Genomic DNA, 72,089 nt, shown 5'->3' on the forward strand with positions numbered 1-72,089 from the left:
TTCAAGGGACCTGGCATATATGGCATACTGTTCTTGATATGTTTGCTCACCTTCTTGGCACTGTGTGTTTTAGCCAAGGTCTCCTCTCTGAGAAAGGTTGTTTCCCCAGGTAGGGATTTTCCCCTGAAGTTAGGGAGGGAATAAAACCCCTCAACTAAGTGCCAGGCAGGTAATTAATCACTTTAACTACGAACAATCATGCTTAAGCTACATAATCTTTACTCCCTGGAATGGAGATAAGAAACGCCCTAACCTTTGTAATAGAGATTGATAGGATTGAATCAACTGGTATAAATACAGATGTAACAAGACAGCAAGAGACAGAGAGAGAGACAGAACCTAGGCACAGAACCTACACAGAACGTTCTCTAGAGACATAAGAACTTCGCTGGAGAGAACATGGCAAAAGATCCTGGACAGAAACTGGCCTCAGAACCTAGAGGCAGAACCTAGCGAGAGAACATAGCAAAAGATCCTGGACTGAACCTGACTACAGAAATTGGCAAGAGAAACTGACTAGAACCTGGTGACTGAACCTGGCTGGAGAACCTGGACAGAACCCGGCTACAGAACCTGGCTGGAGAACCTAGCGAGGGAACATGGCTACAGAACCTGGCTGGAGAACCTGGTGAACCTGGCTGGAGAACCTAGCAAGAGACCATGGACACAGAACCTGGCTGGAGATCCTAAGCAGAACTTCGCTGGAGATCCTGGCTAGGCTGCTGATCAACTGAACGCTGTCTCCGTGTCATTCCTTCTTCGCCGACTCCGTCCACACCTTTGGGGATCCCTGGACCCGCTGGGGTTGGACCCCGGCAAATTAGTATTGGTAATGCTCTTAGTGTTACTCATAGTATTAAGGTATCACTAATGATATATTCATAGTATTTTAAAAAAACCAATATTTATTTAAGAAAAAATTCAAATGTGGCCAGATTGTAAAGATGAGGAGAAAGAAGTGGTGGCTCTTGGATAAGAATGCAGGTATTTGTGGAAAAGTTATAATGCTTTCTTTTGTAATAAAAAAGATGTCAGTCAATCATGGTCATGATTAAAAAATCAATAACTAGACATATAATAATATAATCTAAAATGAATTAATTACCAAAGGAAATAATAGAAAGATGATATCTATGGGAAGACAAGAGAGTAAGAAGTGAGACAAAAATTCACATAAGTCTTATAATATTAATTGACTTTTGAAACAATATTCATAGTTTACATTAGTAATTAAAGCAATAATTACAATAAATGATTTTAACTAAACACATGCATATATGTAAAAACATAGAAAAAAGACTGGAAGAATATAAATTCCCAATTGTGATTTTTTTTTGGGGGGGGGGGTTGTGGTGTTTAATTTCTACATGGTATGCATCCCACCTGTTTAAATTTTATATGATTAATATTGTATGAGTCAGAAGAGGCTATTTCCTAGAAATAAGTAACATATTGCAGTAGCTTATAAAACAAAGGGCATTTCTCATTCATTCTATGTTTCTATTTTGAATTGACAGTGAGCTATTTCACATCTCCTCACTCAAGAACCCATGATGCTCACCATGGAAAGAAAAAAACCCACTGAAGGGTTCTCTTACCAACAATTATATGCTGAACTGAGAATTGATACATATGAATTCTAATCTAACTCATTGTCCAGAAATAGCAACACACTTTCACCTAAACCCAAAAGAGAAACATAATTCTATCATGTGCAAAAAAAAAATAATTATTTGTTTATATATGTATTTTAACATAATTTGTAGATAGTCTGGCTTTCGGTATAAAGTTATTTAAATATCATCTGGTCATAAGAGAGCTTGAAATAATTATATGAGATAATATACAATTAATGAACATTAAAATGTTATCCTACAGAAAATATTGAGCAAAAATAGGCTCTAAGTTGGAAAAGAAACTGAAATAAGCTGAGAAAAAATATCTCAGTTGGAGATGACTCATTACAGTTCTGTGACTTTTCCTCTGCCACTGGAAGCAACATTAACATATGTGATCACCAATCAGTTCTAACACTTACTTTGTTCAGACCTGCATGTTCTGACATAACATTTTACTGGAGGCTATGAGTATGTTGGAGCAGGAGCACAAGGAATGATTAAGTTTTTGTCTTGCACAACCACAAGACTATCTTCAGTTTGCTGGGAATAAATTGCTTCTTTCCTCTTTTGCATTAGCTCTTCCATCTTTTAAACACTTGACAAGTTGTATTGATTTTTCTCTTTACAGCTTCATGAACTCGAGGACCTATACAATCTTAGAACTCCTGAAGGTTCATTGGTACTTGGAGCAGTACTTGGCTTATTGTAAATTCTCAGTACACATTCATTGATTTTGCTTATGTTATGTCATTGCAAAGTCACCTGGAATGTTAACATCGCCAAAGAATTAACTCCTCGAAGGATAATTGTAGGTAAAATTTGAACTGTGGTACAAATAGCAAATATCTATCTCCTGAAAAACAGATAAATATGCAGAGATGAGGGAAGACATACAACCCCAGGCCCCAGGAGGCTAGAATGACAATAATAAGCTCTACAGAAATTACAATTCTTTCTGAGAAAAGCCATATATTTTTATAAGGGCCATTCTTAGCCTGTTTCAGAAGTTATATCTAAAACAAATAGTCTGGAGGTTCTTGTTTCCTGTTAGGGCAGAAGAAGGAAATGTCTTATTAAAAATAACTCTCATAAGCAGAGAGAAATAAATGGATGTCAGGCAAGGACATGGGGGTGTTATAGTACGTTCTTTTTCCTAGAGGTGACAGCAAGCCTCAACAGCATTTTGGTGACATTTCTGTAAACCATGGGATCAAAACCCCTACATTGTAAATGCTACAGAATTATAAAGTACTAAAAATTAGCTCATGATAGTCAACATGTGTATTAAAATTGTATGTATATGTGTATATATACAATCATACCATATATTGATTTGTAGATATATATAAATTTTCTTAAAACTTAAGAATTATTAATAGTGAGAATTTTGAGAAATGACAATGGAAGCTCAGGATAAAGAAAAAATATATTTTATTCTTTTACTTTATACTCTTCTAGAGTTTTGATGTTTTACTCTACGAAGTTTTATAATCTAAAAGTAATATATAAAGTTATACATGTAAAAATGTATATAGGAAGAGAAAGTATACCCCACATGCATATATAACTCCCACCTCTTTACATACACAATGCATTCACATGTCTCATAGAAAACTACGCATCCTCTATACACGTCTTTTAAGTTTTGTAGTTATATTAGAGCTTTCATCAACAATTTAAAATTGATTTTACTATAAATGCAGTTAAAGTCAGATCCAGCTGTTATAAATCTTTTATTTAATTTTTAAAGAAAGATACACTGTGATATTACTTCAAAGGTACATTTCTTCTAACCAATTTCCACAAAGCTTGTTTCACATCCTTGTTCCTCAGACTGTAAATGATGGGGTTCAACATAGGGCTTACAAAAGTGTAGAACACAGCAATGATTTTGGACTCCTCCACTGACTTGTCCGTGGGAGGTCTAACGTACATGCAGAAGAGGGTCCCATAAAACACAGTCACTGCCACCAGGTGGGACCCACAGGTGGAAAAAGCTTTCTGCCTGCCTTCAGCAGAACGTATTCTCAGGATGGCAATGAGAATGAAGATGTAGGAGATAAGGATAATAAGGAGGGAGTTGGAGAGGTTAAATCCTGCTACCACGAACATGGATGTCTCCTTAATGAAAGTGTCAGAGCAAGAGAGTCGGATGAGGGGTGGATCCGCACAATAGAAGTGATTGATGATGTTGGAGCCACAGAAAGTCAAGCGATATGTCCACATGGTTTCCATCAGGCCGCTGAGGAACCCATAGACATATGGACCAGCAATCAGGCGGATACAGACGCCTTTGGACATCTTGCTGCTGTAAAGCAAAGGGCTACAGATCGCCATGTACCTATCATAAGCCATTACAGCTAGCATGTAATATTCAGTTATCACCATGGCAATGAAAAAATAACACTGGACTAAACACGCAGCATAAGAAATGGTTTTCTTTTCAGATAAGAAGTTCACCAACATCTTAGGAGTCACGTTCGTGGAATAGCACAAATCCAAGCAGGACAAACTGGCAAGAAAGAAGTACATGGGGGTATGGAGTCTTGCATCTATCCTGATCAATACCAACATGCCCAGGTTCCCTCCAACAGTGATCAGGTAGATCACCAGGAACAGCGCAAAGAGGATGGGCTGAAGCTCTGGACGATCCGTTAATCCTAAAAGAATAAATTCAGTCACCAAGGTAGAATTTCCTCTGACCATTTTCTTAGGTGCCAGCATTGCTCACTTAGATGAATGAAAATAAATTAAGAAGTGAATGAGAAGTCCATCATATGTTTCTTTTCTCTTTCTCTCATTTTCCTTCTCTCTTCTTCTTCCACTCTCAGGCACCCTCACACATAGCTATTATTGGAATCTGAGACTGTAGGAGTGGGAACTTTTAAAAAAAGGTCAAGGTCCCTATTACCTAGGTATATAACATTCAGATGATTCCCAAATAAAATGACCCTTGTGACACCAAGTTGTTTTGGAATATGGGAATTATGACACATAGTTTGTCTAAAAATGGATTGAACCACAAAGTGCCACATGCAGTACACAACGTAAAATCACGGGCTTCATCACTGTGCTCAGTATTTGTTTCTGGACAAAATGGTAATGTGTTTGAAAATGTTTTTCAGTCATTAGCCGTTGTGCATATTTAGAAGTTCAACCTCTGAGTACTGAACTCCCTTCTGAATTAGAGAGCTTAAAATTATAGAGGTTTGAAGCAAATTCCCTTGGACCTGTTTGACTGCATAATCCATGAAATATAGGAGGTTGTGGTATCCCTAAATGAATAGATAAGAACCTTGAAATTGGAAATAAAGCCCTAGATAAATTACTGATGGAGAAATTTTCATTCAGAAGAGTTTATATGAATAAGAGCAAGAGAGACATAGATGAGGAAAAGAGAAATAGTCAAAACTTAGATCATAGTTTTGTTTGCTTATCCCTTTTTTTCACTTAACACTAATTGCATTCAGACATCAGATAGGTATCAAAGAATGATAACCTTCAACTGGGCTGAAAGGTAACTAAGAATTTTCTAGGACGAGTGTAGGGAGGACTTTCAGTTAGTGAGGTTGGTCTATGCAGAGACAGCAGGCTTTCAAGAGAAATCAAAGATACCCCACCTAGAGGCAGGCATGAATTTTCAATTGTGTCAAATGAAACATTTAAGAGAAGGCAGAGAAAGATAAATATCACATGATCTCACTCATTTGTGGAATATAATGAACAACATAAACTGATGAACAAAAACATCCAGAGACAGAGAAGCATCAATCAGACAGTCAAACCTCAGAGGGAAGTCAGGGGAGGGTCGGAAGTTAGGAGGAGCGGTCAACCAAAGGACCTGTATGCATGCATATAAGCATAACCAATGGACACAGACACTAGAGGGTGAGGGCACGGGGGGGTGGGGAGGGGGGCAGGGAGACAAGGAGAATAGGGGGATAAGGACACATATGTAATACCTTAATCAATAAAGAAAAAAAAAAGATGTGGCAAGCATGGGAACAAACTGAAAGGCCCCACTACAGGCTCAGAAGAGTATGAACACTCCTGAAAGCTCTTTGAATTTGTCTTTGATGTTGTTTTTTTCGAGTGTGTGTGTGTGTGTGTGTGTGTGTGTGTGTGTGTGTGTGTGTGTGTTATTCCCAAGATACTGTGATAAATTAGAACCAACATCCCCTGGTAATTTGACATAGAATTTGCAAGGCTTAAATATACAACTTTGGCCTTTGGCAGGAAAATGCAATCATTAGACAATCAGGATTTATGTCATTAGCAAAAGAGCTCTTTCCTCACTCACCAGAAGAACAAGTTCATTAGGAAGATGTTCGCTTAGTAATGTAAATCTTCTATTATTGTGACATGCAGATACTCATCTAATCTTTAAATCTCTACAACCATGTTCCAAATAGTAGCACCTGGTGGATCATCATATTACATTAAACAACTAATAAAGACAACAATAAAGAAAATAAAAATGTAAAAAAAATTAGATTGGTATTTAATCTGCCTATTTTCTACTCTTTCCTGTAAATAGGCTTAGCAACCACATTCTATAGTTATGAAAGGAAAGGCTATATTTTGATAATAGTATTTTTTTCTCATGCCCACAGACACTTCACTTTTACAAAGCAATTATGCCATTCTAATCTATTTTACCTTTAGGAGAATCCTGCAACTGATAGAACAAGTACAATTAGGAATGGGGAAAATAGGGCACAAATAAAAAGTAAGCTTGCTGTCACCTGAGGGTTTTTTTTTTAATATATTTTTATTGATTTCAGAGAGGAAGGGAGAAGGAGAGAGAGATTTTTTTAAAAAAATCAATGATGAGAGAGAATCATTGATAGGCTGTTTTCTGCATGCCAACCAGGGTTTAAGCCCTCAACCTGGGCATGTACCCTTGATCAGAATCGAACCCAGAACCCTTCAGTGCATAGGCCAATGCTCTATCCACTGAGCACAGTTCTGTCACCTGAGTTTTTAGATTAATATTTCCATAACTGTGTTCAGCGAAACAAGTGAATATTGGGCAACAAAAACTGGTCTATGATAAAAATAAATTTAAAATGCTGAGTTTGGAGGGGGAAAGGGAGTTGGATCCAGGCTTTCAGGAAGTCTCAGAACCTTTTATATACCGATATGCACTTGAACCTAAAGGAGAGGGGTAAGAATATGCTGCCTTTCCTAAACTCACTTGTTCAAAGAGCCTGGAGCTCAAATGCTCTCTTTGGGCTAAGCAAATCTCAGTGGGGAAAAGTTTGCTCTCTTCAGGCTCCAGTTAAAATCCAAATGTCTAAGGTAACAGGATCACATTGGACTCTGTCATATGTACTGTTTCATATACATAAGGTCACCATTGTCGTACTCCCATAAGATAGACTGACAGACTAGGGGCTAGCTATTGAAGTCAAAGGAAGAAGCGCAGAAAATAGATAGAAATGAGTTGCTGATGTTTAGTTTTAGTAATTTAGTCCAGAAACTACCACAACAAGTCATTAAGACTTAAATTTGCAAGAATAGCTGAGAAAAATTATATTTTAAGGTAGAAAATAAAGAAAAAAACTACCTGAGTCATATAGGTGATGGAGCCAAGCATGTCATGTGAATATAATTTCCCAGATTAGAGCACTCTGCCATATGAACTCCAGCACCTTCTCACTCTCTTGGTTTTTTTATTCCAGTGTCTCACAAATATAAGGGCAGGATGGATTACCTGAGTACAATTTATGAACCTAAATTATAGATCATGTTGTACATTGTGACTTCATACTAGTCAATCATACAACAGTAAAAGTGCATTAGAAAACATTCCTTTTACCTTAACATAGTGGCTTTCTTTCTACAGAGTACTCATTTATTCAGTATCAGACTTTGACTAAATAATTTCTAAAATTGCCATCACTTGGAAATTCTGACTCATCATTTATGTAGTTACAAATCCCACACTCATTACTAGTCATATAATTTTTAGTGAATATTAAATTTGCCCGAAAAGTTTATCTCTCCAATAATATAATATAAAGTTCTATGAGAGTTTTACTTTAACTAGAATGAGTATAATTATGCTTGAATTTGTCCTTCTTAAAAATTATTTGTCAAAGTGTTTTGGGGTTTTTTTTGTTTGTTTGTTTGTTTGTTTGTTTGTTTTGGAGGGGGAACTGTTTTTTCAATAGATATTATTCTAAAAATAATTTATTAGATTGTCAACTGCTTACTCCAATATAGTTATTTATTGTGCACTAAAATTATTAAATGAATGGAGAGAATGGTATTTATAAAGTAAAATGATTATAGTAAACATGGAATTCCAATTAAATTTTATCTTGTCTAGTGACCAATCTAAATAATATATACTGAGAAATTATACTAACATTCAAAACTGCTTTTGTTGTCATCTGACTCCTACCCGTGAAGATTCAAAACTGAAACAAGAAGAGAAAGTACAGGCCTAACCAATGTGGCTCAGTTGTTTGGAGCATTGTCCTATGCACCAAAAGGTGGTGGGTTTGATTCCTGGCCAGGGCACATACCCAGGTTGTGGGTTCAATCCCTCATCAGAGTGCTTATGGAAGGCAACCCATTAATGTTTCTCATTCTCTCTCTCTCTCTCTCTCTCTCTCTCTCTCTCTCTCTCTCTCTCCCTACCTCTCTCTAAAATAAATTTCTTAAATTTTTTAATTTAATAAATAAAAAGAAAAAGCAAGCATGGAAGTCAGAATTTTCATACCTACCTGACCCAGGAAAGATTTTCTCAGAGACACTAATGGTCCAAGGAATGAGCTGCTGGGAATGATTTATATACTTACAACTTGGAACTTTTATCCCTGAAGTATTTTTCAACACACCCTGGAAAAATGATTATCATGTTACAACTGCAAGAGAAAACTCCAGGGGAATAGTAATTTATGTTGACTCATAGTCATTAGAGTCTTGGATTATGCACAATGGAATTGCATCAGATTGTAATTGTCTTGAGCTTATTGTTTTAGGAGTTTCTCATAGAATTTTTGCCTTGTGGATCACCATTCATTCCAATCAAATCAGTAAAAATTTAAGACATAAAATAATGATATAATTCATGGACTTTGATGTTTCCCCAGTTGAAATTGTGTTTTATAGAGTCCCTTCAACAAAACGACTACTGTTTGCTAAAAAGACTTTCATATCTAGAATAAAGTGGTTAAATTACAAAACCCAGTAAGTAAAATCATTTGGACAAGATGACATAATGAATTGAATTGTAATGTAATTAGTTCAAGGTGTGAGGTCCAGGACTTGGAAAGTAATATATTATTCAAAACCTGGTGAGCAATTACTTTATCAGTATGTGATTCACTTGCCCAGAGATGAGAACAGAGTAAAAGGAAATGATATACTACCTTTTCTTCCCATTTACCAAATATCTAATTATCTACAACAACAAAAAATGTAATTATAGATGATAGATGTCTTAACCAACCTTACTGTAATAATCACTTTCCAAAATATACCTTAAACAATGTTATACGTCAATTATATCTCAATAAAGCTGGAAAAATATTAGCCAATAAATTTTCAAGGATAAAATTGTAAGACAAGGTCTTTGACCAGAGAACTTACAAACATGTAACAATAAAATTTCTTTTAAAGTCCCAAATGTATGGTCATTGACCACTCTCTGCTAAGTAATCCATAGATGAAAGAAAAAGTCACCAAGAGGATAAGAAAATATAGCAAACTAAACTGTTAAAAAAATAGTAGCTTTCAGCTAAAACAGTGTTTAGGTAAAATGTACAAAAACTTACTAGTATATGACAAAAAATGTGAGACTGAAATCAATAATCCAAACATTTATTTAAAAAAAAAGAAAAGATAACTCCAGTTAAGTATTAAATTTTTCGAATTCAGGTGCTACAGAAAGAATCCATTCTTTTCCTAGAACTGAGTTCATGGATCCAGGGTTGCAATTCAGAGGAAGAAAGTAGAATCCTATAGCTCAGAGGCCACAAACTAGATCCACAAACTCATGTTTATGAAAGAATGCTGATTCTAGTCCTCTCTCTACCAGTCACATACTGAACATTTCTCAAGCACATAAACAGGAAACCATTATTCTGACCCATAGTTTTACTTAGTAACTTGGGGTGGGAAGACATATTTCTTAAAAATAGATGGCAATAAGAACAAGTAAATTCATACATATCCCCTTTCTTCAAAATTCAAAGCATGTTTATCCTGTCTACTGTTATAAACAATAAGAGCACACCAGTGCCCCAGGTCATTCCAAGAGGACGTTTCCACTGAGAGCACTGCTGCTCAAATTTAATGTATTTACAAATCACATAGGATTAGGCTGAAACACAGATTTGGATATCATAGATCTGAGGTACAGAATGTGATGCCACGTTTCTAAAATCTCCAAGGTAATGCTGTTGCTGCCGGTTCAAGGACCGCACATTGAGGGGCAAGGGTATAGCTCCCTTACTTTTGCCCAGAACTGAGCTTTACAGATTACCTTGAGACAGACCCATAGAGAATACCCAGACTTATCATCAGTATGCAAGGACATTTGAGCCCAAGGTTTAGTGTTATGGTTTATTGGGAAATGGAAGCATTGCCATCCTAGTGACCACATTTCGTCTGAGGACATTCTTCAATGCCTGCTTCACATCTTTGTTCCGCAGGCTGTAGATTAACGGATTAAGCACTGGATTTACAAAGGTGTAGAAGACAGCTATTATTTTGGATTCCTCAACAGTCTTATCTGTTGGTGGTCTTACATACATACAAAAGAGTGACCCATAAAATAGGGTAACAGCCATCATGTGGGAACCACAGGTGGAGAATGCTTTGTGCCTTCCCTCTGCTGATTTGATCCGGAGGATGGCAGCAATAATGAAGGCATAGGACACCAGGATGATGGTGAGGGAGCTGGAGAGATTGAAGCCAGCTGATATGAGCATGGCAAGCTCTTTGATATAAGTGTCAGAACAGGAAAGCTTAATGAGTGGTGGGTCAGCACAGTAGAAGTGGTTGATGACATTGGATCCACAGAAGGTCAGGCGGAAGGTCAGGATGGACTGTAACAGGCCATCTGAGAAGCCATAGACATAAGGAAATGTGGCCAAGCAGGTGCAGACCTGCCTGGACATTTTCACACTGTAGTGCAGAGGGCTGCATATGGCCACATAGCGGTCATAGGCCATGGCTGCCAGCATGTAAAGCTCTGTGAGAAGGAGCGCAATGAAAATGTAACACTGGGTAAAGCAGCCAGCAAAGGTGATGGTCTTCCTCTCTGAAAGAAAATTAGCCAACATCTGTGGGGTGGCGTTGGAGGTATAGCACAAGTCAACAAAGGCTAAATTGGTGAGGAAGAAGTACATAGGGGTGTGAAGGCGAGAATCCAGTCTGATCAACACTATCATGCCCAGGTTGCCAAAGAGAGTAGCAAGGTACACAACCAGAAACAGCACGAAGAGGAGAGGCTGGAGTTCGGGGCGATCTGTGAGCCCCAGGAGAATGAATTCTCTTATTGCACTGCCATTTGTGATGGACATTTTCTGAGAATCTGTGCCTGAACCTGAAACAAATGTGATAAGGTCAGACACGAAGGTACACATAATGTTACTGATTATTGAAATTTTTTTTCCTAAATCCATATAATTCAAAATGAATACTATACTAAACCAACTTGTGCTTCTACTAAACCATTTATATTTTTGCCTTTATATTGAATTGCTATTATGCTTATCTACACTTATACCTACAGTTATCCCTATAGATACTTATACCCATCCTTACCTATACTTATACCCATCCTTAAGTTGATATATACAGCTTATATTCATATACCCATACATATCCCCTTTCTTCATGAACTATTTTTGCCTCTCAAATTCTACTTGTCCTCTAAGGTCAAATTCAAAGCCAGTAGTTTGTGAGACACTTCTCACTCCACTCTGTCATACATGAGATTGAACTTGTCCCTTTCTGTGTTCCTCTTCCAGCATACCCCACATACCACTAATTTATTCCAGTCCACTGTTGTACTTTCTAAGCACATATTTATATACTGTACTTAAGAAGAAAAGAAAAAATAGTGTACGCATGAAAGAATAAATTGCATGCAATGTTTTAGTCATCTCTATATCTCCATGAACTTTTCATGGTGTCATATCCTCAGAAGAATTACGGGATTTTTAAGCAATTGCTTGAAAATTTGTTAATCAAGCAAATTACAAAAAAAAAAAAAAAAAAGTTTTGTTTCAGAAAGTCTGACATGACGATTCTAATGCAGATGTTCCCAAAATCACAATTTAGAAAAGCATGGTCACAGGGTCCCATAAACATATGGTAAATAAGTGAACAATGAATAGTGAAATCAAATGAACACTCACATAGTATCCTGAGGATGGTTTAAAGCAATGCCATAATCCTATATAATAAAGAGCTAATTTGCTATTAGACCGAACAGCAGAATGACCGTCTGGATGATCTTTCGGACAACCCTCCAGATGAGCTTCCTGATGAAGCCGGGGCTGCGAGGGCCAGCCGAGGCTGTGAGGGCCGGCCGAGGCAGCTGGGGCTGAGCCCCTTGCGTGAATTTCGTGCATCGGGCCTCTAGTGTGTTTATAAATAAAAGAAATGTTTTAGACACTATTTAATTAATCACAACTTGTATTTACCTAGAAGTGTCACAATTCATATAGATTTTTAGCTCTCCTTTGTATCACAACTAGTGCTGAGTCCCCTCTTCCTTTCTCTTAAGATGCTTTCATTTTTTCGACCTTTCTCTCATACTTAAGTTTTTTAAACCTTCCCAATTCTTGCCTGATTTCAAAATGTCACTAAAAGTTGCTTTAGTAAAAATTTGAGAAAGACAGTGACAACAATATCTCCTCTATCTAAAATATTAAGTAGTTAATAAACATTTGTTGCATACATTAATACTAGTTATTGGGAACATATAATTATCTTTCAGCATGAGTCACTTGATTTTCCCAATGTAAGGAGGAGGATAATATCTATTTTCTCTCCTCAAGCCATCATGGACATCAAATTAAGTATTCATGAAACAGGCAATTATGGGTACTTAACACAGCATGTGATTAGTCACTGTAGATACACAATGAACAAAAACTTCAAAAACCCCTGCCTTTCTGGAATTATATTCTAGTGGACAGAGACAGATATTATTGCAAGTAAGTACATGGTGTTTTAAATGGCACTGTTATGGAGAAAAGTAAAGAAAATAAGGTTTGGGGAAATGATAATCAAATTTTAAAAAGTAGCATCAGCAAAAAAAAAACAAAACCAAAAAAACAAACTTATGAAAAGGTGACTCAGCAACAAACTGAAGGAGGAGAACAAGCAATAATGTGATTTTAAGAAGGGTGTTGTAGGAAGATAAGGAGAAGGTGCTAAGATACCATGCGTGGTCTTCCTTTGGAATTGCTAGTGGGGTGTGTGTGTGTGTGTGTGTGTGTGTGTGTGTGTGTGTGTGACTGAAGTAGATTTATGTTTTTCTTCAGGGAAATATAACAATTCTATGCCATTGGAAGCTACAGATGAAGAAAAGTTGCCTACTTCTAATCTGTTTTCAAAATGGTTTTTCTGTTTAAAGGAGGGAGAGTGAATGGGATTACCTCCGTTTCTTCCTCATTGCCCTCTCCTTCTTCTCTCTCTCATGATATCTTAGAAATGTTCTAACAAATAATTAAGGCAAAGAAACTATTGGAATTCAAATTATAAAATGTTTAGAGACAAATAGTCAGCAAGTAATATCAATTCAGGAGAGCATCTCAAGGAAAAAAGAGTGTACAATGGTATTCCAGAGTGAGAGGTGGATCTAAGGACCAGCACATTGTCTTGTGTTAACTTGGCACATGCAACCTGAGTGGATCAACCCTCATTACAGGTGTACACTAATGCCTAACTCGTCAGCAAGCTGCCCTTATGATCAGATGCTCATGACAAGGGGAGCACTAAGCCACTCAGTGAGTTTTTTTCTTTGTTTGCAGAATAATTCCATCAATCAAATAAAGGTTCTGGGTGGGTCTGGAACCTTTTTTCCAGCTTTGCGACCCACTTACTCTGTGACCTTGAGTAACATTTAGCTCAGATGCAACTTTTTCACAATAAATAAATCTAATTAGATTATGCCAGGCCTGCTTTAACATGTCTAATGAGTCAATACTTTAGTACTTAGAAAGTCAGAATTTCATGAACCTAATTCCATTTAGTGATTCTGATTCTGGCTCCATCAGTTATGAATTCCATGCCAGTGTCAGGGTATTTAACCTGTCTTTGTTGTTTTCCTAGCCATAAAATGGGAAATGCAATTGTCAAGAGTAATAAAATAGTGAACTCATTTAACTTACTTAGAAAAAGTATTTAAATAAAGTAGGCAAGAAATGAGTAGGGCAAGAAATAGAGATAAGACTTTTTATAGTTGAGCTTCCCTCTCTACTTCTTTTCCCACAGCCCTTGAGAGAAAGGCATGTTCTCATTCACAGCTAAAACTCAAAATTCATGAGCCTACTGATTTGCAAAGTCAGAAAAAAATATCTGACTTTTGAGGATGGAAAAATGCATATAATCTATGGATCTCGGTTTGAGACTTTAATATAATTTCCTTTTGACTCAAAATAAGGACAGTAAAAAGACTTACTTCTGGTTCTGATAAGCACCTGTTTGTCAAACTCTGATTAAGGAAGTTTCTTGATGCCTCTCTAAGCTGGTAAACATAGCTGTATTTATATCTGGATGTAGGATGGATCTGCTCTTAAAGGAAATCTCAGAAGGGCTTAAAAGTATCAGCAATGAGTGTTACTTTGGGAATCACCCTCTTGGGTTTAATTGGAGCACTCTAGGAACAGAAAGCTAATCATATGCAATAGTCATCTATGGTAATATGGTAATTAGGCCAGGTGATCTGACATCTCCTGAATGCCCAACTTCCTTCCGGACAGTTAGGGGGCAAGCAGGCCAGCAGTTGGGGGACAGCCAGGCCAGCAGGGGGCAGTTGGGGGCGGCCAGGCTGGCAGGGAGCAGTGGGAGGCAGCCAGTTGTCAGGGGGGCAGTTGACTTGGGGGGCAGCCAGGCCAGCAGGGGGGGCAGTTGGGGGATGGCCAGGCAGGCAGGCAGGCAAGCAGTTAGGAGCCAGCGGTCCCAGATTGCAAGAGGGATGTCCAACTGTCCAACTGGCAGTCGGATATCCCTTGAGGGGTCCCTGATTGGAGAGGGTGCAAACCTGGCTGAGGGACACCCCCCCTCCATGCATGAAATTTGTGCACCGGGCCTCTAGTATTTTCTATAATTTTAAATTCACCATTTGAATTTAAGGCCTCTAAGACCTCTGTGGAAGACACAAATAGATGTCATCTCAACATTTTGATGATGGTCTGATTTTACATGTGGTTTTTTATCTTGGGTTTTTTGTGTGTTTTTTTCCTATCCCTTCTGAAAATCCAGATCAATGCTCTCTGTCATAAACACTGATGTCTTGAGTAGGGTCTGCTATGAACAGGATTGTGAAACAAACAGGGTCTTCACATACCAAGTTGAGTACTTTATCAATTGTCGGTGACTGCCATTCCTCAAGCTATAGTCACAATTTATCCTTCCTTCCTGCATCACTTTTAAAATATTCCCTTAGATATCCCCGAGTCAGTGTTTTCCTTATTCTCATCAGAATCAAGTTGGTTTGGGCAGTAGGAAAGGCTCAGATTGAATTCTTCTCCAAAGATGCTTCCTCTGCTTCCACAGCGCTGAGCCTGACCTCCCTCCACGCATTGTAACACTCTTCCCCTGTCCTCCTCGAACACTCTGTTTTAATTATCTGGTAATATTTCTGTTGCCCACTAGACTGCAAACCCTATGGGCAATAACTGTAATCTTCACACTTAGCATAGGCCCTGGAAAGTAATAGTTGATCAATCAATACTTTCTGAATAACTTAAGGAGTGTTCAATATGCACTTAATTCAGTGAATAAAAAATGAATCTTGGTTATCTCCTCCCAGGTAACTTTGCATTTTATTGAGCTCATTTCCTTATCTCTGAAAAATTAAGAAGATAGATGGAATGAGTAACTAATTTGTTTAAGAAACTACAACAAAGATAACAGGATGTGGGTAATTATTGTAAGTAGTAAGCATTCAATATTTAACATGTACTATGCATTAGGCTTAGTACTTTACAAGCACTCACTTAGCTAATCCTCACATAACTCCATGGGTTATTAGAATTATTATATTTGTTTTACAAATGGCAATTTTGTATATCTTGGAAGGAAATGCCAAAGATGATCAGAAGGATGCCATGACATGGGTGGAGTGTAAATCGCCCAGCAGGAAATGTACCATTTTTGATGCATAAAGAGTAAAATAACACCACAACACCTCACTTCTGTGGCTCTTTGCCCTATTGGCTCTTAAATCCAGATATGGTACCTTCCGGCTAGGAAATTGGCCCAGTTTGGATAGGAAAGAAAGAATAATCAAGACATTTACAACTGATGATGTCTTGCAAAATAGATTAAACCATAGGTAAGGAATATTTGTGAAGGTGACTACCAAAATAAGAGGGTAAATACAGGACTAAATAGAGACCATAAATAAATTTATTTCTCATTCTCATAGACACCATTTCTGGGTCAATGAAGTTGGTTTCACCTGTCTTCTGGAGCAGTGAACTCATTAGTCAACAGAGCCAAATATCAACAGTACAACGATTGAAATTTCTTTTGAGAGCCAAATTTTTTAAGCTTAAACTATATAGGTAGGTACATTCAACTTTAAATTCATGGTTTTCGTCTTCCATTTTTCTTTGCTTCTTTGTAGCCATGTCAAACAGGGCACCTAAAAAAATGTTTCATTTTATAATAATAAAGCCACCAACACAAAAGAATTACAATTCTTAAATTGATGACAAAAATACCTGTAGGATTTGCAGTTGTTTGGAAAAATACAGGTAACTTTATGCTTCGAGTAGGTACTTTTGTCACCCGCGCGCGATTTGCAGACACAACTAGCACTAACCACTGCACAATGAGACTGCTGACTGACTGGCTCACTCAACTCGTGCATGAATCGCGCGCCCCTCCCCCTCGCCGCGTCTCCTGTCTCCTGACCAACCAACACCCCCCACTTCTTCTAACACCACTTCTTCAAAATAGACTCGCCCAGGCTGAAAATCGACTTCTGCGCATGGGCCATGAAGTTTCAATCGCACTGTACGTGCACGTCTGCATGTGGTATTTTGTGGAAGAGCCACACTCAAGGGGCCAAAGACCGCATGTGGCTCGCGAGCCACGGTTTGCCGACAGCTGTTCTGGAGAAATGATGGAAGTAGACTCTGGAGAGATTATAGGTACTTCTATTTATTTTAAAGGTATCTTCTGTCATAGATCCTTCAAGAAAATAATGTTCCAAGCTTTCAGATGAGGGTTGGTAAAACTATTTTTATAAAGTAGTTTATAGTAATGAAGGGATTGATGAATTGGTCCTAGAATAAAGAACCCAGAAACAGACTGATACATATATGAAAACTTGATACATGTCAGAGTTTACACTAAAAATGTAATGATACTCTGGTTTCTCTCCAGATCGCATAAATCTTTCACCTTTTAAAAATGTAATGAGAAAGGTATGAAGCATTAAAAACAGAGAAAATTGTTTTCCTTAAAAATAAGATTAGAGTCTATTTTGCAATATTTATGATAGCAGAAAGAATGCTTAAGTATGCAAAAGCAAAACTTTAAAAAATGAAGGAGTAGAAGAACCCTATATAATAAAAGGCTAATATGCAAATTGTCCCCTTGACAGGGAGTTCCACCCAGAGTTCAACTGGGAGTTCAACCAGGGGGCGGGATCGGCCAGCCAACCTCCTGAATCCCCTCCCACTGCCAACTGGGATCAATCAGCCCCAATCGGGGCTGGTGGGCTGGACCCCACCTGTGCACGAATTCATGCATCAGGCCTCTAGTATCTTTATGATAGGAACGCATTATTTAAACCAAATATCAAAACACAACCATAAAAAGAAGATTGATAAATTTGAACTACCTGAAAATGAAAAATTTCTACACTACCAAATATATCATACACAAAAATGTAATTCGAACTACAAAAAGCTTGAAGATATTTGCATAGATCATTAAAAAGTTAGTACCTAGTACAGAATACATAAGGAGCTATAACAAATGTGGAAAATAGAGATAAAATAGCCCAGCTGAAAAGTGAACAAGAATGTGGGCATACAACTTTTTTAAAAAAGAAAAATTCCATTAGCATCAAGCATTTACAAATACTTAACTTCTCTTGTAACCATAATTCAAAAACTGAGCCCTAGCTGGTTTGGCTCAGCGGATAGAGAGTCGGCCTGTGGATTGAAGGGCCCTGGGTTTGATTCCAGTCAAGGGCATATGCCTAGGTTGCAGGTTCAATGCCCAGTAGGGGGTGTGCAGGAGGCAGCCGACCAATGATTCTCTCTCATCATTGATGTTCTCTCTCTCTCTCTCTCTCTCTCTCTCTCTCTCTCTCTCTCTCCTTTCTCTCCCTTCCTCTCTGAAATCAATGAAAAGATATTTTTTTAAAATTTGCATTAATTTTTTTTTCAAAAGTTTAAACAAGAATTGAGACTATATTTTGCACCAACAAATTGGAAAATATTTTTAAAGTCTGGCAGTATATTGTGTTGACAAGAATGTGGAGTTAAGGATACGCTCACATAGTATTGGCAGGAGTGTTTTTTGATAAAATAATTTGACTACATGTAGTAAATTTACAGATGCTCATGACTTAGAAATTAGAATCTTAGATACATATATACATTATCATGAAATAGAAAAATGTAATTGCCTATCAATAATAGAATAGATAAATATATTGTGACACATATATATTGACATAGAATACAGGGTGGGGAAAAAGTAGGTCAACAGTTGTTCATATGGACAAATATATGCAGTTTATGAATATTATAAATAGCTTTATTGATTGTTTACCATACTCACAGCTGTAAACCTACTTTTGCCCCACCCTATATATCATTGAAAATGCTGCTGATTCAGCATGAATAAGTCTAAGGCATGATTCAGCATGTATGTCTAACAATGTATATGTAGTAAAAAATGAAATAAATTGCAGAAGAATGCATAGAGTGATTTTATGTATATCAAGTTTTTAATGTAGAAAATAATATAATTTTGTGTATACAGAAACACTATCAAATGACAAAACTCTACATAAGAATAAAAAACATTAAATTAATAATAGAGCTTAATGCAAGAAATGGGAAGAAAAAAGAATCAGTCAGGGAAGACTCACTTTTAGAAATATCTGAGTCTCTGAAATATTTGAAACAAAAATGGCATTATGAAAACACGTACTAATGATCAATTAGGGCTTACACAGGTTGTCTTTCTATTATTTATTTTTGACTGTATGTTGGAAATAGTACACAATAAAAAATTAACAAGTTAAACCACACAACCAGTTTTTAGGTGGGGATGCATATTGTTAAAAATATAATAATAAAATATAAAACACTTTCTAAAGAAAATGTGGCATTTTCGTCTTAGAGCAAAAATGTCAGATACCCAAAGATCTTCGTTGCTATATAATTTGTATAAAAGGAAGAAGAAAACAAAACTCATCTGCCATGGTTAAGAAGTTTCTGGAAAATAGTTTTAAAATTATTAAGCACTATAGAAACTTAATAGATGGTCATTGCCATAGCATCAATGGTAATTCTGTCTCATAACTTTGTACCAATATGATTATCATGGATGCAATCATCTGTTCTTTACTGACTTTAAAGAGCAGTAACAATGCCTTCCGGTAATGCCTCTGAGTTTCAATGCACTATTTTTTTTAATTCACTGACATGATACTGTAAATGCTAATAAATAATTTGACACATTCTTCCAAGTTCCATATGCTAATTGTGGAAGATAAAACATATTCAGTGACAGAAAGTGATTCTGTCATTGAAAAGGCTCATTAATTGGCCCAATAATAATGATTTATTGCACACCTGTGACCGAAATGTCTACTTTATTTAGCAAACAATTTCTTTCGGATAGCTTTCCTGAATGCTTTTTTAACATCTTTGTTCCTCAGACTATAGATCAGAGGATTTAACATAGGACTCACAAAGATATAAAACACAGCTACAATTTTCCCCTGTTCTACAGAAGTCTCCGAAGGGGGCCTCAGATACATACAAAACAGTGTCCCATAAAAGATAGTGACAGCTGTCAGATGGGACCCACAGGTAGAGAAGGCTTTGCGCCTCCCCTCAGCAGACCGAATACGAAAAATGGCTGCGAAAATGAAAATGTAAGATACAAAAATCATGGTGAGAGAGCAGGTGAGGTTGGCACCAGCCACCACAAACATGGCAGTTTCTTTGACATAAGTATCTGAGCAGGCAAGGACTAACAGAGGTGGGTCCGCACAGTAAAAGTGGTTGATTTCATTGGGTCCACAGAAGGAGAGACGCAGCATCAGGATGGTCTGGACCAGACCATTTGCAAAGCCATACGTATAAGGAATCACAACGAGAGAGATGCAGACACCTCTGGACATTTTGCTACCGTATAACAAGGGTTTGCAAATGGCCATGTAGCGGTCATAAGCCATCACTGTGAGCATATAGTAATCTGTGATCACCAAGGCAATGAAGAAGTGGAATTGTAGAAAGCAACCAATGATGGAAATGGTTTTTCTCTTGGATAAGAAATTAACCAGCATCTGAGGAGTGACATCGGTGGCATAACAGAGGTCGACCAAGGAGAAGTGACTGAGGAAGAAGTACATTGGAGTGTGAAGTCTTGAGTCAGTCCAGATTAACAAGATCATGCTCACGTTGCCAGTCACCGTGATCAGGTAGATGACCAGGAACACCACGAAAAGGACAGGCTGCAGCTCTGCTCTGTCTGTCAGACCCAGGAGAATAAACTCAGTCACCACTGTGTAGTTCTTTGACATTGTGTTTGGTTGGCTTCAAATGAGATCTAAATAAAGGAAATAGAGATTCATGTCTTTTGTCATTCATCATGTCATCTGAGACTTCTTCCTCTTCTCTCAAACTTGTAAATACCTGTGGCATAGAAAGTAGCCTCAGAAGCATGGGATTGATGTTTTCACTATCCAAATTAATACAGAGCTCTTTTATATTAAGTGTGGATGAAAAAGGAGCCCCATGCTAACCTGATAAGCTCGGAGAAGGCCTGCATGGCCGTCTTGCAAACTCAAAAGACCTAAGGAAACCACAAAAGATGGTCTGAAATTAAAACTTTAACTAAAAGCAGTTTATAATGGGTAGTCATGTCCTAGGTCAGAATCTTCCCGGACAAAGGTCAATCTTTACCTTAATTGAGCCTATTGTCTTTTTGCATCTAAGATAATATACCTGTGAAATGTCAGGGTAACTTGTAACTTCCCTTTTTCCGGACCCCTCAGGGCACAACCAGGGACTGAGACCATAAATCCCTTCATTGTTATTGTTATCATGTTAATTGTTGACTGATCCTTAACTATTCTGTACTCACCTAAGTAAAGAAGTATGTGTCTATCATTTTACTTTTTATCCAATCCCAGAGGCCTGCCCCACCTTTGCTTTCTCCAGTCTTCCTAACCTACCACCAGTGGATTTCATGTAACCCACTTACCTCTCCTCCTTAGATTGCAATGTATAAAACAAGGTAAAAAACTGCCCTTCTCTGGCGCATTATCCCAATACTTTGAGATTCTGCTTCCTGGCAATTGTAAACAGTTTGGCTCAAATAAACTCACAAAAATTCTTTACAGGTTTGAATTTTTTTGCGTTAACATAGGGCAGTATGTTGTTAAATGCTTTCTGCAATTCTATTCATGTTTGAAAATCCTTTATCTTTGCTGCAAGTCTTTATCACCTTTGTTTGCTTACAATTTCCTTAAACAATACTTTTCAGCATTGCTTTTCTTGGAAATTGTGATCCCATTGTTTTCTGATATACCTATTTTTGTAGTATCTAAAGCATCAATATTAAAACTCATTTGTTTTTCACAGCTGAATGAATTTAGGGAAGTGAAACTGATGTATAGCACAGGTTTTTATAAAATTAGAATCTGGAGCTAGCAGTTTTGGCTCAGTGGATAGAGTGTTAGCCTGCTGACCGAAGGGTCACAGGTTCAATTCTGGTCAAGGGCACATACCTCGGTTGCAGGGTCCTCCCCGACCAGGGCCCTGTTGGGGGCACATGCAGGAGGCAACCAATCGGAGTGTTTCTCTCATGTCCATTCACTCTAAAAATCAATGGGAAAATATCCTCTGGTGAGGATTAAAAAATACAAATATAAAGTAGAATTAGAATCTGTCTACCTGACCCTCTAAATTCAGGTTTGTTTTCAAGTTGTATCCTGACCTTGAAATGCATGCTCATTTTCCTCTAATTCCTAGTGAGGCTTGGGCAGATTATTCATCTCTTTGTGACTATGATTCTTCATGCATAAAATTTGGTTACTAATAGCAATTTCCTCCATATCAGAGAGTTCAACAAGATAAAACTTTAAAAATGTCTAACAGGTGCCTTAACCGGTTTGGCTCAGTGGATAGATGGTCGGCCTGTGGACTGAAGAGTCCCAGGTTCGATTCTGGCCAAGGGCATGTACCTTGGTTGCGGGCACATCCCCAGTAGGAGGTGTGCAGGAGGCAGCTGATCAATGTTTTTTCTCATCGATGTTTCTAACTCTCTATCCCTCTCCTTTCCTCTCTGTGAAAAATCAATAAAATATATATTTTTTAAAAAATGTCTGACATGTAGTAAGCACTTAATAAATTGTAGCTACTATAATTTTTGGTTAAAAAAACCCAGATCCAGTCTAAAACAAGACTCAACATCAAAGTGTGAGCTCCTTAGGAACAAGGAGTTTATGTAGCTACGGCCTCAGTGGAACCTAAACCAGTGTTTTCCCAAATGAAGGCAATTGATTATTATAGATAGAATGAATGTTCTCTTTTGTCCAGTTATCTTCTCATTGTAAATACTATTCCATTGTACATTTAAAATACTTGTACTCTGAGAATAGTCTGATATAGTAGAATTTAATTCAAGATAATTACTAATTCATCAGAATATGTTTCAGCTCATAATTTTATTTTATTGAATAAAATATTTCTAGATCCCGAAATATATTTTACAATACCTGTGAAAGAAGAGTGATTTGCCAATGACAGCATGGACATAAAAAATCTGAAGCGTTTATAACAGAATTGTTATATAGGGACCAAATCCCTATGGTTCAATTATTTCTAGTAGAAAGTCATTCAGACTATAAACAGCCACTATGGTTTTATTGTTTTGCACATCCTATATCATCAGAGAATCGAAGCCCCCAAGAAACATGAAGTGATGGGATTCATTATTTGTTTTAATATGTTTTTATTTTTAAATATATTTTTTTATTGATTTCAGAGAGGAAGGGAGAGGGAAAGATAGAAACATCAATGATGAGAGAAATTTTATTTTTTGCATGTATCTGTTCAATTTGCCCAACACCATTTATTGAATAGATTAACTATACACCATTGTATGTTCTTGCCTACTTTCTTATATGATTGAACATGTAAGTGTAGGCTTATCTCTTGCTGTTTTGTTTGTTTGTTTGCACACTATTGTTAAGGGAGAAAATAATGGCAGCTTAGATTAGAAGGAATCTGGATAACCATCCAGTTCAATGCTGATATGAAATAGTGTTGAACCCCTGCTTTTTCCTACATTTGTACTTAAATTCTCACATCAGTAAATAAAATTCTTTTATTTTAAACTAGAGGCCCAGTGCACGAAATTTGTGCACAGTGGGGGTGGTGGGTCTCTCTGCCCAGCCTGCACCCTCTCCAATCTGGGACTACTGGCTCCTAACTGCTTGCCAGCCTGCCTGCCTGATTGCCCCTAACTGCCTCTGCATGCCTGCCTGATCGCCCTAACTGCTTCTGCCTGACGGCCTGATCACCCCCTAACTACTCCCCTGCCGGCCTGATTGACGCCTAACTGCTCCCCTGCTGGCCTGGTCATCCACAACTGCCCTCCCCTGCCAGCCTGACCGCCCACAGCTGCCCTCCCCCAGGCCTCACCGTGCAAAGCAGCCACTGGGCCCCACCTACACTGCCCGCGTGACCATCTTGTGGTGGCCGTCTTGTGACGATGTCGCATGCGAGGGTGCAAGAACCACCTAGGCTTTTATCAGTATAGATGGTGGGATCTGGGTGATCCTGGAAATATGCAGTTTTTGTTTGCTTGTTTTCTTACTCACAAAATTAATAATTGTTCATCTTAGAAATTTGGTACATAGATATAAAGAAAAAGGCTTACTTTTCTTTAATTCTAGTATTTTATAAGTTACCATAATGTACACATTGTTGTGCTCTTCTTTTTTATAAAAAGCTATAAAAAATTATTTGCCCTTGCCTTAACTGGGAGCTTCTTCATTTTAATGTCTGGCTAAATTTAAATGGAAAAGTCCATCATGTGACAGTCACTTTTCTTTATGATTCTAGCCAACACACCCCTATAAAGGATCCAGTTGTGTACAACCAGCCTCTGTTCCGGCTGCCATCTGCCTGTGTCCAGCCAAGTATTCAATGCAGGCTGTCCTCACTTTGCACAGCACTGTGGTAACTGAGACCCATACAAAGCAAGGAGACACTTTCAGTCTTCACAAGTTTCGTTATCATGGTACCTTGCGAAAAGAGGGCTGCCTATATTTAATGCATCACTACCTTGCTTTTTCTTATTTATAACACAAACGTTACAATGAAAAATCTTCTTCAAGGGCTTTATTATGCCTTCTGCACATTCTTAAAATTGGGATAGCTGAGTGAAAGTGTACAAATATTTTTTAAGACTCCTTAAAATATAATGTTAAATTGATTTCCAGAAAAGCTGTATATAAATGTTTTCCCTGATACCCTTAAAAGAGAAAGTGCCAGTCTTCCTGAACTCTCTTAAAGGTAAATACACAAAAGGGTATCTTATTTCATATTTTTATAACTAATCTTTTGACTAATTAATGTTAGCATTTTTGTATTTGTATCAGTTTTCTATACATAACCTTCTACATTTATTTATATCACAGTGTTCTAGTAATTTGATTGATTTCTTTGATCTTATCCTATCTTATCTGGAGCAAATACTTTCCAAAACATTAATTGCCTCTTAATTTTAAGTAGTTTTATGATTAAATTTGAATGACTCTTCAACTGTAAATTTCTCCACTGCAACTAACCTCAAAAATATGTGCTCTTGATTATTTAAAATTTTAATATTTATCTTAATGCAGATCAACATAAATTTTTTTCAGTGTTTCTCAACTCACAGCTAAGGAGTATGTGTGGACATGTCAATTCTTTGGGGAGACAGTTGCTAACAAAGGACAATCTAGTTAGGTATAAGATTCTGTGTTTAGATATCTTTGTTGAAAAATAATGTTGCATTAGGGACACTAGAATGGTGCAAAAATAAATATTTGTGTAAAAGTGCTAATCAATACACAATATTAAGATGCCAAGGTTACATGTTGTTCTCATTAGTGATGTCACAAGCACCTATCTGCTTTTCTAGCAAAAACTAAATTTAAAAAATTACCTGTAAACTTTCATTCTTAGGCAGATCTTATTATGGCCTCCATTCCATACATATATCCATCAAATCTGGGGACCAAGTTATAACAATACTACTAAAATTAAAATATGTTTGTATATTTTCCAAATAATTTACAATGGATATTATTGTATATGTAGCCATATTTTATTTTCATGTGATTTTCATATACTTCCTAGATGAAACCATCATATGCATAATTTCTGGGTTAAAAATATTGAATACCTAGAAGCATTAAATTTGCATTCTCTAAGATAAATTTGAAAGAAAAAAATAACAAAGATGGAATTTCTCTAATAAGAGTTAGTACAGTTTAAACCTACATTATTTGCAATAATTTGGCTTAAAGCACATATATAGATGAGTCAAAGGAATAGCAGAGTTAGGCCAGAAATAGATTTATTTAGTGTACAATGAAGATAACACATCAGTAGGTAAACAAAGGTTTGCTTAATAAATAATAGAAAGAAATGAGTTAAAAATGGGAGTAAAGAATTTTAAAACATTATAAAATACAAGATTGTATCCAGAGTAATTTAAGATAGTTCTATAAAATATGGTCCTGAAAAATTAATAATATAATATAGATACTTGATTATTAAATTGAGGATTGAGAAAACTACAAAGCAAAAGATAATTGATAAAGATTTTCTAAATAAAACTAAATATTTTTATGTGAGAAGTTATCAGAAATAATATGAAAGGCACTCATCAAACTGATTATTTTCTTTATTTGTCAAATATACATTTCAAAAATTCTTCTGTCAAAATAAAATAGAATCCCTACCTAAGAATTTCAGTTGAGACAACAAAGAAGCAAATAATCTTAAAAGGATGATACAGTTAAATGATTATTAAATGATTATTATCAACTATTACTAGTCATAGGTATAAGCTGTTTAAAACTTTCTGGAGAACATTTTACCCATAGAAAAATTTAGCAAGAGCTTTGAAAATGTACAAAACATTTAATTAAGCAATTACATTTCTAGGGATCTATTCTAAAGGAGCTATCAAAGAAATATGTACATAAATACTAGATAGTCTTAAAAATAATAGGATACATCAACATGTTGGAATAATATTTTGCAAGATAAATCAAGTAGAAAAAATACGCCAAAATATTGAAAAGAGTTCTCTTTAAGTAGGAAATTACAAGTAAATTTTGCTTTCATGTCTTATATCTTTTGATATTTTTCACTTTGTTTTTTTCTACCATTAATATACATTTATTAGTTATTTTAATAACTAAGTTCAATATGAATTAACTATTAAGTATTATACTACATTAAAATGGTGTCTATAAAAATATTTAGTCTGTATAAAATACAAACAATATATTGTCAAGTTAACATCAGTGCCCTTACTTGTATATGGTAAATGATTCCAATTTTGTTTTATTAATATTGAGAAGAAATGCACAAAAAAAAAACACACAGAAATTATCTGCTGATAAATATTGCTTTTTTTTCTGTCTGCATTTCCAAGTTATCTATAATAAACCTGTGTGCTTTTGCAATTTGGACAATATATTCATAAAATGCAGTCTAAATAGGTCTACCATGTAGCACAATGGCCTTCTTTACATGGGACGGTAAGACAATTCTACTTATATTGCACACAAGTTATCACGTTTACCTGAAATATCAGAGGGAATCTACATTAGTGTATAGCAATGACCATGTCAGTTTATTGTCCCCAACATGCCATCCAGCATTTGCAGCATGTTGAGGAGTTTCACCACTGCACTGTGAGTTGGAAAGAGAAAGAATGGGAAATCAATGGATTTATCTGTGTGCTACTTAGTGGCTGAGTGACGCTGGGTTGGCCATTTAATCTTTCTGTGCATAAGACTCCAAATGTTATAAAATGAAGATAATTTCCTACTAGTTCATTAGTGAAAATCGAAAGGTAGTGATATAAAAGTTAGCATCAAACTAAACTAGAGTATCACATATTATGCTTGTTAATTTATGTTCTATTTATCTCTAACGAAATTTTGAGGTAGCATTCAATGAAAGATTTAGACAATAGAAAAAGTTCAATGCAGTGTTATGTTACATTATCTAAGATTTAAAAGCAGCCCATGTGTCCGTCAATAGATGAGTGGGTGAGAAAGCTGTGGTACATTTATACAATGGAATACTACTAAAATGTAAAAAAGAAGGGAATCTTACCTTTTGTGACAGCATGGATGGACCTGGAGAGCATTACGTTAAGTGAAATAAGTCACTCAGAGAAAGACAAGTACCATCTTATTTCACTCATATGTGGAATCTAATTGACAAAGTAAGATAACAAGCAGAATAGAGACAGACTCATAGAGGGCAGGCTGACAGTTGTCGAAGGTGCAGGGGTGGTGGGCTGGGAGGGGTGGTGGTGGAGGGTTTGAGTACAAAAGAAAAAAAGGGAGAAGAACTCACGGACACAGGACAACAGTGTGGTGATTGCCAGAGTGAAGTGGGGGAGGGAGTGGGGTGTGGAGAAGGGTATGGGGGGGATAAATGGTGACTGAAGGAGGCTTGACTTTGGGTGGTGAACACACAATACAATATATAGATGATGTATTATACAATTGTACCATCTGCAGCCTATATAATTATATCAACCAATGTTACCCCAATAAATTTAATAAAAAATTTTTAAAAAGCAATTGGAACTGGGAACTCTATTACATTTAGAACCCCTCTCAATTATTTCTAGGCTCTAATCATTATTTTATCACAGACACTGGTCATTTCAAATTAACTGATGCCTAAACTGCATTTCTGTGGAAGAGATTCCCTTTAGTCATTTGCTGCATGGCATGGATCACATGTTGATTCCTTAGACTGTAGATCAATGGGTTCAGCATTGGACTCAAAAAAATATAAAAGACTGCAATTATTTTGGACTCCTCTACGGACCTAGCTGATGGAGTCCTTACATACATGCAGAAAAGGGTTCCATAAAATATAGTGACTGATGTCAGGTGGGAAGCACAAGTAGAGAAGGCTTTCTGCCTGCCTTCAGTAGAACGGATCTTCAGGATGGCTGTAAGAATGAGGAGGTAGGACAGGAGAATGATGAAGAGAGAGCTTGAGAGAGTAAATCCAGCAACGACCAGCATTGCCATCTTTTTGACATAGGTGTCAGAGCAGGCCAACATGATAAGAGGAGGATCGGCACAGTAGAAATGATTGATCTCAAGAGAGCCACAGAAGGACAAGTGGAAAGTCAGCAGTGTCTGAGAAAGTCCATTGAGAAAGCCAAAAGCATAAGAGAGCATGACTAGAGAGATACAGATGTCCTTGGACATTCTGACACTGTAATGTAACGGGCTGCAGATGGCTACATAGCGATCCAATGCCATGGAAGCGAGGATGTAAAACTCAGTGATCACCAGAGCGATGAAGAGAAGACACTGTGAGAAGCACCCAGCATAGGAGATGGTCTTCTGGTCTGAGAGGAAATCGTACAGCATATTTGGAGTAATGTTGGAGGAATAGCAAAGGTCCACAAAGGAGAGGTGGCTAAGGAAGAAATACATGGGAGTTTGGAGGTGGGAGTTGGCCCTGATCAGCACAATCATGCACATGTTCCCTGCCAGAGTGATCAGGTATATCACCAGAAACACCCCAAATAGGATCTTCTCTAGTACCGGATCATCCGTGAGTCCTAAGAAAATGAATTCTGTCACTAGAGTGTGGTTTTGGGAAGACATTTTCTTATGCTTTGAAAACTGAAAGTGACAAAAAAAAAAAAGTGAAAAATTCTGTCTGATCAAGATTTGGCATTTATCTCATCCATGTTATTATTTATCCCAGCCATTTTATCACTTACTCTTTGATTGATCCATCGAATAGGAACTTACTCTTTTCCTTTCAATAACACATCAGAATTTCTACACAAATATGTTTCTCTGTGTCTCTGTGTTTTCTGTCTCTTTCTCTCTATATCTCAAACTCTTTTTCTTTCAGACAAACATGCACACATTTATACCTCTCTTCTTGGAGAAGTCCATGTTTAGTATTGTTTTTCTAATTTTGTGGGGGAGAAAAAGCACAGGAATTAAAATCTGATATAAAAAGCAGCAGGTCATAGGCATCATTCAAATGGAAAAAATGAATAAAGTTAGATTTCTAGGGTTCCTTCAAATTGATATCCTATTTTTCAGATATAATATAGAAAATAAATCTTCAGCACAGCATTTTCACTTGATACCCCTAGTTGTTTGACTTAATTTCCTTCAGAAAACATTGAAATAGCAAATCTATCTCTTAATATACAGGTTGTGGCAAAAGTAGGTTACAGATGTGTGTATGTGAAGCATAGGGTTTATTCTTGTATTATTATTTATTAATTGTATTATTTTTCATATGAGCAACTGTAAGTCTACTTTTGCCAAATCCTGTATAGCTAAGAGGATACAGAAGGAAGAATTGTTCTCTCTGCTTTGTAAAATCACCCATTTATTCATGTACACTACAAAGATTAATTTTTTTTCTGGTTAAGGTTCTGGGGTGACAGCAGTTACCAAATTCCCCATCTTCATGTAGCATATATTGTAAGAAAAGGTACAACACGTAGAGAAAAATATGTAAATAATGTTAGTTAGAAGCAAGTACTATGAAGAAAAATAAAGGTGGGATGCTTTTAGATGGCTATTCTGAGAAGGTAAAATTTGAACAGAATGCAAACATCTGAAGAAGAATGGGGAGTATCCCCAGTTTTCACACAACTAACACACATGAAAATATTTGTCTAGGAAAGCACAGTTAACAGGGTTTCACTCACTCCTGAAACCACTATCTATCAAATCTTTGAAAAAATAAGATATAACTAGAAAAATTGTGCTTTAAGAATTACACCATAAAGTTATTTTATTTAGCTTTTATATACACATCAAAAGACCTTGCATATAATAATGGAATTTTAGACATGCCCTGAAATATTATCATATCAATAAAAAAATCAAGTACAATTGCTGAAAATAGTTTTCTATTTTAGTGGGGTACTAATTTCCACACTGAAAAGCAATCATATTTTTAGTGAATAAACATAGAAAATGACCTACCTCTGAAAGTTGACTTATCATATTTTATAGAAACAAGATGGAAAGATTTATAATATATTCCTTAGGTACATTCCCTAGAGTATTTATAAAATAATTCTAAAGAACCAATTAAAGTCATCATTTTTTTTTTCCTCAAGGGCATAACCTTAATTTGGGGCTTTGAGATCCTAGTTTCTCTTTTGAGGCCAAAGTCTCTAACATCTATGTACACTGCTTGGGACTGAGCGCATGAAAATCTTTAGCACAAATAGAAAAATTAGCCATTACAGGTAATACTATGAAAGGAGAAAAATATGGGTAGATAAGCTTTGTATTTTTTTATCTTTATTGTTGAAAGTATTCCATATGTCCCTCTATTTCCCCTATTGACCTCTTCTAGCCCACCCCCACCATCCTGAGAGGATTCTGATGAGAAGATTCTCATCAGAAGCCTTCAATATTTCTAAACACCGAGGTGAGGTCATCTTATGAGAGAGAGGAAAAGGAAGGTGAAGTCCATGAGAAATTTGGGGAACAGAAAGGGTGTTGAGAGCAGAAGAGTCACATAACCAATGGAAGGAAGTAGAGGTACTGGTCAGGGGTAAGGACCCTTTGAAAGTTGAACATTATGGATTTATACTGAAACCAGTTTGCTCCATTGAGCTAATTTCAGCAACATGCCAGGAATTAAAGTGGATCTGAGAGCCAGGATCATTCATAAAATTGATATTTTAGGAGGAAAGTCGAAAGTAGAACAAAGACTATTTGAACATTATTTGGAGCTGCATTTTCTGGAGAATAAAGGACTCTTCAGATGTTTTTTTCTGGTCTGTATCTTCCAGAGCACTAATGGTTCCAGGTCAATAAAGAGCAGTTCAAATGTAGTCTAAGATAAGAGAGTTGTCTCTGGTTTTGTTACATCTCCAAATGCTGGGTTACAGGATGAGAAATCAGTTAATGAGATAAAGCTATGTATCACTGATTTGGGTTGTTTTATTGAGCAGGATTCAAGATTGATTTCTTTCACTGATTCTTGTCCAGATGGATTCAAAGAATGAAGCCACGGACAAAAGGTGGTAGGTGAAAAGTACAGAAACTTTATTGCAAGCAAATACTACCTCCAAACCTTAATTCTAAATTCTAAGCCTAAAACTCTGTCCTCTTGAAGCAGAGGGACCACCTAAAAAAAGGTGTCCTCTAAGTTCCTAATCGTAAGTCTCTGTTCCTTCTGGAGGGACAGAGGGCCCCTAAGAAGGGTGACCACTGCCTTCTTTGTCTTGAGGTTTTAATATGCTGGGGACCCTTCTTTTCTATATGGGACCTTAGCCCTGTAATCAGTTCCCACGACCGTCACATCTGCACTTTTCCTCGTTTGGTCATCTTATCTGTTTAGGTTGGAGCCACTTTTGATTTATCTTATAGTTTTCTCCCAGTTGTGCTGGCTGGAGATATCCTATCTTATAGCTCTCCCAGCTGCTCCGGCCAGGGCTACTTTTGATCTAACTTATGATCACTTTAATTGCTCAAGCCAGAGATACCCTGTCTGTCCTTGGTTTATGGCTGTTTTAATTGCTCAGGACAGAAATATTTCCATCTGCCCAAAGCATTTCTCTATCCTCTGTACAAGTAAGATAAACAGCTTGGCATCTTCAAGTTTCCATCTATGCATTCCTCTCCCATGGACCCTCCTCATTACCTAAAACTTCCTAATTAAGCTAGCTAGCTAGTCTTTTTATCAATATACTAGTAAAAATGTAGTTTATTTATCACCTTATCACATTTGAGAAGATTTAAGCATTGCCACATTTTTTTTTCCAAATTGAAGTAGAAACTTTTCTCTCTTCTATCCTGATTCCTTACACAAGTAAAATAATAACATTTAAAGAAGAAAATTTACTGACTAAATCCCATGAAAAAGATGTTCCTTGTAGGATTGTGCACCTCAGTGTGAGATTGTAGAGCCCTCGTTTTCTGGCTCTTTAATGTGAGGTTCCCTTGTTTTATACAAAATGACTGAAGACTTGACCCCTCTTTAAGCAGAATGCCTGCTTTCACTCTGATGAAAATTTGTTCTAAAGTATGTATGTATTTAAGTATTGACTGGAATGGAACCCGGGACTCTTCAGTCTGCAGGCTGACGCTCTATCCACTGAGCCAAACCAGCTAGGGCTAAATTTCTTTAGTGAATGGTTGGTTTATCTTTGCCTAAATCAAGCCCTGTCCATTGTTCTTGTGCATCTAGTTTAACACATCTTTGAAATACCAGTCATCTTCTTTTTCATACCCCTGAGAGGGGTAACCACTCTCCAGGGAGCACATAATCTTACTGAGTCTGTACCTTCCTTTATTCCACTTTCATGTAATCTTCCTTATGTTCCCTCCTTAACTCCAAATGTGTAAATAAAGCAAAACTGTCATTCTCTGGAGCTTTTGAAATCTTGCTTCCTGGCAATGTTGTCAGTTTGGCTAAAATAAACTCATAAAAATTCTCTACAGGTTTGGATATTCTTAGTTGACAGCACGATAAACATTTGATCTATTTCAGGCAACAGCTGTCCTTTCTAAAGGGCAGCAATGCAGTTGTCCTAAAAGTATGTAAATTTTAGGCCAGGATGTGAAAAGTCTGTGAAAGAGAATAAGTGAACCCATAATATGAGACATAAAATGAGAACTACAGAGGAGAGAGAGAGAGAGAGAGAGAGAGAGAGAGAGAGAGAGAGAGAGAGAGAGAGAGACCTGGGGCCACTGAGTCTTCCAGGTCTGTTTCTATGTTCCTTCATGGAAAAATGTCCTGAATACTCTGTTATTATATGTTAAGATCACATTTTTGTAAAATGACAGATATAGGATACTGAAATATCATCTGTTTATTAAAATGTTTAGTTTCAAAGAAGATAAGACAGCTTGTTTTTGAAAAAAAAAATTATCTAACAGATAATCCAACCAAGTATAAGAGAACTTTTCTAACACTGCCTTTATGAAATTGTCATTATTGGACACTTAACATTTCAGATGCCAGAAGCAACAGTTTGTCTTCCATCACCCTGCATCTTTCATTGGAATGATTCTTAGAACCTCTTTATATCTGCTGTCCATGACTCCATAATAAACCACCAATAAAAGTTTTTAAATGATTACTGAGTCTCTTTTAAGTGTCTGCTTTTGTACTAGGATCTATTTAGCCTTTCAATGGCAAAGGGATATGCTGGGATCACACCAAGTATATTATACCCAATCCCAGCCAGTTTAAAACATATTCTGTCGGCATGTCAGTGGTCACTTTCTGTAAAGAAAATCCAGTCCTACTGGGGAGACAGCCCAATTACGAAAATACCAGTTAAACCAACTGAAAGCTTTAAACTTGTCTCAATTACATTGTAGCCAGCAGTAAAATAGATGTGTATGGCTATTTCCTAAAGAACTTGCCCTAGCTCTTTAAGTTTAAACTGCTTACTCAAAGATCAAACAACATGACACTTCATCTTCAGAAATTATAAAGAATACTTCTTTTGTAAGTCTCAGAAACTTCTGCTCCATAAGCCTCGTTCTTGTCCTGTGATTCCCTCTTATCTTTACTTATGCTGTCATTTGTTCCCATCATTCCCTGTCGTCTAGATCACTTGCCCAGGTTAAAAACACTTGACCTCGGCACCTTATTGGGATTAAGTTCTGATTTTTCTTTCTGGCTCACTGGGGACAAGAGGCAGTCTCTGAGCCTGGTTTTAGTCCTCTGGATGGATTCTGGCTCAGCCTACTTCTTATCACCTGTCCTCTGGCAGTTAAAACACCACTGTCCAATCTCAGAGTCATCAAACAGGTGAGGAGATGGAGTCATTCCTCCCACCACTCATTCTATCTCTGTCCCACCTACTTTTATATTGGGCTTTATAACTCTGAATATGGATATTGGATTATTTTCAATCATATCGATTTTGTGAAATAAGTGGGATTTATAGTGTCATCATGCTCCCCGGATGCCTGGGACATTTGGTCCAACTCCACTATCAGGAAAAAAAAAATAGCCTCATTATAGAGTGAAATGGAGCTGGAATGAATGAAGGTGGACTTGCTCATTCCCACATTCCCTCAGTGTGCTAAAATTCTATGCTTTGCCATTCTAAGCACAGAAGTGAAAAGAGGTTGTTTTAAAAATTTTACCTAAAGAAGCTTTGACCTCTTTGTTTCTCAGACTATAGATGAGAGGATTTAACATGGGGATGACCACTGTATAAAACACAGACACCACTTTGTCCTGGTCCATTGAGTAGCTGGAGCTGGGGCGCAGATACATGAACAAGATTGTGCCAAAGAAGATGGTAACCACCATCAAGTGGGACGCACAGGTGGAGAAGGCTTTGTGCCTCCCCTTGGCAGAATTGATCCTCAAGATGGCAACGAGGATATAGAGATAAGAAATGAGAATAGTTAGAAGGCAGCTCAGTTCATTAAAACTGGCAAAAGCAAAAATGACGATCTCATTGATACGTGTATCAGAACAAGAGAGCTTCAGGAGGGGTGGAGTGTCACAGAAAAAATGGTTGATGACATTCGAGTGGCAGAAAGACAGCCGGAAGGTGAAGCCAGTGTGAATGGAAGCATTCAGAAAGCCTGCAAGATATGTGGCCGACACCAGCATGACATTAAGATGAGGAGACATAGTGACTGTGTAAAGAAGAGGCTTGCAGATGGCCACATACCGGTCATAAGCCATCACAGCCAACAGGAAGCCTTCAATACCAGCAAAAGAACCAAAAAAGAAGAATTGTGTGGCACATTCACTAAATGAAATGACTGGGTTCTCCACCCAGAAATTCACTAGCATATTAGGGGCAACGACTGAAGAATAACAGACATCAACAAGGGACAAGTTACTGAGAAAAAAGTACATTGGAGTGTGGAGACGTGAGTCAATATTGATTAATAGGATCATGCCAAGATTTCCAAACACAGTGATGATGTAAATGACTAGAAACACCATAAAAAGAAGACACCGTAGCTCTGGATGATTGCTGAATCCCAGGAGAATAAATTCAGTCACTGTTGAATGGTTGCTCATACCTTTGTCTCAAAATGGATACTTCATTTGCTGGGATAAGAAAGAAATCAAGGAAATAAATTGTACAGAAAAACACCAGGAAAATCAAGTAGCTCATTCTCTGCTATAAGTAAAATTGCTTCTAGGATGTCTTAAGAACATATGTATTAAACCTCTTTATTTTCTTACTGCACTAAGAAAAAGTTTCCTTAAGGAAACTCAGTAACTTATTTTATTTAATATTTAACATATGCATGTATGTGTGTGTGTATATATAAAGTTTTCAATGATTGACCCCTATTAGTCTATATCCTACTACACCTCCTTACTTTCTCTCTTCTTCCCTTGATCCTTCTATCTTCACCAGCTACCATCCAATTCCTTGGCAACTTAAAATATGATACAGTTGAATGTACTTGCTGTATCCTTTTCTGTTTTCTGCTAAGCCCACTCAAATCAGGTTTTGACCACATTACTCATAGAAACTGATCTTGCCTAAGTCATCAGGAATCTTTATTTTGCCAAACCCAGTGATCAATTAGCCCTCACCTTTTTTAACCTATCAATAACATTTGATGGAGTTTATTGTTTATTACTCCTTGAGAGAGCTTCTTTTCTAATCTTCCAGAACACCAGACTGGGAGTTTCCTCCTACCGTATGGGTTGCTCTTCTCAGTCTTCTTTGCTTATTCCACTTCTTTCCTCTGACTCTTAAGGTTGAAATACTTCAGAGATCAGTCCTCATTCTCCTTTCTTTCCTATTTATACTTGACCTTGATGGTCTTGTTCAATATCATTGCTTTAAATATCATCTATATATTTACAACACCTAAATTCATATCTCCAAACCTGACCTCTTTCCCAAACTCCAGACTTAAACTTCTTACATATCTGAGTTAATATAGAATAGCAACTCAACATCACCCAAAACTGAATTCTTTATGTTCTCTCTTAATTTGCTCTAAACACAGCATTCTCTATGTCAAATCAATGACAACTCTATACTTCCATTTGCTCAAATTATTACAAATAAATATTGGAAATATTGATCTCTTCTCTATCTCACATTCCATAACCATTCTACCAATAAATATGTTGCCTCTATTTTTAAAATATATTAATAAGCCAATTACCTTCCACCACCTCCACTCCTATCACCAAGGCCCAAGACAACATCATCTTTCATCTAGATTATTGCAGTAGTCTCTTGGCTGATCTTTCTGTCACTAGAATCAGATATATTTTTTCTTGTAAAATAACCACATTTAAAATTTTGCAGCCATTTCATAGAGCTCTGCTTTATGCATATATATATTAATATATATATATTACATATCTAATAAACATATAAATTGAAATAAATAAAATTATATTCTCTGTGATATATATGATCCTATATGTGTGCATACACACATACATGTGTATATACATATGATGAAGACTGTTTTTTGAGTTCTCTTGGAAATTTTCTATATCTGAACACTTTGAAATAAATTAAATCATCTTACCTTTTGTCCTAAAGAAATATTCACTGGAAATAGTGGTGATTATTAGTTTATCTTTTTTTGTTGTTGTTTGTTGGATGAATACACATTTTCTGTTTCCTAATGTGATCTTTATAGCTTTGATAGAATTAAGTCATGAATTCAATAACGATTAGAAAATGCCACAACTGAATTCAAGGCAGAGGGTCACCTTTATAAAAGATATGATCAGTCTCATGAGATTTAGTCTCTACAAACGTCTAAGGCTAGCAATGTGCTGATCAAAAATTAAAGCTTGCATTTTTTTTTCACTGAAATAATTGAACTACATCTTCCCCAGTGAATCATGTATACCCTGGAGGGTAACTTAGGTATTTAGAGAAATGCAAAAATGATGTCATGATCCTGAGGTTCCATTGAGCACAACAATAAATTAAATGGTAAATAACTGACCATATCCTGTCTCAAAACCTCAGAATTCCACTCAAGATATGATCTCTACTTATTTCTACTGAAATATGGTTCTTATTGCATTCATTAATTGATTCATTCAATAAAATATAGTGAATGTGTTTAATGGAGCAGACAATGTCTTTGGTACTAGTAGAGTAGCCAGAAAAACCAATCTTGTCACTTCCTCTTGTCTTGCAGTTAGAGTTGGGAGAGAACAGCTATTACAGGGTGATATGAAAATCATGAAGTCTAAAGCCTATATGACCTATAAGGTTTATGTGACCTACTGCTCCTTCACAACACCTTTCTGATGTCAGTTTTTTCTCTCCTGCCATTTGCTCACTCTGGCCCACATATATTTGTCCTTACTATTCCCTTAGCAAACCAAGCACAATCTTTCTCAGGGCCTTTGTATTTAATGTAGCATGCCTAGAATGCTCTTTTACAGACATTCACATGATATTATCCCTATTTAGGTATTGATCCAATGTCATTTCCATAGGAAGCTCTTCTCTGACTCCACTGTTCTCTATTCTATTCGCCTGCTTTATTTGTCTTCAAAGTACCACTCATAGCCATATCAAACACACACCCACACACACACACATACACACACCCACACCTGTGCATAAATACATACATACATACATACACACACATTTGGTATAAACAATAAAGTCAACCTTATTTGAACATAAGTTTCATGAGATCAGGAACTTTGTGTTTTCTTAACTGTTTTATTGCCATTACATGTTCCATTCCAGTTTTTTCATTAATAGATTTTTAAAACAACTTTATTGATATATGCATATGTTCAAATTCATCGAATTGTATACATTAAATATGTGAAGCTTTTTGGTATGTCAACAAATAGTTTTCATTTATATTATGAGTAAATAAAGACATAAAAGGTGTCCATTTTCTTGTTCCAAGCACAAACTAAGGGAGTATAACATAAAGTACCATTTATAACTGAACATGGAGAAGGATATTTTAAGCCCAAGAATACATAAGTATGATGCTAAGATTCAGTTCCTCCTCATAGTAAAAAAGGAGTGATTATTTTATAGATGCCTGAGTATGATAGCTAAGTAAAGAAAGCTAATTTCTTAAGCCTTTAATGTGTCCAAAGTCCTTAGATGCCAGGTTGTCAATTTAATATAAAAATCTGGAACTCAGGTTAGAGATCAAGGCTGGAGATGTGGATTTATAATCATGGCAGACTTCTTAAATCACCTAAGAAGTGGAGAACCAATGTACCAATGTACCAGTGAATCAATGGAAAGGAATAAGTCTTTGGCTCCAAGATTTTTGGGAGGGATAGAGATAAAAAGTTAAAATACATTGATTATTACCCTCAAAATATTCTAATTCACAAAATCAGTAAAATATTCCCCCATTGTTGCTGCTGTAGCCATCTGTATATATAAAAGCCTAAGCAACCTTTACAACCAGAACGACTGGAACGAATGGTCACTATGACATGCACTGACCACCAGGGAGCAGATGCTCAATGCAAGAGCTGCCCCCAACCCGCAGGCCCTGATCACTGATGGGGCCTGCCGCCAACCTCCTGATCCCTCCCCTCTGGCCAGCAGGCCCCAATGGCCCTATAGGGGCCAGGCCCCCAGGCTGGGATGGGGAACCAGAGGTGGGTGGCAGTGGACACAGCCTCTTTCCCAGGGGGGCCAAGGGCCAGCTCCCTCCTTGGGGCCAGCGGCCAACCTACCAGTCCCTTCCCCTGCTCCTCCCCCAGCTGGCAGTCCCCAATCGGCCCACCACCCACCCTCCACAGTGGCAATTGGTTCCTCTCCCCAGCCAGCAGGCCCCGATTACCTGATCAGGACCTGCCAGCCCACCTCCCTATCCCTCCCCCTAGCTGGCAGGTCCTGATCGCCCAATCAGTGCCGGGCCCCAGGCTAGGATGGGGTTTTGGGGGTGGGTGGTGGCAGATGCGGGTGGAGAGGAAAGGAGGAGGGGAGAGGCTGGGGCAGGCAGGGGGAAGCAGGGAAGGAAGGAGGTGGGGAGGTGTGGAACCATGCAGTGGTGGCACGCGGGTGGCAAGGGAAGGAGGAGGCGGGGAAGCAGGGAGGCTGGGAACCACACAGTGGCAGCACATGGGTGGCGAGGGAAGAAGGAGGTAGGGATGTGGGGAACCTGATCAGCCCTGATCGCTGGCCAGGCCTAGGGAACCCACCCATGCACAAATTTTGTGCACCAGGCCTCTGGTATTATTATAGCACCTGTTAAGAAGCTTTCTTGTATCTTATTTGGTATTCTTGACATCCTTGTGATTAGAATAGTGTTATTATTTAAAGTGATTCTATGGTACACCAACCTGATTTGCCTTTCGGGATTTACATATTTAGTTCTCCAGGTTCCAAATTTATTGGAAACTGACACTTCAGAGCTGAGGATTGACCCTGTTGAAAGGAATGCTATGCTCACATTCATCCTCTTCCTTCCAGGGAATAACCCATATCCAAAACAGATCATTGTGGAAGTACAAATGCCTGGTCCTTTTTTAACAATTTTTACAATATTTATATATAAGAAAACTGATATTTAGCAAAGCTAAATATTCAAATTGTAACTTAAATTTAAGCCAGCCACCTCTAAGTATTTGATACTTTACCTGACAATGCCATACCCCACTGTGTTGATTCATCATGTAGGCCCTAGGATACCCATGTAAGAACTATACCTTATTTTAAAAAATCTACTTTAGTACACACAAAAAAACGTGCTTAAGCAATCAGACAAAATTAATATGAAAACACATTTTCTTCTATACAACAGAATATGGTCACATGGCTTTACAGTGTCTGTTGCTCTAAGATTTTCTTTAGGGCCCCTTTTACATCCTTATTTTTCAAACTGTAGATGAGTGGATTCAGCATAGGGATCACTACAGTATAAAATACAGAAACAATCTTGTCCTGTTCCATTGAGTAGTTAGACGTTGGGCGCAAATACATGAAGAGAATTGTTCCAAAGAAGATGGTAACAGCCATGAGGTGGGAGGCACAAGTAGAAAAGGCTTTATGCCTACCCTCTAATGAGGGCATTCCCAAGATGGCAATGAAGATACACAGGTAGGAAATGAGGACAATCATAACACAACTGATGACATTAAAACTGGAGAAAGCCATGATCACGATGCCATTGATGTGGGTGTCAGAGCAAGAGAGTTTGAGCAGGGGTGGGGTGTCACAGTAGAAATGATTGATCTGATTAGAGCCACAGAAGGACAACCTGAAAGTCATTCCTGTGTGTATGGCTGCATTCCCAAAGCCTGCTAGGAAAGAGGTAGCTACTAGCAAGAAGCATATTCTCCCAGACATGAGAACTGGGTATAACAGAGGATTCCAAATGGCTGCATAGCGGTCATAAGCCATCATGGCCAACAGGAAGCATTCAGTCCCCAGGAAGGAGCCAAAGAAGTAGAACTGGGCAGCACATCCATTAAAAGAAATGGCCTTATTCTCAGCCACCAGGTTCATCAGCATCTTAGGAGTAACAGAAGAAGAGTAAGAGGCATCAACAAAGGAGAGGCTGCTGAGAAAGAAGTACATGGGTGTGTGGAGATGAGGATCAATCTTAATTAACACAATCATCCCCAAATTACCCACCATAGTTGCCATATAGATTAACAGAAACAATCCAAAGAGGACAATTTGTAGATCTGGATTGTCCGAGAGTCCTAAGAGGATAAACTCTGTCACTTCAGTTTGATTCCTGACTTGAACCTCTTTCATATATCTGATCATTTGAGCTGCAATAAGAGAGAAGACAGAATATGGCATTTGGTCAGATGAATACATGATAGAGCTATAAACAACTTTTTGCTGACATATATCATATGTCTAACAGAAGAGTGCAACATGAAAAATATACTAAAAAGTGTGTTGGACTTGATGTCTAGTCAAAAGACATCGAAAGACTAAATCTGAGTTATGGGTATGCTGCCTACTTACTAATGACCTCAAGAAGAGTGGCTTCATATTCATTGACTAAAATTACTTCTGGCATTAGTTTATTAGATAACTAGAGGACCAGTGCATAAATTCATGCACCAGTGGGATCCCTCAGCCTGGCCTGCAGGATTGGGCCAAAACCAGCTCTCCAACATCCCTGAGGGGTCCTGAATTGCAAGAGGGTGCAGGCCAGGCTGAGGGACCCTACCAGTGCACAATCAGGGATGGGGAAGGACATGAGAGATTGGCCAGCAGGGAGGGACTGCAGGAGGGCTCTAGGGTGTGTCTGGCCCCTCTCGCTCAGTCCCGATCAGCCGGACCCCAGCAGCAAGTTACCCTACCAGTCAGAGCCTCTGCCCCCTGGTGGTCAGTGCACATCATAGCGAGCAGTTGAGCGGCCATAGCATATCATTAGCATATTAAGCTTTGATTGGTTGAATGGACAACTGGACACTTAGCATATTAAGCTTTTGTTTTATAGGATTACAGGAACTAAATTACAGTAAAAGTTTAGGCAATAGCTCTAGTGGAATTCTTCTCCACTTCCCCTCCAACTTCCTCTTCCTTCCTTGACCTCATATTATTGACTGGTAGATAAAACTGCACTAGTCAAGCTGTCAAAGTATCAATTCCTTTCTCACTCACAGCAAGAATTTATTATATATTGTCCAAACTTAAAACATGGGTCCAAAGTAACCCAATACCTGTGCTGCCATTGGATAGAAAGGATCTACTCCAAACTGACATTTTGAGTTTTAGCCTTTTAAAACATTGAGCACATGGACTTTGACCCTGTAACAGTTAGAGAAATTAACAGCATTGTGAATTTTCCTTCCAGTTCAGTGAGTTACATGAACAAAACATTTTATATTTTTTCCTTACCTTTTTTAACTGCTGGACTTCTATTTGATCACTTTGCTTGTACCTACTCAATGCCCAAATTCACACCAAAAAAAGCAGGAAAAAATAAATCTTCCTTCTTAGAGATGGCACTCACTCCAGGTTAAGCAGAAGGTACAGTTGCAATGGACTTTAGATACCATCTGTTACAGGGACAGGAAAACTGAAACCTTACCTATCATAAGAAAGTTATTCTTCATTCAGCAGAGGTTGAGTCATTCTTTCTCTTACTTTTCCTTAAAGGTAAGTATCCCAGTTTGTTATATTATGGTAAAATACACTCCAAAATATAGACTATATCTTTGAAGAGCAGCTGTAATATTTTTCAAAGTTATTTACAATCACAGAGTCTCCAGATCAGACTGTGGAGTAGGCATCCTGACTTATTTTAAATAGAATGTATTTCCTGTTCTTTAGTCTCTGGAGACTGTATCTCTCATGTCACCTCATTTTAATCTACTTGTTTGTCCTCTCTGAAACTAAGGAAAACAAATGTTTCTTTTATATTTCTCTCCTTTACCCTCAGGACACCTGGGCCCAGTGGAGAGCGAATTTTCAGTCCCATATTCCTAACAATTATTAAGCATCTTTTTTTTTTCTGTCTCCCTTGATATTTGGTGTTCTGGTCGCCTTGGAAGCATTGAAAGAATCCACAAAGACAGCAGGTTGGTTCTACCTCTGTTCTTGCCTACCTGAATCATGGAGAGAGGAGCTGATTGAAGAAAGTGCAGGGAGGTAGTGAGAAGAGGGCTGTCTTTGCTTTCAGTTCTGGCTCAGTGTCTCACTGATTGTGTGATTTTGGATAATTCACTAAACCTCATTATGCCTTAGCTTTTCATTTCTAATTGAGAATGATAATGCCTAGGATGAGTCTGACAACATAAATGAATGCCTGTGAGTTGTCACATCAAATGCATATGGATAGATGACAATTAATAAATAAAGTTTCTCCTACTTTGACACTATTCACTACTGTCCAGAGTAAAAAATGGTTTCAGACTATGTAGCCTAGATCGAGAATTACCAGGTTTCCCATTTGTCCCACTATAACTTGCATAAAAAAGACACAGAGTGTGCCCTAGTTGGTTTGGTTCAGTGGTCAGAGCGTCGGCCTGTGAACTGAAGGGTCATGGGTTTGCTTCCAGGTCAAGAGCGCATATCTCCGTTGCAGGCCGATCCCTGGCACCAGTAGGGTGCATGCAAGGCAACCAGTCAATGTGTATCTCTCTGTCTCTCCCCCTCACTTCCATTCTCTCTAAAAAAACCAATGGGGGTAAAAATATATACTCCAGTGAGGATTAAGAACCAAAAACAAGGACACGGAGTCTGAAACAAATTGATCAATATCTGATGGTTGTTTACATATCTTTGTCACTTTGAGAAGACATTCTAATTAATTTATCTCTAAGTACTATTTAATCAATGCAATTTTTACTAAATGCTGGGGGAACACAAAGATGTAAAAGATGTGTCATGCTACTTTATCTCTAGCAATTAGGCAAAATTTGAATTTATTGGCATCTTGGAGGGAAAATACAGTAGGCTTCTGTCAACACAGAATCTGAAACATAACTGGCAAACAATGAAGATTTATTTAATAACTAAATAAATAACTGTCAATTAAGTGTTAATTAGTTTTACATAAAAACAAACAGTGATGAATTAAATGAGGTTAAGCTTTGTGTAATTAGAAGAAAGGTCACATGGCACTAAGAGGTGAGGAACACAAGATATAAGACCCTAGGTGATAACAGAGTAGTAGAATGAGACCACCGGGTAACAAAGGAGTAACTAATCATGGACAGGATATATGGTAGGTCCTAGTCAGTCCCAGGATGCAAAACAAGAAATCTCAAAGAGCTTTGATCCAACCTCTATTTTACATGTAAACACATTTTAAGAATAAATATGAAATATTGAGTAGAATTTTATATATAACAAATTTGCTACAAATTCATTTATTAAGTAATCAAGGAGAACAAAAACTGTGTTGGGACTTTATTTCCAAGGAGCTGTTCATCATTTCAGAAATTGATGCCATGAGCTAGAAAGTTACAAAATTGTTGAGGTGCCTATACAACAAAGCAGTATCAGCCTGTCTTTTTAACTGTCACATTTATGAAGATTTTCAATATATAGGCAAGCATTATTATTACTATATTTAATTTTTGTTTCTACTATTTAAATTATATATGTAGGTAAGTTAAATAATCTATGAATATTATTTCAGAAGTAGAGGGGACAATATAAAAAGCAAAAGGAACTTGCTATAAAAAGACACCATTTGGGTCTGAAAGGGTGCAGACCTATACACTTACATAGTAGTCACTAGCCACAAATAAAGTTTACTGAAATAGATTTTATAGCTGACAAAATCAAGAAGAGAGAGAGAAAATTAGTAAATTAACAAAATGTTAACTTAGCTAATAACTTCATAAACACAAATACCTCCAGTTAGGGAATTTATGTGGAAGAGGAGCTCTCTTTCATGATTACCAAACATAAAAGCCTTAAGCAAAACCAGATGAAAATATGTGCAAAACGTCTGTGAAGAAAAATGTTAGAGAGATACCAGAGTAGATTTGAAGAAGTATGAACACATACATGCTCTTTGATAGCCAGACTTAATGACATAAAGGTGGCAATTCTGCTAAGTCAATTTATAAATTTAATACTGTCCCAATAATACTTGTGGGAGTGCTAGCCAACCTTTATGAAAAGTAAGCACCACTGGGTATCCCATAATACTGCTGGCTGCCACATGTACATTTAAATATGAACCATCCATATAGCACAAAAAGTATCATCCTCTTTGAAAGGATTTTCAGGCGTCAACAAACAGACCTTTCTAAATTACCATCAAAATCACACCATAACAGGCAGCTTAAGGCTATTAAAGGAATCCATGCAGCCCTTATGGTGGACTCAATAATCACAACTAGAGTGATGATACGAATCCTCTTGTGTTTCCTTCTTTTATTATTGGGGCTTAAGGAAGACAGTGAAATCTTTAGGGAATGACAGTTCATCAAACCTTTGGGTCTCCTAGGATTGCAGAAAGCATTTCATCATATTTCTTCTGGGGATTATTTGTGATTCTAGGGATTAAATACCTCTTGCACACAGAAGCCAAGGTGGGATGAGCAAGCAGCTCAGACAAATACCAGAGTGACTCACTGTCTTTGGAAACTTCTCAGAATATCTATTCAGTGCCATTCATCAAGAGAAGATGAGACATTCAACCCCTCACCAACAGGTAGAAGACAGGTCAGGTCACAGGTCAGTATTTGTGACAAAAGAGAAAATATTGTGACCTACTGAGCCTAGAGCAGTGATGGCAAGCAGGTGACACGCGAACTCATTTTTTGGTTGATTTGTCTTTGTTAAATGGCATTTAAATATATAAAATAAATATCAAAAATATAAATCTTTGTTCTACTATGGTTGCAAATATCAAAAAATTTCTGTATATGACACGGCACCAGAGTTAAGTTAGGGTTTTTCAAAATGCTGACACGCTGAGCTCAAAAGGTTCACCATCACTGGACTAGAGCATTACACTGCCCAGTGCTCCTTTGAGAGTGCGCTTGCTTGGCACCAGGTCCTTGCCATTTTAAAATTTCAAAAAGAGACACAGTGGGGGGGTTGGCTTTTAGGTATATCATAATAAATATGATTTTAAAAAAAATCCAGATTTGGAAAGTTCCATAGAGTTTGCTATATCCGCCCCATTCATTTCACAGTTAAGGAAGCTGAGTCTAATACAGGAATTCCGAAGTCCAAAAAAATAATTAGTGGAAAAAACAAGACTATGACTAGGATTCTAAACTCTTACTTCAGTACTCTTTACATTTAAATATGCAAAAGCAGGCGATACATCAAAATCTAAAATACAGATGGTCTATACTTGCAATATTTTGCTGGGCTTGTTTTAAACATTTGAATTATTGTTAACTGTGAAATATGCTTATTTACTCACTATTCTACTCTTTCTTCAAGTGTCAGATGGGGTTGAACTTTAGCTAATGTTAGTCTCATGTAGGTAGATATATATAAATATATATGATAGGAAGCACTACTTTCATCCACCTTAGAATTAAGATAACCTGTTATGAATGTATGCACTCACACAAAAAACACATAATTCTACCTGCTTTCTTGTCTTTCCTAAGGAATAAACCAATTAAAGTAGATACTCTCTGATATCTGCCTTCAGGTTTAGATAGGGGATGTTATTTATTTCTTAATTACTGCATTTACTTTGTTTTGGTTTGGTTTGGTTTTACCCACTTCCTTTTTAGAATTTTTTCATGGACCAGCTATTCATCCAATGAAAGAGAAAATAGCAAATGTATGCTCCTATGTACCCGCAGAGTCGAATAATGCTTTCTCTATTCTCCCTGAGTGAGGGATCCTTGAATTGTAACTTTGAACTGAGCTATGAACAACCTGTTGGTTGGCAATAGAATTGTCCAAAGACATAGCCTTGTTATACCCTATGCCAAACCCCTAGATACTTCTAAAGATTAGGGAAACTAAAAGACTAATTCTATGCCCATGCATGATAGGCAAGACAGGGGGGAAAGGCAGGAATAAAAATAAAGAGAGTTCACCTTCATTAAATCACATACAGACAGAGAACAATAAAGTGAAGTGAACTCGAGACTCTACTCAGATAGAACCAGCTCTGCTACTTATTGGTTGTCCAATTTGTTGAAGTTACTTAATATCCAGTCTTGTTCTTTTCCTATATAAGATGGAGATAATGGTGGTACCTGCTTCATAGGGTTGTTGTGAGGATGATATTAGGTAATATATGCAAAGCATTCAAAGTTCTGGCCTACAGTGAATACTCAGTAACTTCTGCTTTTTCAAAATTATTATCCTTTACCTTTTCTAATATTTTTCACCCTCTGCTCCAAGTATTTCACTTTCTGTAAATGTGTGTATGTATGCGATGTCATGTGTAATACTTTGAGATCCTTGAATATTTCATTTATTTAATTTTTGTGCCTATATGCAATGAGAGTTCATATTTATTCATATCTATCTGTTTTGTTTTAGGAGGAAGGAAGGGGCACTCAAAACTGTTCTTCTTTACTGATTAGTAAGGCAGATAAATGCATAGATCAGGTCATGCATTGGTACCATATGACAAGTGATCTCAGAGCACTAAGATCTTTGGAGAAACAGAATTTACAAACCCCAAGACACTAACATCTACTCCTATTTTGACTGGGCACCTGGAGAGGACACACAACCATCATCTTCACCCTATAAGTCATAGAATCTAATCACTGGGAAGATTTTTAAGGATCACTCCAAACAATAAACCAAATCCAGGCACACACAAAATGGAAAAGATGGATAAAGAAAACCACTCAATGGTGACTGAGTTTATCTTTATGGGCGTCACACAGGACCCTCAGCTGCAGATTATCTTCTTTGTGGTCTTCCTCTTGGTCTACCTGGTCAATGTCGTGGGGAATGTTGGTATGATTATCCTCATCATAACAGACGCTCAGCTTCACACACCCATGTACTTCTTCCTCTGCAATCTCTCCTTTGTGGACCTGGGCTACTCCTCAGCCATTGCTCCCAGGATGCTGGCTGACTTCCTCACAAAGCGCAAAGTTATCTCCTTCTCCAGCTGTGCCACCCAGTTTGCTTTCTTTGTGGGTTTTGTGGATGCTGAGTGCTATGTCCTGGCTGCCATGGCCTATGACCGTTTTGTGGCCATCTGTCGACCCCTCCACTATAGCACGCTCATGTCTAAGCGAGTCTGCTTGGTTCTCATGCTGGGTTCTTACCTGGCTGGTCTGGTGAGTTTAGTAGCTCACACTTCTCTCACCTTCAGTTTGAGTTATTGTGGTTCCAATATTATCAACCACTTCTTCTGTGAAATCCCACCACTCTTGGCCCTCTCTTGCTCAGACACCTACATCAGCGAGATCTTGCTCTTTAGTCTGTGTGGCTTCATTGAATTCAGCACCATTCTCATCATCTTCGTCTCCTATGCCTACATCCTCATTGCAATCATCAGGATGCGCTCAGCTGAGGGCCGCCTTAAGGCTTTTTCCACTTGTGGATCTCACCTCACTGGCGTTACACTTTTCTATGGCACAGTGATGTTTATGTACCTAAGGCCGACATCCAGCTACTCCCTGAACCAAGATAAGTGGGCATCTGTGTTCTACACTATCATCATCCCCATGTTGAATCCCTTGATCTACAGTTTACGGAACAAGGATGTAAAAGCTTCTTTCAAAAAACTAGTTGGAAAAAAACCTCAAGAATAACAAAAAATGAAAACGTGTTATTATCACAGATAAATGATAGTGATAGAGGAATGGTGGCAGAAAATTTAAAAAATGAAAATACTTTGCCAATAAACACTACCCAAGGTACCATCTATTTGTTGAGTGAATCTTAATTTTGGAAGAGTTTTATGTAACCCATAACTCTGTTATCTGAAGGAAATATAAATTAATATTTTTGAAAGATGCACTGAGGAAGATTCATTACTTTTTTATTTTTTATATATTTTTTAATGTCTTTATTGATTAAGGTATTACATATGTGTCCTTACCCACAATGTCCCCCACTCATGCCCTCACCCCCCTGTTGTCTGTGTCCATTGGTTAGGCCTATATGCTTGCATGCAAGTCCTTTGGTTGATCTCTCTCCCTTACCCCCACCCTCCCTACCTTACCCTCTGAGGTTTGACATTCTGATCGATGATTCTCTGTCTCTGAATCTGTTTTTGTTCATCAGTTCATTGCTTTTTTATTTAAAATGTATTCAAATATTGGTTAGAAATGAAGATAGGATTTGATAGGGGAAATAAATAGCCCATCATTCTTAAGCATATTTTTTCATGGTCATGAGGAATGACAGGTCTAAATGTTGAATATTTCTCTACTCTGAAAGGAAGTCAGAGAAAATTTAGTTAAATACATTGGGGATGGGGCTTGTGTGAGAAATGACTAACTCAGCCCAGCATCCATCCACTCATATTCAGCAAAAACTTGGAAGTGCTAGGTACATGCCAGGTTCTGGAGGGTATAAACACAAGGTACACATTTGCCAACAAGGAGTTTGGTGTGCTTCCGGTTACTGTATTATCTCTCTGAAACTGCTGCCACCAATAACCAAGACCCTTTTCTATCCTCAGCCTTTCCTTCAGGCAAATGGTTGGTTTTACAAAATAATTCCTGGATCCCTTTGATCTCCTCTGCCTAATATTTTTAAGTGGTGGGCATGTAAGTTTCACATATTGACATCCTTTCAGGCCTCAGGGAAGCCATAGGACTCTGGGATCCTGTGAAAGAGACAGTTTTGGATCAATTGCTAAACCTAATATCGGTAAGGTCAAAATGTTTACAGGTTTGTTTTCCTGCTTCCCTCTAAAATGTCCCCATGCCTTTTTCTCCTTCTCTTCTCATTTTAATTAGACCCTCATCTTTTCCTTGGATGCCAAGAGTCTTCATGCTTTCCACCATCATCCTCAGGCCCTTATTAGAGAATAGTCTCATTAACCCTGATATATCAATGACAGGCAATAGAAGACGGTATATTAGTAACTCCTTTTTGAATGTTCTCAAAACTACAGATTTTTAATTAAGAAACAAGGATGTCAGGTATCAATCATAGGTAAAGACGAAAGCCTGAGAGCTGGGGAAAAATGTTTTTCTCAGATATTCTGAAAGTCCATCACACCATCCATTTTGAATACTTACAATCAATAATCTTTCTACCCCAATCCTTCCTCCAGTACAATATAGTCAAATATCAGGGAAACACAATGCTTGTCCTAAAGTATAGAGCAGCCCCATTCGTCATTAAAGACACCAAAGAGTTTTAGGGATAAAATACTCAGTATTTATCAAGTTTTCTAGTGGTTGTAATTCTATAGGAGTGACAATTGCTTGCTTCAAAATTATCCAATCATATCATGGATTTCCAAAAGCACATTCCTGATGTTACCTTATAGGGAAAGTACAGTGGCTAATAGACAAGTGTAGAATTGGCAGTCCAGAGGTTTAGCCTTCAGATTCTTTTTTATAATCCAATGTGTAAGTCTATATGTTGTGTGAAAAGTAAGGAAAAAGGGTATTCCTATTCCATTAACTATATTAAAGAGAACACCACAAGCCCAAAATGGCATCACTTGTGGTAAAGCCCATGATACCAAACCTAGAGTAATGCCTGACCTGGTTGCTGTTTTAACCTGCCCTTCTGTCTTTGCTGCCATGGCTCATTTGCAATGTTCTCACTGTTAAAGAACAGGGCTTTCCAGGGAAAGAAACTTACCAACATTCTCAATGTGGATCATTTGTCCGCTTGATTACTGAATGTCTTTTCTGCAACCAGTGCCCGCTGGTGGACATTTATAATGGAACATGAATATCTTCACACTATCCTCTCCAAGAGATCTATCCACACCCCTCTCCCAGACTTCCCTGTCACTAGTTTCCAGTCTTATTCCAAGTCCTTGCTCACTCAGCCAATCTATTAGTTACAGCTCATGAAGAGTGTGGAGCAAGCATGTCAAACTCAAAGGCTAACATGGGCCAAAAAAACAAGGCATGCTGCCTGCGGGCCATGAGTTTGACATGCTTGGTGTAGAGACACACCTCAGATCACCCCTTTCCATACCAAAAAAAAAAAAAAGATAACTTATTGTACCCCATGATATTCTGCTTGTACACATTTCAGACATAAAGTTGTATCTCTATTGATACTGCCCACCAGAAATAATCAGTACTTTGCAAAGCATAGCTCAATCTATGTTTTCTAGTGAGAAAATACAGGTACTTGTTGTGTCTAGAAAACATGGATGCTTTTACAAATGATAGAGCAGTGACAAAAAGAACCAACAGAAAGAGTCTTCATTTGGGGGAGGGGGGGTTGGTTTTGTTTGTTGGTTTCCTTTGCTATGCAAAACCTTTTTAGTTTGATGTAATCTCATTTGTTTATTTTTTCTTCTGTTTCCTTGCCTGAGGAGATATAATTAGGACAAATATTGCTAAGAGAAATGTTAGAGATTTTACTACCTGTGTTTTCTTCTAGGACTTTCATGGTTTCAAGTCTTGCATTTAAGTCTTTAACCCATTTTGAGTTTATTCTTGTGTATGGTGTAAGAAGGTGATCTGGTTTCATTTTTTGCACATATCTATCCAATTTTTCAGCACTATTTATTGAAAAGGCTGCCTTTACTCCATTGTATTCCCTTGTCTCCTTGTGTTGATAAAATTGACTTGATTAATCCTTACATTTCATTTTCATTGGGCTAACACTTTTAGAACCCAATCCCAAACATGTTTTCCCAAATCCCACCAATACAGATTGATGAGATCCCATAACTTTTTTAGTATATATTTCCTCTAAGGGCAGGTCTTTGATTTATTCTCTGAATATAAAAGCATCTCTTTTGCTGGCTGTGTAGTCCAGGTCTTCTTCTCTGCTGCTGGACTGGCCTACAGTGAGTGTTACCTATTGGCTGCCATGGCTTATGACCACTATGTGGCCATTTTCAAACCCCTTCTTTATACACAGGCCCTGTCAAGGAGATTGTGCATCTGTTTGGTTTTATATTCCAATACTGGAGGTTTTGAGAACATAGTAATACTCAGCAGCAACACATTCACGTTGGGTTTTTGTGGTAACAATGTCATTGACTACTTTTTCTGTGATTCCCACCCCTGGTGAAGTTGGCATGTGATGTGAAAGAGAGTTACCAAGCTGTGCTGTACTTCTCCTGGCCTCCAACATCATTATCCCCACTGTGGTCATACTTGCCTCCTATCTCTTCATCATCACTGCCATCTTGGAGGTCCGCTCCACCCAGTGCTGCCTCAAAGTCTTCTCCACATGCTCCTCCCACCTTATCTCTGTCACCTTATACTATGGCTCCATTCTCTACATCTACTCTCACCCAAGTTCCAGCTATTCCCTTGCGAGGACAAAAAGGTATCTACATTTTATACTGTGCTGTTCCCCATGTTGAACCCTATGACCTACAGTCTGAGAAATAAAGATTGAGGGAAGCTATGAAAAAATTCTTCAGGTTCACATTATCTGAAGCCTAAATTGACATAAATTTCTCAAATTAGTGCTCAAGGAAAATGACCTGCTTTGGGATAAGGTTGGAGGATTATATTAAAAAATACCTCCTTTTATATTCAAATAAATCCAATGAAAAAGGTTTTGTTTGTATTAACTTGTTTTGCTTTAGTGATAAAATTATAATCTATACTATAAAATATAGATTCAATTAATATAGTTTTTTAAAGTAGCATGATGGCTTAAAGTAAAGTTGCAGTGTATGTATTATATCTGGAATCCCAAAGAATTAAATTTGACTTAAGTATCTCCTATTGGATTGACCCACTTTTTTACCTACATGATGGGCTTTATGGAAACTGAAGATGTTACATGAATTTTGGAAATTTGTGGAACACACCCCTAATCTTTATTATCTAGTACCTACAGAACTGTGTAAATGAAAGAATAATAAAAATTAAAAATATTATGATGAAAAATTTGGGGCAGTGATGTGTTATTTAATGAATGCAGATGAAAAAAAAGATCAGAAATGTCAGCGCTAGTACAAATGGTGAAGTGGTTATAACTATCAGTCCTAGAATATAGTGGGGCTTTTGTTGGTTGGTTGGTTGGTTGGTATCAGCTTAGTTCCACTTGTTGTTATTTTCCTTCGTGGGGAATATGTGATATATGAAATGAGCGAGAATATGGCAAGGTACTCATTCTCTGTGGAGATCACTCTTTCAGGACAAAGCACTGTCCTAGACACATATTTCTCCATGGATTTTAGTAAGGTCTTTTGTTGTGGTGATGTTTTATGGAATCTAAACAACTCTTAAACATTTTGTCTAGTATTAAATTGATGTACAAGACACAAATTTTACAAAGATATTTTCTATGTACTCAGTTAGAGCTTTATGAAAGAATATGGAGGTAATGCATTACTAAAAGTAAATACTTATAAAATCTTAATTAAGTAAATTTCCATCAGTTTAACCATCCCAAATATTTTTCCACACAATAAAGTATACTTGCCAAGCCTCAAAGTCAAACCCAATTCCTCTTTTCTCTTTCTAATACCTCAAAAAGATCATCAAAAGGATAAATTTCATGAAAATCTAGTGCTGCTAAGAAGCAAAATAGAAAATTTTGGGATATCAAACAACCCAATATTATAGGTTTAAAATCGTTTGATCACAACAAAATAATATAAACAATTAAACAGTGGTTTTATTAATGTTTCATTGTTTTGCATATAACTTACATTTACTTGAAATGTTGCAATATTTACCAACATGTCTGTTTATAAGCCAATAACTTGGAAAGTGCAATGAGTGCATTCTTCAAAAAGATAGCATTCATCTCTGTGTCCTTACGGCCTGTGCTGCTTTCCAGAAGGCCTCTTTGACATCTTTGTTTCTCAGACTATAGATGAGAGGGTTGAGCAATGGGTTGACCACAGTGTAGAACAGGGCAGCCACTTTGTTTTTCTCCAAGGAGTGGATGGAACTTGGCCTTGAATATATGAAGAACAAGGATCCATAGAAGAACATGACTGAGATGAGATGTGAAACACAGGTGGAGAAGGCCTTTTGCCTTCCAGAGGCTGAGCAGATCCTCAGAACAGCCAGAAGGATGTTTAGATAGGAAATCAGGATGGCAAGAATACTGGAGAGGACTGTGAAGCCCACCACACCCAGGGGACTTTTTCATAGACTTAGGAGTCTGTACAAGACATTTTTACCAATGGTGGTGCATCACAGAGGAAGTGGTCAATGATATTTTTACCACAAGAACTCAGATGGAAAGTATTAGCAGTATGGGCTATGGCATTCAAGAACCCTCCTATGTAAGAGCCAGCTACAAGTCTAGTACACAGAGAGCTGGACATAGTACCTGAATAAAGTAATGGGTTACAGATGGCCACATGGTGGTCATACGCCATGGCTGCTAGGAGATAGCACTCAGTGTAGGCTACAACCCAGGAAAAGAACAATTGGGCTCCACATCCAGCAAGGAAATGCATTTATCCTCTGAGACACAATTGGCCAGGATTTTGGGAATATACACAGAGGTGTACCAAAAATCCAAAAATGACAGATCACTGATAAAAAAAAAAATACATAGGTGTGTGCAGGCGGGAATCAATATGAATTAAGATACCAGGGTCATGTTCCCTGACAAGGTTATTAAATAGAGTGTCAGAAATAGTACAAATAGAATCAACTGACACCGGGGGTTTGCTGAGAAGCCCACCAAGATGAATTCAGTCAGGATGGTGAAGTTTCTCACTTTCATGTCCACAGAGAAGAATGCCAGATGAAGACTTAGGGGGAAAATTATTTAGTGGTTTTTCTATTGAAAGAAATGAACAAAGATATCAATTAAGTCAACAGTTACTAGGAGGCATATGGACTTTTATCCATAACTCTCTAGAATAATAGAACTTCACTCTGTGACTTCAGAAGACCCCAGGAACTAGTATTAGAATATGATTTTGGAATTAAAGCTTTCACTTATTAATAGTTTAATGCCAGGAAAGTCCCTCAGTCTCACCAGACTAGAAAAATAAAGCTCTCTGACAGGTTGTCTGGGTAAAGAAGATATGCATGAAAACACCCAACCCAATGTTAGGTACATAGTGAGTACTCAAAAAGTTTTCAGTATCCTTTATGTATTATTGAGAATTTATGTGTCATGCATTGTGCTGATTGATTGTAAATATCAATATACACCTGCTACAATTATATATATATATATACATATATATATATATATATATATATATATATATATATATATATATATCACTATGTTCCAGTTAGTATTCCAAGCCTTAATCTTAACCCACTTAATTCTTTCTACAACTGTACAATGTAAGTATTATGATGATCCCCATGGAGGTTAAGAGACAATTCTGGGGTCACAGAGCTGGTCAACAGCAGAGCTAGTATTTGAACCCAGAAATGTCTTTACCAATGGTATATGTTCTCAACTGTTAAGCCAGGTATATCTTTTATAGGTGCATAGGTTATGAAAGCATCCCTCTATTTTTACACAAGAAATTACAAATCTTGGTAAGGGTGGAGAAATAAATTTGATGAAAGCTTGGGACACTGTCCTAAAAGACCCTATCTTATAGTCAAGTGTTTGGACAGAAAATATACCTAACTAAAAGAAAAGGATGTGCATCATTTCTTGGCCTTTTGGCTAAAATCAAGTGAAAAGAAAAAAATGTAAACTAAACCACAAACTAGTGATCTATGTGACATATTTTTTCACACACACAAAAAAAATCTACACATGCTTTACTGATTTCCTGTTTTAGAGAGTAGATTCGGTTATTCTACTGCTTGATCTAGGATAGCCTTGTGGTTTGTTCTGGCTAATGTTTTGCAGCATAGACAGCACTATGCAGACGCCGAGCTTGGGTATCAAGAGGGGATGCATGCTTTTCTTCTCACTTTTGAAATCCTTCTGCCATGTAAATAAGCTTGGGTGATTTTGCTGGATAATAAGACATTTCGCTACATTCTCTCTGTGACCACAGCTAAAAGCAAGTGTGCCCCTTCACATGTTAGTGCATTCATCTTCATCATTCAGCCCCAATGACCTAACAGCTAGTCGCAGATATACGAGCAGACTAGCTGAGAGCAGAGACACATCTGGCATAGGCAGACTCATTATTGCGTAGTTGAACTGAGTTTAAATTCTGATTCTACACTTTGGTAGCTCTGCAGTCTTGAGAAAGTCCTTAAAAACTTCTAACTCACCTAGTCTCATACAATTTGACAAAGGAGTGACAGGTTTGGAAATGCAAAATTCACTGGCCTTGGATGAAGGAGTCCTGTGATAAGCCTGTCACTATCACCTGTGCGATTTTAAGTCACCTGTCATCTCTGAAACCCAGAGATGTTTGTGCACAGAGAACAGATCATGAGAGGAGAAACCAAAAGGGTGGTCATCTGCAAGCAAAGGTAAGAGGCCTCAGAACAAATCAACCCTGATGGCATCCTGATTTTGGCGTTTGAGCCTTCAGAACTGTGAGAAAATAGATTTTGTTTCAGCCACTCAGTCTGTGGTAGTTTGTTATGACAGCTCTAGCAAATGAATACACTTGGTTATCAACACTAAGACTGTTTATGTTGGTACAACTTCATGTTGTTGTTTTTTTTCAGGTGAAATGAGAAAATGTGATCCAGCACAATGAAATATTTTCTAATTTTTATTAATTCATGCATAAAACTGAAGAAGCAAAGAAATACAAACATGCAGAGAAACTTCATTGTTATCGATCATTGCTTAACGTAGCAGAGAGTTTCTTTCTTTCTTTCTCTCTTTCTATCTTTCTTTCTTTCTTTCTTTCTTTCTTTCTTTCTTTCTTTCTCTCTTTCTTTCCGCACCCCCCCCCCCCACGATGTGGAAATTCTACCTAATAGAGAGTTTCACTCTGAATCTTGGATGTAAAGCTTTTTGAAATGTAAATATCTCTCTACTCATTTCTCTATTTCTCTCTACATTTTCATTTCTGGGTATTTTATACAGCTGCTATACTTTTGTTCTTGATTTTTAATAGTTGGGGAAAGTATTTTTATTGGAAGCTCAGTGGCACTAATTTGTTCTTTCTTGAATCTATTACTAAAGAAATTTTGTATCATGGCAAGCAAAAAAAAATTAGTATCATAAAAGAAAAAAATAAACTTGTTTCTAAGGGCATTTCAAAGTAGAAATTTACTTATAAACTCCTGACTCTCTCTCGCCCAACAAATGGGGTAAGAACCTCTGGACTCAGAAGTTCTGGGTTTGTTTTATTTTTATTTTATTTTTTACCTATGAACTACAATGATTTGAAGCAAGTCATTCACCCCATCTAATGCTGGCAGTGATTTCATAACCAATTTTATTATTCCAATATATAGATTAAAATATTTATATACAGGCAACTTATAAACTCTGAAGTGAAAATTCAAATATTCTTTTCTCTTTTAACCTTCACAGAATCACAATAATTTCATGGACTCTCTTCCAAGTCAACAGGCATAGCAGTTTTTCCAAATGCACCAGCCTCGCTTATTTAAAAATGTATTCAAAAAAACAAAAATGCAGACCCATATTTCCACATTATCCAGTGATTTTATTTGTTTGTTTTATTTTTAAAGTATATTTGATACTAATGACGTGAAGATAATCTGTAAAATAAAATACAGCCATTGTTTACCAAATATTTTCACTTAAAAACACTTTGCTCTGTCCACCATTTTCTTTTTGTCCCCTCACCTGAGTATGTGTTCATTGACTTCAGAGAGAGAGAGAGAGAGAGAGAGAGAGAGAGAGAGAGAGAGAGAGAGAGAGAGAGCTCCATTGATGTAAGAGAGAAACCTGAATCAGTTGTCTTCCATATGCACCCTGAACAAACAGGATCAAACCCGCAACCTAAGCATGTGCCTTGACGGAGAATCGAACCCACAATCCTTTGCCATATGGGATAATGCTCCAACCAACTGATCAACCAGGCCTGGGCACTCTGTCTATTATTTTTCTCAGTGCATTTTTAACATCTTTATTTCTTAAGCTATAGATCAAAGGATTCAGCATTGGAATCACCACAGTATAGAAAACTGACACCACTTTATCCCTTTCCAGGGCATAACTAGTACTTGGTCGGGAGTAAATGAAAAGAATTGAACCATAGTACAAGGTGACAGCTGTCAAGTGAGAGGCACAAGTGGAGAAAGCCTTGAGGCGGCCTTGGGTGGAGCGGATCCTCAAGATGGCAGCGATGATGAAGAGGTAGGAGGCAAAAATGAGCACAGTGGGAGTAATGATGTTGGAGGCAAGTATGAAATAGAGCATAGCCTGGTAGCTCTCCTTCACGTCACAGGCCAACTTTACAAGGGGGGGCAGGTCACAGAAGAAGTCATCAATGATATTGCCCCCACAGAAGTTCAGGGTAAATGTCTCACTGGTAATGATGATTGAGTTAAGAAAGCCACCAAGGTAGGAAGCGGCAACAAGACTGGTGCATAACTTTGAGGACATCACCTGGGAATAAAGCAGCGGGGTGGAGATGGCCACGTAGCGGTCATAAGCCATGGCAGCCAACAGGTAGCATTCACTATAGGCCAGTCCAGCTGAGAAAAAGAACTGGGCCAAACAGCCAGCAAAGGAGATGCTCTTGTCTTCAGAGATGCAGGTCATAAGGATTTTTGGATTATAGACAGAGGAATACCAGAGATCCAGGAATGAAAGGTTTCCAATGAAGAAATACATGGGTGTGTGGAGCCGAGAATCAGCACAGATCAGAGAAATCAGGGTGATGTTCCCTGAAAGACTGATGATATAAATGATGAGGAAGATGAAAAAGAGCACATGCTGTAACCATAAGTCGGCTGTGAACCCTAAAAGTATGAACTCTTTAAGTTTGGTGAAATTTTTCTCATCCATTGATTTTTGAGTTTCTGTGGTCCCTCTCTGTGGAAAGATAAATTAAGATATATATATAAGTTCCCCCATCATTGGCCATTTTAGATCATTGAAAAACCCAATAGATGTATATATGTTGTTCATTGTGAGACCTGTTTATGCTGAACTGGGTTAGTTATTCTTGTTGAATAACTAAAAAAATGTTCTATGCTAGCTTAAGAGATCAGTTATTTTGAAAATAGCATGTGTCACCTTATTTTTCTTCTTGTTAGAGAGGGTGATTTGTGTTCTTGTCTTCTATGTACACTTAGGGTAATTGAGGACCATGTGGAAGATATAAAAAGGGGAGTTAGAAAGGATGTGTTGGTTTCTCTTTGGGTCTTTGAATCCTTTTGTCTTTTTCCAGAGAATTCCATGAAGAACAGTTTTATTATTCTAATATTATATTGCATATCCTTGGAAGTTCATTTTGCTATGATTTTTTTTAATGCGATTATATTTTATCCAACTTTTTATTCGCACAACCAAGAACATGGATTTTCATAAATAGAAAATGTGTAACTTGAATAAAATAATAGATTTTCTTAGGTAATAGGAATCTGAGGCCATAGCTACTTGTCTGAATTTCAAATATACTCTGAAAGGAAGTAAAAATATTAATCAATTGATAATTGTGTTTACAATGTGTTTAAATTTCCTATAGCAGCAATTTTCAACTGGTGTGCTACAGAATTTTTAAAACATGCAATACCTGACTATTTAGTCAAGGGCACTGACCTCTTTTCCCTTCAATTGTCAAATTTAAAATGATAACAGTCAACACAGCAATAGCTGTCTGGTGTGACTTAATCAAAATTGTACCTATTTTTTTGTCAGATCTGCAAAAATATATATTTTTGGTGTGCCACAGAATTTTAGTAATTAGTTTATGTGTACCATGAGATGAAAAAGATTAAAAATCACTGTCCTATATGATCAAGAGCAAAACAAACAAACAAACAAAAAAAAAAACAAAACAAAACAAATGCACAACTAAGCTGGCCAAATTGAATGATTTTGGGGAATATGGTAGGCTGAATAATGGCCCATAAAGATATCCAAATTCTAATTCCTGAAACCTGTGAATGTTGCTTTATATGGGGAAAGAGTTATTAAGTGAAGAATCTTGAGATGTGTAGATTATAACGATGAGCCCTAACTACAATTACAAACATCCTTATATGAAGGCGGCTCAGGGAGATGTGACTACAGATACAAGAAGAGGAAGCAATGGGACCACTGAAGCAGAAGGAGGAGAGATACAACCACAAGGATGCCAACAGTCATAAGAAGCCTGAAGAGGCATGGAATGGAATCCCAACTAGAGTCTCTGGGTCAGGTGTGGTCCTGCCAATACCTTATTTTTGTCTCAGTGATATTAAGTTTGGACTTCTGACCTCCAGAACTATGAGAGAGTACATTTTTGTTGTTTTAAGCCACCAAGTTTTTGGTAATGTATTAACACAGGAAGTTCTGGAACTTGACCTCTAACAGTCTTCTTGCCTTCAGAGGTAGAAACTAGTAGCTGAACTGTTGCCAGCAATGGGAAAAGCACCATCTCTGCTGGTCTGTGTTACAACCCAGTACACACCACAGTAAAAAATGGCTAAACTGTGATTGTCAGGGCTCTGAAATGGCAGAAGATGCAGTATTTCTGCTGTACAATCGAAATCTTTAAAAATCTCTTCTGCTGGGGGGTGGGGGGGGCAGTAACTTAATCTTGGTCATATACTCAGCTATGGACTTAAAATTGAGCTAGAAAAAAAAATTCTCTCTTGTAACTGTATCTATTTGATGGCAAGAATCTATAATTTTTAACTTTACAATAAATATGAATGGTAGAGTCATAGTCAAAGTAGAAATTCTTCATCCCAAGCAAAGGGGGATTGGAATGAGTGACATTTCGATTCCCTTAGTATTTCATGGCTGTCAGCTGCTAAGGTCAGTTTTAACAAAGCCTATTTCCGGAAGCAGCTTAAGAGCAAGAATCAAAAGAACTGGGTTCTGGTATGGGTTAGCTGCTGCCAATTTTAAATCAACATAATTTCCAAATTCTATTCTCTTATCTACCTTTCTCAGATTAGCGGGACTTTTAAAGTTCACATTTATGAGAAAGCACTTTGAAAACTAAGAGTTAAAACTACACAGTACATTCTCTATGATTTCTTCATCTCTGTATTCAGTCCTTCAGATATGTTATTTGCTTTGTCTCACAAGGATGTCCCTAGAGTTGTTGTGTCCTCATGTAGAAACTTCCCTCCTTTAATATGAGGCCTTTCCATGAGCTGGGAAATTGCAGGGCTTGCTTGCAAAGTTACAATTGGGTTTGAATATTTCAAGAGACATTTCTTCCCTAATATCTCTTGTTTTCTTCTACAGTTATTAAAATATAAAATAAACATACACGTCAATGTATATTTATCAATGCTTTTACAAATAAAAAAGAGTTGAAGGTGGCTTAGCATGAGTCATAAGGCACAGGTAAATAGCGTAAATTAAGAAAATGTAGAAAGGAAAAACAAGACCTGGACATAAAATGAGGCAGGGATAAACCTGTTGCACACCATGAGTCCTATCTACTGCTCTGTGCAAATCACACACTTGACTGGAAACTTTCTAGGAACCCATATATATAATTTGTAATGTCTAAAAGATAAGCCACCATCCAAAAAAAATTAGGCAGCACATTACCATTCTTGATATTAACTTTGAAATCATTTCTCCCAAGTTTCTTTGTAAAGAGAATGAGGGAAATTTAAGGCATAGTATATTGAATTATAGTATTATATAGGTAGACACTAAAGAGAGTGTTTTAACCCTTGGCATTTTAAAATGAGGGAAAGGGGGACATCTGTAATACTCTCAACAATATTTAAAAATAAAAATAAAATAGTTAAAAATAGAGTTTCTTTGTGCTACATTTACTTGCCATTAATTTGTAGACTTAAATATGGTTGCATGCCTTGTTTTAGTCAAGGGATGCTCAGATATCATCTCCCCACCAGACATCTCTCCTCCCTGTCTTCTCTAATCTCCCTTCACCAGGAGGTCTCTTTAAAAGGCAGACAGCTCTGAGGGTGATCACCCAAAAGGAACTGATCCCTAGTGATCTCTCAGTCCTCTCCAGGCTTAGTGCACCTGCCATCCCTGTCATTCAGTTTGCTACATTATCAGATACATCTTGACTTATATATTAATTATAAATGTATAGTATATTGTTGAAGATATAGCTTTATTATATATATATGTATATGTCTATATATATATATATATATATATATATATATATATATATATATTTGCACTCTTCTTAAGGAGCTCCTACCCCATGCACTGCCTAATGTAGCAAAATAAATATTTTTAAGTCATTAAAATATTCACATTTACTATTAGGTTGACCTACTATAAAGGGCCAATAAATTTCCTGTGAGATCACACAAAAGACAATGGTAGGTCACACACAGCTACAGAGGGTTTATGAGAACAAAAACACCCATCAAGTACACATCTAATTGCTTGTTTCACTGAAAGAGAAAATAAGTCCTAAAGAAAAGATATTTCAGCTTCCTTCACCAAATGTAATTATAGGAAAGAAAACTTTATTCTATTTCACAAAGTCAAATTATTGTATAGTTTCATTATATTAAGACTCATTTTGTCTTTTGTTCATATTGTGACTTACTGACCTTTTCCCCAGGTTAATTAAACATAATACTTACTACATGAACATCAATTACTACTTCATTTGAATTTCAACTCAAGTCCAGAATTTCTCACATTACCTTAAAAATGCCTTCTACTCAACTGCAGAAATCCTCTTTCCAATGCTAATAATGCTGGGAGAAAATATAAGCCTGAGCATACCTTTGGGATATGCTGCAAACAGAAAAGTGTACCTCTGTGTGCTATTCTGTAGCCAAGTGACAAATTATAAAGCTTAATTACCTTTCCTGATGAAGTAGAGAGAAATTATTCACCATTAATATAATTGATCCAATTAACCTCTAAAGCTCCTTTGCCTTGTGAGTTTTATTCATACATTTGAGATAAAAGAGGATTCAGCAGAAAGGAATAACCAACAGAATAGTCTTTATATAGTAGATACTCAAGAATTATTTGCAGTCTATAACAATAATGATAATAATAATGATAATGAAAAAATATACAATTTTAGTTCTGAAACATATTCAACTGTCACTTAATAAAATGATCTCATTTACAAACAATGAAATCAAGAGACAGAGTTTGGAGAATTTGAAATTGAAAAACAGAATAAAATTTATGTGGTCAGAGCAAATTTTTACCTCTACATCAGACCATGATTATATTTATTTATTTAAAATATATCTTACTGAGCAACTTTTAGGTACTCAACATTAGGATGTTGAGGGCGATACAACTGTGGGGCAAGGTAAGGCATTGGGTGAGCTTTGTAATGGTTGAGTGGCAAGCCTCAATTTTCCTATCTATAAAATGGAAATAACTTGTCTTCATAAAGTTGTTATAAAGATTACATGACATAACACATAATAACATATTAAGAAATATCAATGGGGGGAAAAAAGCAAAAATAAAATAGTGAGAAATATATAGTGCCTGCCCTTGTGGAACTTATGACCTCATAGGAAAAGTCATCAAATACTCATATAAATCTATACTTACAAATTAGGACTAGTGTGTGGAATCATAACAACAGGTGTCAGGTGATTATATACATTTGACATAGTGTTCGATCTTAGGGAAGATTTCTCTGAGGAAGTTATATTTGACCTGAAAACTGAAGGATAATAATAAAAGTTCACTAATGAAAGTGGGTGACAAAGGTGGGGAGTTGTTGGGGGTGGTAAAAAGAATAGTGTTGCAGGTTCTGAGGAAAAGCATTGTGAACTCCAGGAAGTGAAGAAAGTTTAGAGCTGTCAGTATCTTTTCAGTCTCTATCCTCAATACACTTCTTTGATTTCAGGTCCAAGAGAGTTACATCCAAGCATAACCCAGATGGGGAGTGCAGGGAATGCTCTGTGAGGACACAGGGATACATACCCCTGAGGAGTGGTGGGACTGTGCTAATTGTCACAAGCAGGGTGATAAGAAAAAATTGTAAGGGAGTTTTATAAAGCAGATAAATCATGAAATAACATCAACTAAGGCCTATAATTAGTACAACTAAAGTATAGACCATAATTTATGGAGGGAACCAAAAACGTTAGAGGGATAGACATGCTGGTGTAGATCCTATATAATAAAAAGCTAATATGCAAATGGTTGTCACGCCATCACACCATCACTCTGTAAGGCTCAGACACTCAACACTGGAGAGAGGGGAATGGGGACCAGCCAGGCACAAATGAGCTCATGAGCAAGGAATGGGAACCAGCCAGGCTGTGGTCCGGGAGAGGAACAAGCCACCTACCTGCCCCATGATCTTGGGCACCAGTGGCTGTGTCTGCACCTATGGCCCAGGAGAGGGATAAGCTGCCCGCCCAGCTGTCCCAGGTGCCTGCAGCTGCTGCCCGGGCAAAGCTGCTTGCCCAGAGTCCCCTGTGGCTGTGGCCAGCAAAGGTGAAGTTGGCCCAGGTCCTGGGTGCCTGCAGCTGGCCAGAGGGAGGGAAGCCTGGGTCCCAGGTGCCTGCAACCGGCTAGAGGAGGGAATCCTGGGTCCTGCGTGTGGGGCAAAGCAGAGGCAGTTAGGGGCGATCAGGCCAGCAGGGGAGCAGTTAGGGTCGATCAGTCAGGCAGAGGTGGTTAGGGGTGATCAGGCAGGCAGGCAGAGGGGTTAGGGGCAATTAGACAGGCAGGCAGGCAAGCTGTTAGGAGCCAATGGTCCTGGACTGAAGGAGACAGTCAGACATCCCCCGAGGGGTCCCGGATTGGAGAGGGTGCAGGCTGGGCTGAGGGACACTCCCCCCTCTGTGCACAAATTTCATACACTGGGCCTCTAGTTAATTATGATCATATAAACTACTCAACCATCAGCTAAATGTGAGGTTCTCAAATCTCTTGATCTCAGCAACCCTTTATACTCTTAAAAAGTATTAGGGACCCCAAAACAGATTTTCTGAAAATGGGTTATATCTATCAATATTTACCATTTCAGAAATAAAAACTGAGAAATTTGATATGTTTTATTAATTCATTTTAAAAAATAATAAGCCCAATATATGTTAATGTAAATAATAGTTTAATAAATATGGATAAGTTTATTTCAATACCAAAAAAATATATAGTGAGAAATAACAGTTTTATATTTTTGCAATTTTTAAAACTGGCTACATAAGATCATCGAATTCTTACGAATAATTCTAAATTCAACATACTGAGCATTTTGTTTTGATTGAAGTATATAAAGAAAATTTATTCTTAAACAGATATACAATTAGAAAAGGGAAGACTAATCAAAAAATGGTCAAAAGACATAAATAGATACTTTTTAAAAGAAGACAGAAGAAAGGCAAGAGACATATGAAAATATGCTCAAATCACTAATCATCCAAGAGATGCAAATCAAAACGACAATGAGGTACCATCTCACACCTGTCAGAATGGCTATCATCAACAAATCAACAAACGACAAGTGCTGGAGAGGATGTGGAGAAAAAGGAACCCTCGTTCACTGCTGGTGGGAATGCAGACTGGTACAGTCACTGTGGAGAACAGTATGGAGTTTCCTCAAAAAACTAAAAATGGAACTCCCATTTGACCCAGTGATCCCACTTCTAGGAATATATCCCAAGAAACCAGAAACACCAATCAGAAAGGATATATGCACCGCTATGTTCATAGCAGCACAATTCACCATAGCTAAGATCTGGAAACAGCCTAAGTGCCCATCAGCAGATGAGTGGATTAAAAACTGTGGTACAGCTACATGATGGAATACTATGCTGTGGTAAAAAAGGAGTTCTTACCATTTCCAACAGCATGGATGGAACTGGAGAACATTATTCTAAGTGAAATAAGCCAGTCAGAGAAAGATAAATATCACATGATCTCACTCATTTATGGAATATAATGAACAACATGAACTGATGAACAAAAATAGATCCAGAGACAGAGAATCACCGATCAAAACATCAAACCTCAGCGGGAAGGTAGGGGAGGGTGGGGGTAAGGGGGAGAGATCAACCAAAGGACTTGTATGCATGCATATAAGCCTAACCAATGGACACAGACAACAGAGGGGTGAGGGCATGAGTGGGGAGGGGCAATCGGGGGGGGGGCGGGGTAAGGACACATATGTAATACCTTAATAAAGAAATTAAAAGTCAAAAACAATCAGCAAAACTAAAAGAGAAAAAAAGAAAATGGAAGACTACTTAGTCTTCAGATAATTGTGATACTCTTCTTTGATAATATAGCAAAACACTCGTATTTTTAAGTTAATTTCAATGTGAAATATGAAGCCAGTATCTGTAATATCTTGGACTGTTATGAAAACACTGAGTATGGACTGCATGAAATTGCCTCAAGAACCCCCAAAGTTTCCTAGACTATACTCTGAGAACCACTGCTCTAAACATATCCCTTGAAAGTACCCAAAGGATATTTTAATCAAGCATAAGTAAATGCATTAGTGAGATAATTGAAAATCTTTGACACTGTCCTCAGAGTCTGGAAATGACAGTAAGAGATGCTGCTACAAAATCAGGTTTCTTGATTTCAAGGAGAATAATAAAATCTTGGAGTTTCATCTAAGAGAGAGCATAAAATAATCACAAATAAATTGGGGACAGTTACTATAATAAGCCCCAGGAATACTTTCAGTTAAGGTAGCTGAAGAATAGTAATGGTGCTGAATAAATTGTGCTAGGTCATATAGCTAGTGATGTGCAGATACAGACAAATTTCCAATGCAGGTCTTCACAACTCCAAAACATATAATGTACTAATAACCAGAGATACAATCATGAACAAAGTAGAAAGAGTCCTTGTCCTTGTGGAGTTTATAGTTCAGTGAATGAAATTCATGCACTGGGGCGGGGGGGGGGGGTTCCCCTCAGCCCAGCCTGTACCCTCTCGCAGTCCAGGATCCCTCTTGTAGCCCAGGACGCCTTGCTCCTTACTGCCCACCTGCTTGCTGCTCCTTAGTGCTCAGCTCGCTGCTCCTTAGCGCTGCCACGGAGGTGGGAGAGGCTCCTGCCACCGCCGCTGCGCATGCCAGCTGTGAGCCTGACTTCTGGCTGAGCAGCGCTCCACCTGTGGGAGCACACTGATCACCAGGGGGCAGCTCCTGTGTTGAGTGTCTGCCCCCTGGTGGTCAGTGCACATCATAGCTACTAGTTGTTCCACCATAATGGTTGATTAGGCTTTTATTATATAGACTAGAGGCCTGGTGCACAAAAATTTGTGCACTTGAGGGGGTCCCTCAGCCCAGCCTGTGCCCCCTCGCAGTCTGGGACCTCTCCGGGGATGACCACCTGCTGGCTTTGGCCCGCTCCCTGGGGGGATTGGGCCTAAGCTGGCAGTCAGACATCCCTCTGGCAGCCCGGAAGCCCTTGGGGGATGTCCACTTGCCAGCAGGGAGCAGGCCTAAGCTACAGTCAGACATCCTTAGCGCTGCTGAGGGGGTGGGAGAGGCTCCCACCACCACCACTGTACTGGCAGCCATCAGCCTGACTTGTGGTTGAGCAGAGCTCCCCCTATGGGAGCGCACTGACCCCGGTGATGAGTGTGTGTCATAGTGACCAGTCATTCCCAGTCATTAGGCTGCTAGGGTCAATTTGCATATTACCCTTTTATTATATAGGAGTGCCTGGCCAGCCTGGGTGAGGGGCTGATGGCTGTTTGCAGGCTGGTCAAGCCCCCCAGCAGGGACCCTTACCCCATGAGGGTGTGGCTAGCCTGGGTCAGGGGCTGATGGCTGTTTGCAGGCTGGCCAAGCCCCCCAGTGGGAACGCTCACCCCGTGAGGGTGTGGCCATCCTGGGTGAGGGGCTGATGGCTGTTTGCAGGCTGGCCAGGCTCCCAGCCACCCAAGCTCCCAGTGGAGGCTGGCTGGAAGCAGGTATCTGGGATTTATTTGTCTTCTATAATTGAAACTTTGTTGCCATGAGCCAGCTCAGGGCAGGCAGGAAGCTTGGCTTCCTCCATCACCCGGGCAACCAAGCCTCCTGCTTGCTCCAGCTCTGTGGCTGCCAGCTGCCATCTTGGTTGGGTTAATTTGCATATAGTCACTCTGATTGGCTGGTGGGTGTGGCTTGGGTGTAGCAAAGGTATGGTCAATTAGCATCTTTGTCTTTTATACAAAGTCTTTGTCTTTTATACACTTTTATACAAAGTGTATATTGTCACAACTACAGAGCAAAGGAATTTCCTAGTGTGATTTTGAGAGGTTACATGACTTGCCCCAAACCAGGAAAAGAATTAATGACAAGTTTAATATCATCAGAACTCTTCAAAATGCAGTTTGTATATCTCAGGCACTCTAGCACTTAGCTCTTTACCCTGATTTTCTACCTGAATGGCTAGCTCTACCTCCACCAGAGCAGTTCTAAATTAAGGTCCAATGTTCATTAGGAAGAACATATCTGGATTTCAAGGAGTCAAAGAGCTCCACTGAAGATGTGCACAGGATATCTTTTTTTTTTTTGAGACTTATTTATATTTATTTTTTTAATTTATCTTTATTGTTGAAGGTATTACAAATGTCCCTTTTTTTTCCCCAATGACCCCTTCCACCCTGCACCAGCCCCTCCCAGGCCTTCACCACACTATTGTCTGTCACAGGATATCTTGTTTGTGTTTTATTTCCAGAGGGTCTATCACTCTTTTTGCTACACCCAAGCCACACGCATAATTTCACACGCATTTTCATTACAAACCTCTTATTTTTATCTTAATTCTTGGCACTTTAATACGTAACTATTAAACTTGCTTCATCATTTTGGAACCTTTCCCTAAGCTAGTATAAAGTTTTCTCTGTCATATATTTGCTCTATTATGTGTGTGCATGTGTGTGTATACACAGTTCATAAAACAAAACAAATCTCAAGAATACAGGTTAGCAACCAATGAACCAATAATGCTGGAATATGGCCTTCCTGCCTTAAATCATTTTAAAAAGGTCCATCCTTTTTTGCTGAATGACCTATGACAGGCCCCAGGAACTTACTTTCAGAGCTGAACAGCAATTATAACCCAGGAAATTTTCTTACTTAAAGTAGCCTTGTTTAATTAGTTCCTCTGAAACTTGTTTACAAATGAGGCAAATCATTTCTTTCAAGTTTAGTAATCGCTGGAATCTGAGTGCCTTAATCAATCTCAATGATGCCTAAGGCATCTTATTAGAAAGGGGATCAGTAACAATGTTGGGTCTTGCAGCCCAGTCTCACACTGGCAAACGTAGTTTGTTTGCTGTAATGGTTTCTATGAAGAATTAAAAGCTGATTCCTCAGGCTTCAAACTCCTACAGCATATTTTTGCATTAAAGACATGTTAGAAGCAAAAACTACCTTACAGATGATCTGGGCTGAACCCTTTCTTTGTCAAGTGAGGAAACAAAGAAGTGGGATGGAGAATTTATCTACTCAAGGTCATGGAGTTAGAGGCACCACAACCCTGGCAAGAACCTGGTCCTCCTCATACTTAGTACAAATACCCTCCATAATGTGGGTGGGCCTTAAATCAGTTGAAGGTTTGAATAGAATAGAGGCTGATCTTCCCTGATCAAGAGAATTCTGCAGCAGCTAAAGACAGCATTGGCTTTTGCTGGGTCTTCGGCTTGATGGTCTTTGGACTTGAAATGTAACATCAGCTCCTCCCTGAGTCTCCAGCCTGCTCCACGTGCAGGTTTTGGACTTGCTGTCCTTCATAATCTTATGAGTCAATTCCTTAACATAAATTTCATTGTATATATACACACACATCCTTTCAGTTTTGTTTCTCTGAGGACCCTAATAAAAACACCAATAATAATAATAACAAACAATTATGTAACTGCTATTGTTATCATTCCCACTCTCTATATGTGGTCACAAAAGCTCAGAGAGGTTATGTAACTTGCTCAGGTTCACTCAGCTTTTAAGTAATATAGTCGCAATATGAACCTACATTTGGTTCTAAGTCTTATGCTCTTATCCAATATTCAATATACTGTCTCTCTGGAGCTGCATTGAAATAGCATTTCTCAAACAGCAGTTGGAATCTTATTAATGGGAAATTAAATCAATTTAGTAGGTCATGACCAGCATTGTTAGGAAAGAAGAGAAAACACATGGTAGAATAAAGTAAGAGTCATCAAACGTTTTTATAGAGGGCCATAGAGTAAATATTTTAGAATTTGCTGGCATACTGTCCCCCTGACAGCCACCCAACTCTGCTCTTGAACCCCCAAAGCAGCAGGGACAAGCCATAGAGCTGTGGTTCTGGCTTACATATATTTTCACCACAGAAAAGACCTGGATACGTTCTGTTGTAATGACTGGGGTGGAATGCTACAGGCATCTGAGTAGAGTCTAGGATGAGACTAAACATTCTTCAATACAAAAGACAGTGCCCACAACAAAGTGTCATCCTGTCCATACTGTCTACAGCATTGCTGTGGAAAAACTCCAATGTGAAGATGGCTGTATTCCAATAGGAATTTTGTTATGGACACTGAAATTTGAACTCCAAATTATTTTCATGGGTCATGCAATATCATTCTGCTTTTAAGTTTTTTAACCATTTAAAAATGTAAAAACCATTCTTACAAATGGGTGCTGGGCTGGATTTTAGTGATAAACAGGTATTTCAGGTAGTAAAACTAAGTATATTTTGTGGAACTTTTCTTTCCTGTTATGCACCTGTATGTCTCTACTGATTATCTCTTTGTAATACATATATATATATATATATATATATATATATATATATATATATATATATATATGTGTGTGTGTGTGTGTGTGTGTGTGTGTGTGTGTGTGTGTGTGAAGACAAGACTGTACAAAGAACATAACTCATTTTGGCTGAATTCAATCAGGACATAACTGTGAGGACTTCCATGTGGTGTTTTCCCATGATAAGTCCAAGCCTTAAGCAAATGTTCTATGAATGGACATTTTGTCCTGATGGGACTGTCCTGCTGTTGTCCACAAAGCAAGCCACTCACAGACTCAGGGGAATCTATGTTGTAGCTCCAAATTATCCTCAGAATTGCACGTCTCTCTCATTATCTCCAGCCTCTAATAAAGTCCCAATAGAATTTGCAGCCTGGCCTCAAATATGCTGTGGGTGACTTAAAATAAAGTGGGACTGTTGCCAGGTTTGGGAGAAAATGATGGAATCTTTGAAGAATAGCCACTACTGAGAGGTATAAGAGAAGACTTATAGTAATGGGAATAGGAACCTGTGGGTGAAGTAGAAGCAGCCAATAGCAGCTGAGAAGGCAGGAGAGCAACAGTATAAACTGTTTCTCTCCCCTGGGTTGCTCAGGGTATACATGGGGAAGAGACACTCATAACACTCTGCATCTTGCATCAACAACTTGAGCTCATCATAATTTAGCATTAAAGGAAAGAGAATGCCAATTGTACCTACTAGTTAATGAAACCAGGGGTTACTTGGGTTTTGTATATACACATTGAAAAACACATCCCTGGATAAAGGTGCCAACACCATCCAACCTTGCATTTTGAATTATTTCCTTAGGACAATCCCCAAGAGAAAGAGCCAGTAATCATGCCTCTGTCATTAAAAGATGTTGTTGACACCAGATCCCAACTATCCCAGCCAGTGTTTTTCTGCTCTCTTTCCCCTCTTCTTTCCATCCCAGCAGAGTGGAAGGGATGGGCAGCAATAATAGAGCTTCAGATCTGCCTCTTTTATCACCACCCTAGAACCTGAGATGGGGGAGAGAGGATGTTTTTATTTGGAAGACGTTGTGAAGTTGACATCACCATGGACTTGACTTATTTTAAATTTCATGGATGTAATCCAATTTTTTGACTAATATCTTCACAGTCTCAATGTGGCTTCTTCTTTAATTCTTAGTTATAGCAATTCTTTTCAGCTAGACTTAATGATGGTCGTTCTACACTTTATTTGCATTTTTTATGGTAATGAGAAGAGAAGAGCAAAGCATTTACCTGCTCTGCCATCTTGATCTGGTCTGAACTTGACTTTTAATAGTGGGAAATGGAAAGCATTTGTTTCTTACTTCCAAGTGAAAGAAAAAACTATTAGATTTATCTGCGATGTTAGTGAGTGATCAAGAGGTTTGAGATGACACATCAGCCAGCATTTTGAAAGGGTAATGATAAAAAATAATGAAAATTCCTCCTACTTAAACCCTGTGAACTTCAGCTCCTTCAAGCAACTGGTTACAAATCCTCAGTAAATTAGACACTGTAATTGTTAGTTTATAGTTGGGATTAAAAGACAACCCTAAAAATCACAAAATTCCAGTGATGGGTCTAGGATTAGAATTCAAGTGGCTATACCATGCTGCCTCCACTCTCTCTCCCATTGTTGC

General features: G+C 37.8%; 6 protein-coding genes and 1 pseudogene across 7 annotated transcripts; 1 reads left to right on the forward strand and 6 right to left on the reverse strand.

Moving 5' to 3' along the window:
• Positions 1–3,386: 3,386 nt before the first annotated feature.
• LOC308525187 (olfactory receptor 5M5) lies at positions 3,387–4,343 on the reverse strand (the record flags this gene model as incomplete). Its single annotated transcript, XM_081099974.1, has 1 exon — positions 3,387–4,343. The coding sequence occupies one exon, from the start codon at positions 4,341–4,343 to the stop codon at positions 3,387–3,389; it is 957 nt and encodes a 318-aa protein (XP_080956100.1).
• A 5,846-nt stretch (positions 4,344–10,189) lies between these two features.
• Positions 10,190–11,158, reverse strand: LOC308524766 (olfactory receptor 5M11; the record flags this gene model as incomplete). Its single annotated transcript, XM_081099314.1, has 1 exon — positions 10,190–11,158. The coding sequence occupies one exon, from the start codon at positions 11,156–11,158 to the stop codon at positions 10,190–10,192; it is 969 nt and encodes a 322-aa protein (XP_080955440.1).
• An 8,501-nt stretch (positions 11,159–19,659) lies between these two features.
• On the reverse strand, positions 19,660–28,950 carry LOC308524767 (uncharacterized protein; the record flags this gene model as incomplete). Its single annotated transcript, XM_081099315.1, has 4 exons — positions 19,660–20,608; positions 22,795–22,841; positions 23,753–23,860; positions 28,009–28,950. 4 exons carry the CDS (start codon positions 28,948–28,950, stop codon positions 19,660–19,662), a joined length of 2,046 nt encoding a protein of 681 aa, XP_080955441.1.
• Positions 28,951–34,399: 5,449 nt separating this feature from the next.
• LOC308524768 (olfactory receptor 5AP2) lies at positions 34,400–41,024 on the reverse strand (the record flags this gene model as incomplete). The annotated part of the gene is made up of 3 exons (XM_081099316.1): positions 34,400–35,340; positions 36,826–36,833; positions 40,075–41,024. The coding sequence occupies 3 exons, from the start codon at positions 41,022–41,024 to the stop codon at positions 34,400–34,402; spliced, it is 1,899 nt and encodes a 632-aa protein (XP_080955442.1).
• A 6,470-nt stretch (positions 41,025–47,494) lies between these two features.
• Positions 47,495–52,175, forward strand: LOC308524769 (olfactory receptor 5AR1-like; the record flags this gene model as incomplete). Its single annotated transcript, XM_081099317.1, is given in 6 exon segments — positions 47,495–48,428; positions 49,423–49,496; positions 51,528–51,825; positions 51,828–51,887; positions 51,890–52,087; positions 52,090–52,175. Coding segments are annotated over 6 exon segments (1,650 nt in total).
• A 1,361-nt stretch (positions 52,176–53,536) lies between these two features.
• Positions 53,537–54,476, reverse strand: LOC308524770 (olfactory receptor 9G4-like; annotated as a pseudogene). The gene has a single exon. The product of its transcript is annotated as an olfactory receptor 9G4-like (transcript).
• Positions 54,477–57,683: 3,207 nt separating this feature from the next.
• Positions 57,684–58,622, reverse strand: LOC308524771 (olfactory receptor 9G19-like; the record flags this gene model as incomplete). The annotated part of the gene is made up of 1 exon (XM_081099318.1): positions 57,684–58,622. The coding sequence occupies one exon, from the start codon at positions 58,620–58,622 to the stop codon at positions 57,684–57,686; it is 939 nt and encodes a 312-aa protein (XP_080955444.1).
• Positions 58,623–72,089: the final 13,467 nt, after the last annotated feature.

The sequence above is a fragment of the Myotis nattereri genome (assembly GCF_964212035.1).
Source record: "Myotis nattereri genome assembly, chromosome: 9".
Classification (NCBI taxonomy): domain Eukaryota; kingdom Metazoa; phylum Chordata; class Mammalia; order Chiroptera; family Vespertilionidae; genus Myotis; species Myotis nattereri.